Below are 72089 nucleotides of genomic sequence, written 5' to 3'. Positions count from 1 at the left end.
AATTTTCCTCAAATTGATAAAAAAAAAACAACCAAAACATTTGTATAAAACCATCAGCAAGCTTTATTTGTAAGGGGGTTAAGCTAGAAGCCTTTTTAGTAAGATCAGGTGTGAAACAAGGACGCCCATTGGCACTAATATTATTCAATATTGTATTAGAAATCTTAGCAATAGCAATAAGAAAAGAAAAAGAAATAGAATCAGAATAGTGAATGGGCTAATGAAATGATCTCTTCTAGCAGATGCTATGATGGTATACTTGGAAAATGCTAAAGATTAAAAAGTCAGTTGAAACAATTAATAATTTTAGAAAAGTAGTAGGATATGAAGTAAATCCATATCAGTATTTCTACATATCACAAACAAAACCCTGCAAGAAGAGAGAGTAAGAGATACCCCATTCAAAATAACTCTAGACAGTATAAAATGCCTGGAAGTACACCTGGCAAAACAAAACAGGATCTTTAAAAAAATTTATAAAAAAAATTGTATAAATAAATTAAAATTTCAATAATTAGAGGAATATTAATTCTTCAAGGTTAGGCAGGGGAAAACGTGATAATTTTACCTATACTAATTTTTAAATTCAATGACATCCCATTTAACTTTCAAAAAACTTAAGTAAATTAGGAAAAAAATAATTCATTTCAAAGAACAAAAACTCAAGAATATCAACAGACTTAATGAAAAAAATATGTAAAAGAAGGAGGTTTAGCATTACCAGATTTTAAACTATGTTATAAGACAGTAATTATCAAAACTATCCAGTACTGGCTAAGAAATAGAAAGGTAGATCAATGGAACAGAGAAGACACAAATTAGAGCATCAAATAAATATAGTAACCTTGCATTTGACAAGTGTAAAGGCTTAAGATTTTAAATAAGAATTTATTATGTGGTCAAAAAAAATCAGGAAAACTAGAAAGCAGTATAGCAGAAATTGTCTATAGACTGATAACTTACACCATTTGCCAAGTTAAGGTCAAAATAGATACATGACCTCAATATAAAGAAAATGTGGAGACCATGGAAAATATTACTTATTAGACATATGAATAGGTAAAGAATTTATGAATAAACAAGACACATAGAGCAGAGAGAGGTGTGAAAAGGATAATTTCAATTACATTAAATTAAAAAAAGTTTGCACAAATAAAACAAATGTAACCAAGATCAGAAGGAAAGAAGAAAATTGTAGAGGGGGGTGAATTTATAGACATTTCTCAGATAAAGGTCTCATACCTCAAATATATATAAAGAACTTTGTAAAATCTGTAAGAATATGAATCATTCCCCAATTGTCAAATGGTCAAAGGATATGAACAGTTTTCCAATGAGGAAATCAATGTCATGCATATGACTGTATAATCCTATGAAAAAAATATTCAAAATTATTATTGATTAGAAGAATGCAACTTAAAACAACCTTGGTATATCATTTTATACCTAATAGATTAGTTAAAATGATCAAAGGGAAAAGAAAAAAGTATTGGAGGTGTGAGAGATGATCTCTCAGAAGGGAAGCCTCCTCAGGGAGTCAATGATTCTTGTTTGTTCTTGATTGTTGCTTTCAAAACCCTCCTCCACTGAGACCCTGTTTTAAATGCTTAACAGAAAGAATAGCCCTGCCCCCAATCTGAACTGCTTGCCCCTGAAAAGCTTCCCACCTTTTCTTGTCTCTGGGCAAACTTGTATCTCAGTAAATAGATTGTACCCCTTGAAAGCCCAGCCAATGGGATAAGGGGAGGGGGTTGGGGAAGGGAAATTGCAGTAAGTTTCGGTTTCTTAGGAATTACCTAACTTATGGGAATTCAGCCCTAAACCCCCTCCTGATTGCCACACCACTGCCACATCAGCATTAGGTTTACTAAATAAGGACATGTATGTTTGGGTTGGCTATACCCTGTTTCCTTGTTCTTTGTCTAGAATGTAAGCCCACCTCCCAGCCAAAGGGAATAAAGGATAGTGGTGGGTGGACATTTGCTTGCTTTAGGGTATATAATCTCATTTTGCTTTCTGTGACTCCCCTCTCTCCTGCTGGTATTGTACTGGAGGAGCAAACGCCCCTTCTCCCAATATTGTAATAAAGAGTAACTTTTGCTTCCACCTTGAGAACTCTCTGAGTTTAATTGACTTAGGGTGGCTGTCCTACACAGAGGTGTTGTGGAAAAATTGGGGCTAACTGATCTAACCACTCTGGTGAGCAATCTAAAATTATACACGAAGTGTTATGAAACTGTCAAAGGCAAATCCTTTGACCCAGCAATGCCACTACTAGATCTATTTCCAAAGATGATTAGGGAATAATGAAAAGAAAAAACTCTTTATGTTCAGAATGTTTATAGCAGCTCTTTGTGATTCGCAAAGAACTGGAAATTGCAGATGTCTATCAATTGAAGAATGGCTGAAAAAGTTGTGGCATATGATTGTGCCTATAAGAAATTATGAGCTCAGTGAGCTTAGAAAAACATGAAACACTTGCACTAAATGATGAAGAGTGAAATGAGCAGAACCAAGAGAATGTTGTATACTGTAACAGCAATATTGTTTTAAGAACAACTTCAGATGAATAAATCATTTTGACTATTATAAATAGTCAAATTAATTATAAAGGACATATGAAGGAAGATGAAGGAAGATGCTATTTCCATCCAGAGAAACAACTGATAAATAGAAATATGTATAGAATGATTTTGCGTATGTATATGTACATGTATATGTATATATTTGTGTCTAATGGTAGCCATCTCTGGGGGGAGGGGAGAAAGAGAAAAAAAGAAATTTACATGATAGCTATTACATATTCATTTTTTTCACTGTTATATATTTAAAAGGAATAGCTAGTTTTACATAACAGAGTTGCAGTTTCGTGTGCAATCATCTTTTTTATTATAACAAACTTCCTCCTCATTGTGCTCCTTGCACAGTAATATACAGCTGAGTCCTCAGTTGTGAGTGATTTTAGCTGCAGAGAGAACTGATTCTTAGATGCATCTGCTAAGATTCAGTCTTGGAAAACAGTTGTTGGAGTTTGTACTCTCCCTCCAATTCTCACCAGCCCTTTCCCTGGAGACTGTGAGATTCAGGCATCTGCCACCAAGAACAGAAACCAGAACAATTTCATGGTTGTTCCAGATGAATGGGATTTCTTGTCCAGAAACCTCCATCCCAGGGTGAGAAGAGAGATCGACCCTTCCCAACCCAGGGCCGAGATTTCACTTGGCAGACTGGGAGCCCTAATTTGCATGTGGAGGGCACTGGGGTATATAAAATGATCTTGAGCAGAAAGCCAGATTTCTTTCCCTGGAGTTTTTTTGGATTCAACCAATAGGAGCTAGTGTAAGATATTGGTGCACCCATAGATGAGGCATCTAGGTGACTCAGTGGAGAGAGTGCCAGGCCCACAGTAAGGAAGACTCTTCTTTCTGACATCAAATCTGTCCTCAGACACTTACTAGCTCTGCAACACTGGGCGAGTCACTTAATCCTATTTGCCTCAAAAAGACCTCAGTTTAAATCCAGCCACAGACACTTACTGCATGATGCACTTAACCTCTGCCTGCCTCAGCTTTCTCAACTGTAAAATGAAATCAGTTATTTTCTCATTTCTTACAGCATGATAGGAGTCTACAGGTATTCAGGAAAGACAATTCCTCTGGCGTGAAAGCTGCCAAGCCCTTTTCAGGGCTGTTCATCCACCTTTGGTGTCCACCTGCCACCCAACCCTCACCTATGCTTCCAAGAAGCTATAGCATGGGCAGTGACCTCACCACAGTAAACAGTTTTGGCAGATGGGCTAAACCAGATTGAGAGTAACAAATAGGCCCCTAACCTGTCAGTGAATTGGAGGATGTCCACTCAAGTATGCAAAGAATTTCCCCAACAGAATGCCTAGATGAAAAAAAGTTGTTCCAACACACCATGAAGATGGTGGAAGAAGGCATTATATAGCACTTAGAGGTTTGTTAGACATCAAAGGTGCCAAGGTCACTCACTGTAACCTAAGCCATCACCAGTCCTCTTGACTTTTATCTTTCTAATGGAATCTGATGATTCTGAAAGAGAGAGTAAAGCTAACAACTTCTTGCAACTCAGCCTCACTTAAGTCCAATTTATATACAAGTCAAAAGACATCACCTATACCATTTTTACTTACCTCAAAGTCCTATGGCAATGGACAAGTGACCAAGTACCAGGTGCAGATACACTGGGAGCTCTAGTCAAAACCTTGAATACAGGCAGCCCAGGCCTTAGGGTCATCTTCTTACTGGATGGAAGCAAAAGAAGAAATTGGCAGACACCTGGGTATCTGAGCAGATTTTTTTAAGGATCACACCGCTCAGTTCATGTCATGAGGAAGGGGCTAGAAAAGATGCCCTAAAAATTTTCTGCTTCAGAACCAAGAGAACATTGTACACAATAACAGCTACATTGTGTGATGACTGACTTTGACTGACTTAGCTCTTCTCAGCAATACCAGGATCTAAGAAAACTCCAAAAGGCTCATGATGGAAAATGCTATCCACATCCAGAGAAAGAGCTATGGAGTCCGAATGTCAATTAAAGCATACTATTTTCTCTCTCTCTTTTTTGTTTTTTTGCTTTGTTTTGTTTCTTCTTTCTCATGGTTCCTTCCCATTCATTCTAATTGTTCTTTACAATATGACTAATGTGAAAACATGTTTAATAAGAATGTACATGTAGAGCCTATATCAAATTGTGTGCCATTTTGGGGAGAGGCAGGGGAGGGAGATGGAGAATATTTAAAACTCAAAAGGCCCTGAACCCAGGCAGGAAGCCCGGCGCCTTCGCCTGACCTGACCTTTCTGTGGCCTGCCCGAGCCCCAAGCTGCAGGTTCCCCACCCCTGAAACCCTAATCCTGTCCTGCTTAGTGCAGCAGGTAGGGATTCTATATTACAGTCAAATTAAAAAAAAAAAACAACCAAAAATTTTTACAAATATGATTCACGTACATGGAATTTGTGCACACTTATGGACAACGTGAAATCCAGTAGGCCTGAAAGATGAATAGCTATTGTGGGAGAATGCAGCAGGTATCACATAGAAATAGCAGCCCTGAATGAAACAAGACTGACAAACGATAAAATGAAGGCTCGCCAAAATTGGAACCGGATTTTTTTTTTCTGCTGTGGTCTCTGTAAATGAGGAGCGGTGTGAAGTTGATGTAGGTTTTGCAATCAAATCTAATCTGGTCAACAAACTTATTTCCCTCCCCAAAGGACTGAACAACAGGTTTATGGTAATATGATTGTCACTTGCAGAGAAGTGCCCTACCATCACCATCACTGTGCACACTACTACCATGACAAGCTCTGATGAGATCAAAGAAACATTTTATGAAGATTTTTGGCACATCATTGGTGAACCAAAAGAGGACAAGCTTGTAATTCTGGGGAACCTTAATGCCTGAGTAGACATCAGACATGGCATAGTGTCATTGGGAGGAATGGGGTTAGAAACAGCAACAGCAACAGTCACTTTCTACTAAAGACTTGTACATCTCAGAACCTTCTTACTGCCAATACTGTCTTCCATGTACCTAAATGCAATAAAAATTTCAGGGATGCACCGTCACAGCAACCACTGGCATTTATTGAGACTACTCATCATAAAGAGAAGAGACAGCTAGGATGTGAAAGTGAAAAATGTGATATGGGGCACAGAGTGCTGGGCCAATCCTATCATTATCTTCTCCAAGCTAAACATTTGCAGTCAACAAAAAGTGGCAGCCCCAAGTCAAGATGACTACCAGACAACTTAATGTCAACATAGTAGAGCACTTACCCATGCATGAACAAGCCATGCCAACACACTATTAGCAACAATGGAAGAGAAAAAGAGTGGCATCTTTCAGAGATTTGGTGTGCATCACTATATTTACTCATCTGGGCCAGAACACTAGAAAACATCAAGATTGTTTTAATGAAAATCTTGGTTAACTTGAGAAGGTGCTAAGTGAAAAATGAGAATTCCACAGGGCTTTATCAGCAGGACAATTTGTCTGTCTCTAATAAGGCAGCATTTATCTCCATCAAAAATAAAGTGCAAACAAAGCTTAGAGAAATGCAAAATTCTTGGCTCAACAAGAATGCAGATGAAACACAGTTTTACATGGATAATAACAATTGATGGCACTTTTATGATTCCCTGAAGTCTACTTATGGAGAAAAGTCCTATGGAGTATCTCAACTACTTAGCATTGATGGAGCCATATTGATTAACGATAAAAACATTATCCTGGAGAGACAAGCTGAACACTTTCATAGTGTTATGAATAGACTTTCATCCAATGCTGAAGCCACTGACCATATACCTCAGGTTGAAGTCAACCCCTCTTCTAGCTGAAGTTCCTACTGAAGAAGAGGTTTCAAATACCCTTAGGCTCCTCTTATGCAGAAAAGTGCCTAGTACTGATACCATTCAAGCAGAGATTTACAAAGCAGGTATGTACTACTCATACAAAAGCTATCTGAAATCTTCTGGCCTCCAACTACCAGACATGGCAGGGTCTTCTAGGGAGGAATGGAGCTGGAAACAGTAATAGCAATGGTGATTCAGTACTGAAGATTGTGCGTCTCATGATCTTTTCATCACCAACACTGTCTTTCACTTACCTAATGCAACAAAACTTTTGATGCACCCTCACAGCAAATTTGGCATTTAATAGACTGTGTGCTTGTAAGAAGAGACAGACCAGATCTGATGAAGGCAATATGTGGCTCAGAATGCTGGACTTATCATAGATCTATCCTCTTCAAGCTAAATATTCACATTAAACAAAAGAAGCAGCCCCAAGGCAAAATGAGTACCAGAAGGATTAATGTTAACAAATTAGAGCACTTCTCTGAGCAGAAACAGTTTGTTGCTAACTTTGAGGGAAAGTTGAGCCAACACAAAGTTGACAACAGCGGAGCAGAAAAGGAGTGGGCAGCTTTCAGAGATTTGGTGTATAGCACGCATTTGCTCATCTGGGTGAGAACACTTTCAAACATCAAGACTGATCTGATGAAAATGATGGGGAAAGCAAGAGTAGTAATCCCGATCTCAGACAAAGCAAAAGCAAAAATAGACCCAATTAAAAGAGATAAGGAAGGGAACTACACCTTGCTAAAAGATACCATAGACAATGAAGAAATATCAATATTAAACATATATGCACCAAGTGGTACAGTACCCAAATTCTCAATGGAGAAGTTAAGTGAGTTACAGAATTAATAGATCAAAGACTATACTAGTGTTGAACCTCAACGGTCCCCTCTCAGAACTCAGTAAATCCAATCAAAAGATGAACAAGAAAGAAACAAAGGAAGCAAATAGAATGTTTAAGAAGTTAGATATGAAAGATCTTTGGCGTGATTTAGAACTTCAAATCTTACAAAAATGAATGCTAAAAAACTTGTTCACATATAACTGGGGGAAAAATAAGATACCATTTAAAAAAATCAAATAAGAGAAATAGAAGAAAAGGGAGAAAAGAAATAAGATTAATGTAAGAGAACCATGAAAAAGAGTCAACAAAAAGTAAAAGAAACCAAAAAATGGAAAATGATTTACAAAAATGTGCCAAAGAAAATAACTCCTTAAAAATAGAATTACCCAAAAGGAAAAGGAGGTACAAAAGCTAACTGAAGAAAATAATTCTTTAAAAATGAGAATTGGGCTAGTAAAAAGTAATGACTCTCTGAGAATTAGGGAAATTATAGAAACAAAATCAAAAGAATTTTAAAAAAAGAAAATGAAATTTCTCTTTGTAAAAACAACTGACCTGGAAAAAATTCAGTAACGTTAATTTGAGAATTATTGGACTACCTGAAAGGTGTGATCAAAAAAAGGATCTAGAGATCATAGTTCAAAACCTTATCAAAGAAAACTGCCCTGATATCCTAGAACCAGAGGGTAAAATACACATGGAAAGAATGATGCAATCACCTCCTGGAAGAAATTCCAAAATGAAAACTCCCAAGAGCATTATAGCCAAATTCCAGAATTCCTAGGTCAAGGAGAAAATGCTACAATCAACCAGAAAGAAACAATTCAAATATCATAAAGCCACAGTCAGAATTACACAGGATTTGGTAACATCTACATTAAAGAACCAGAGGATTTGGAATATGATTTTGTAGAAGATAAAGGAGTTAGGATTACAATCCAGAATCATATTCCCAAGAAAACTGGGCATAATATTCTAGGGGAGAAATGGTTATTTAATGAAATAGAAGGCTTTCAAGCATTTCAAGCATTCTTAAAAGACTAGAGAAGAATAAGAAATTTGATCTTCAAATACAGGACTGAAAATAAATGTAAAAAGATAAAAAACAAATAAGAGAAGTCATAAGTGATTCCATAAGGTTGGACTTTATATTCCTATATGACTCTGAAGAATTTTATCACTATAAAGACAATCAAGAGTATGTATTGAGATAGAGGATGCAGGTGTGAGATGACTATGATGAGATGGTATCCAAAATAAATTAAGGGGTAGAAAGATGATTGTACTGGAATAAGAGAGAAGGAGGAGAAAAATGGGGCAAATTATCTCATATAAAAGAGGCGAGAAAGAACTATTGCAGTGAGGGGGAAGATGGGGCAGGTAGGCAATGGCATAACTTTAATCTCACCAAAATTGGATGGAAAAGGGAATAACACATACACTCAGGTGGATATAGAAATCTATCTTGCCCTAAAGTAAAGTAAAAGAGACAAGGTTAAGAGAAGGGGATAAATGACTGATAAAAAGAGGACCCACTGGGGGTGGCATGGGTCAAAAGTAAAACACATGCAAGGAGGTACAGAATAAAAGGTAAGAGAAAGAAAAGGACAAATAAGAGGGAAATAGGATGGAGGGAAATACATGGTTAGCAATCATAACTATGAATGTCAATTAGATTAATTCACCCATAAAAGAAAAGCAGATAACAGAATGGATTAGAAACCAGAATCCTACAACATGCTGTATAGAAAAAAAAATATTTCAAGCGCAGAAACAATCAGAGAATGGGGCAGGTACAGAATCTATTAGGCTTCTGCTGAAATTTTAAAAATCAGGGGGTAACAATTGTGATATCTCAGACAAAGCAAAAGCAAAAATCGATCTAATTGGATGACTTCTGCTTCCGGCAACCAAGATCATGGAGTAAAAAGGTAGTCACTCTCACCCTCTGCTATCAACCTCTGAAAGCCCAGAAAATATCACCCCAGGAAAAACCCAGGAACAGCTGAACCAGAAGAAAGATGGGGAGCAGCAGTCCAGTAGCCCAGGTAGCTTGAGGGATTAACAGAAAAGGCCTCTTGTCCTGGGGGAAGGGGAGCAGTACAGAACAGGAGGTGTCCCAGCCAGCTAGCGGAAAGCCCCACTTTAGCACACCAGGAGGAGATCCTGAAACACAGGTGGTTGAGCAGACAAACATCAACACCTGGACCTCTCAGTGCCTCAGTGATGGCAGGGGAATTGGTGGAAACCAGCTCAGAAAATCACCAGGTGCCTCAGCATTCTACAGCAAATGGTCTCTCAGTGCCTCAGTAAAAATAAGGAAAGCAGCACTACAAAGGTTTATCCACCCAGTGGATAAACACCCTGCATCATCCATCTGAAAGGAGCTGAGGAAAGCTAAAGGAAAGGAAAAGTAGGCAACCTAGAGTTTCCCTAGAGTTCCAGCCTTGCTGATTCCAGCCCAACACAAGGTAAGCTGCCAGAACCCTACAGCCTCCAATTGACTTCTCAACCCACAAATGCCAAAGACAGCTTAGAAGGTCAGTAGGAAAAGACTCCCAACACAAGAAGTTTGAGTCAGTACCCTCTGCTCCCCAGTAGGAGAGTTCAATCTCTTTAAAGGCCAGGAAATAAGCAAACACCATGAGCAAAAAGAAACTTATTCATATTCATTTATTTTATGATTCATATTATGAGAACAGTGAAGATCAAGGCAGAAATTCTGAAGAGGACATTGTCAACAAACTCACATCCAGAACCTCAAAAGAGAATATGAACTGGTCTGAAACCCAAAAAATCTTAGAAGAGCTCAAAAAGGATTTTAAAAGTCAAAAGAGAGAGGTAGAAGAAAAAATGAGAGGTACGCAACACAGACTCAAGAGCTTGGGAAATGAAGGACAAAAATTAAATGTAGAAAACAAGTCTTTAAAAGATACAGTTGAGCCACTGGGAAAAAAGTGCACTGAAGAAAAGAAGTCCCTAAAAAATACAATTGGCCCACAGGAAAAAAAGGACACTTTAGAAAACAAGTACCTAAAAAATACAGTTAGCCAAATGGGAAAGGAGATACAAAATCTAATAGAAGAAAACAATTTGTTAAAAATTAGAATTGGGCAAACAGAAGCTAATGAATGACTTTATGAGAGAGCAAGAATCAGTCAAACAGAACCAAAAGAATAAAAAAATTAATGAAAACATGAAATACCTCATTGGTTAAATAACTGACCTGGAAAATTGATCCAGAAAGACAATTTAAAAAGTATTGGTGTACCTGAAAATCACAATGAAAAGAAGAGCCTGGACAATATCTTTTAGGAAATCATAAAGGAAAACTTCCCTGAGGTCCTAGAACCAAAGAATAAAATAGCCATAGAAAGAATCCACTAATCACCTCCTGAAAGAGATCCCAAATGGAAAATGCCAAGGAATATAGTAGCCTGTAACAGTAAGGTGCTGTGCGCTGCAGCATTTATAATTTGTTTCACGGGTCTGGATCTGTACCCACAAAGACATATTCACGCTTTTCCTAGTTTATAAATGATTTAATAATGGCAATAATCATAAACATACATGCATATAAATATGATTACATATGATTATACAGTCTTGGAAACAAAGACTATTAACAGACAGAGAGATAAAGAAGAATATATACATCAACAATCTGAGAAAGCACCAACTCCTGAACATCTGGCTGGGGGAGTCCTGTATCACAGCAGTCAGGGTCTCAGTTGGGAAACTTAACAGAGTGGGTATCCCCATCTCTGAAATGAAGACCTCCAAAAGTCCCTTTCCCAAATGGCCCTTTTTATATCTATGTAAACCACAAGAAAACAACCTTAGAACAAAGGTAGAGCTTGGCCAAAGCTCCAGATGACTATTTTTTTATGTAGAGAAGCCAGTTTTTATATGGAGAAGCCAGTTCCTTGGACACGTACATGCTTTCCTCAAGGAGTCTAAGATATTCCTTTGGTAAGAGTTGTTCTGTCCTGGTAACATAGTTTGGTTTATTCTTTGATTTTCTGTTCCCTTGGGTGCTCCTGGTCACACATACTAACTTTAAATTACATTCCTTATGTCAGGTTGTGAAGTGGTCATGCGAGGGACTAGGGATGATTTCCTCAGTTTCCTTTACATAACCGAATTCCAAAATTACCAGGGCAAAGACAAAATATTGCAAGCAGCCAGAAAGAAACAATTTAAATATCGTGGAACCACAATCAGGATTACACAGGATCTTGCAACTTCTACATTAAAAGACCATAGGGCATGGAACATGATATTTTGTAAGGCAAAGGAGGTTGGTCTACAACCAAGGATCAACTACCCAGTGAAAACGAGCATGATCTTTCAGGGGAAGAGATGGATATTCAAACCTTCCTGATAAAAAGACCAGAGCTCAACAGAAAATTTGATCTTCAAGTACAAGACTCAAGAGAGACATAAAAAGGTAATTAGGACAGAAAGATACAATATGTTGTTAATAAAGGCAAACTCTTTACATCCCTACAAGGGAAGATGACACTTGTAACTCTTCAGAACTGTATTGTTATTACACCATATTAAAGGAGTATACATAAAGGGGGTGGATATAAGTTGACTTTGATGTAATGACAAAAAATATCTAATCAAGTGGGTTAAATGAATCCAATTAAGTGGATTAATCTGATCTAAGAAAATGTACTGACAAAGGAGGAGGCAGACAAGGGTACATTACTTTACAGGAAAAGACACAAAAACCTATTACAGCAGAGGGAAAGAAGGGAGGGACATGAGCATTGTTTGAACCTTACTCTCATCAGATTTGGCTCAAGAAGGGAATAACATAATCAGTTAGGTATAGAAATCTAACTTGCCCTATAGGCAGTAGGAGGGAAAAGGGGAAAGAGAAAGGAGGGGGGATAGAAGGGAGGGAAGGAGTAAGGATAAAGGGGAAGAAAAAGGAAGGGGCTAATAGAAGGGAGGAGGGACTGAGGGAGACAGTGGTCAAAATCAAAACACCGGTTAGGAGGGAAAGGGAGAAAGGAGAAAGAAAAGCATAAATGGAGGAGAGGAAAACATGGAGAGAAAGACAGAGATAGTAATCATAACCATGAATGTGAATGGGATGAACTCTCCCATAAAACAGAAGCAGATAGCAGAACAGATTAAAAACCATAATCCTACAATATGTTGTTTACAGGAAACACATGTGAAAAAGTGTGACACACACAGGGTAAAGGTAAAAGGCTGGAGCAGAATATATTATGCTTCAGCTGAAATAAAAAAAAATTCCAGGGTAGCAATCTTTTTCTCAGATAAAGCAAAAGCAAAAACAGATCTCATCAAAAGAGATAAGGAAGGAAACTATCCTGCTAAAAGGCATCATAAACAATGAAGGAGTATCATTACTAAACATACATGTACCAAATGGTATAGCATCCAAATTCTTAGAGGACAAGTTCAGGGAGTTACAGGAAGAAATAGACAGCAAAACTATACTAATGGAGGATCTCAACCTCCCCTTCTCTGTACTAGATAAATGTAATCACAAAATAAACAAGAAAGAAGTTAAGGAGGTGAATAGAACATTAGAAAAGATAGGTATGATAGACCTCTGGGGAAAACTGAATGGGGGTAGAAAGGAATATACTTTTTTCTCGGCAGTACATGGCACATACACAAACACTGACCAAGTACTAGGGCAAAGAAATCTCATAATCCAATGCAGAAAAGCAGAAATCATAAATGCATCCTTTTCAGATAGTGATGCAATAAAAATTATACGTAATAAAGGGTCATGGAAAGATAGACTAAAAAATAATTGGAAACTAAATAATCTAATCCTAAAAAATGATTGGGTCAAACAACAAATCATAGAAACAATCAATAACTTCATTCAAGAGAATGACAATAATGAGACAACATACCAGAACTTCTGGGATACAGGAAAGCAGTTCTTGGGGGAAGTTTTAGATGTCTAAATGCTTACATAAGTAAAATAGAGAAAGAGGAGATCAATGAATTGGGCATACAACTAAAAAAAGTAGAAAAAGAACAAATTAAAAATCCTCAATTAAACACCAAATTAGAAAGATTGGAAACCAAAGGAAAAATTAATAAAATTGAAATTAGGAAAACAACTGAACTAATAAATAAAACTAAGAACTGGTTTTATGGGGGGGGAACAATGGATAAACCTTTAGCTAATTTAATTTAAAAAAGAAAGAGGAAAATCAAATTACCAGTATCAAAACTGAAAAGGGTGAATCCACCACCAAGTAAGAGGAAATTTAAACAATAATTAGAAACTATTTGACTCAAAAGTATGCCAATAAATTTGACAATCTTAGTGAAATGGATGTATATTTACAAAAATACAAATTGCCCAGATTAACAGCTTTTCTTCATAAATGGAAATGATACATTAGAAATCTCACTTGCCTGGGTCCCTCTGGTATTGGTGCACTTCAAAAACAGGCACTGATTATTCTGGGGACTGAGGCTTCCAGTCCAGATCCTAAAACCCAGCCTCTTCCTTTGACCCACTGGTTCCAACCTATAAAGACCTGGCTCCTGAGGAAAGCCAATTTTCCTGGTTATTTGATAGCTCTTTTCACTGTAAGAGAGGTATGTGAAATTGGTTTTTAACAACTACTAATCTGATAAAAAAAAATACTACCCTACAGTGTAGAAATACTGGCAAGTCCTTCTAGTTGGTTGAACTCCATGCTGCATGACTGGCATGTGAAAAAAACCTAAATGTTCTCCCCAAAGGGATGGAGAAGAGAACATCTTCATCTACACTATTCCTAGGCAGCAGCTTTGAATCAGTTCAAGTGGGCTGGGGCCTGGAAAAAACAAGACTGAGCAATCAAAGGCTCTCTCCCTTGGTGCCCAGAATAATGGAGGAATTCTGCTGATGACACCTATTGAATATAGTTATTTGTGAGGCACCAATTAGAATTGTATGTTAAACAACCGACCAGGCTGGAGTTACAAGAGTAGCAGCAATTGGGAAGTGGATCCAGAGTCAGTGTAAACACTCAAGTGCTAACATGTTGTGCTGGGCATAGAATCATATGTTCCATCTTATTAAAGATAAGTTGGCTACTCTAAACCCAAGTAGTCCCCAACCTATCCCCAACTGGTGAAATGGAACTCCTCCCACCTTACGTAAGGGGGTTGCGTGTACTGGTGAACACTTGTATCATTATGGATCTGACTACCCAAATCAGTGGGCAACTTCCTGGAAGCTATGTCCACAACAAGTCTATGCTACCCTGAAAAGCAGAAAGGAAATCCCTTGTCTGGTGATTTCTTGGATCCAATCTCCAAGAAAACTGACCTAATAAGAATAGAGTATTTGGGGATATAGTTTTGGCTAATCTTCTCAAGCCCTTCTTTGTTCCTTTCCTAGGACAGAGCTGCCTCAGCCTCAAGATCCTTGCCCCTTCAGAGAGCTCCATACGTCCTGGGAAAGTCATTCAGGTGCCAATCAACTGGCATCCTTTGAGATGGTTTGTGAAACTCTTTCCCAGAACAAGGGCTATTACTGTTGGGAAGTATCTTGCTTTATAATAGTACAGAAGTAGCAATGTAGTTGTCTGATACTTGAAAACCTCTTTCTCTACCACATTCTGGAATAGTTCTCTTTCTCAAAGCATCTCTGAAAGTTCTTCAGATTCGTTTCTCTGGTTCCACATCACTTATACAATCTTAGATGCTCTTGCAGAAATCTTTTGCAAAGTAGATCTTACAATGCAGTTGAGGACACCATCTTAAATTTTGCTTCCCCAATTAACTAGTTAACGTGATGAAAATTAGCTTAAGGGGCAGCTGGGTGGCAAAGTGGATAAAGCAAAGGCCTTGGACTCAGGAGGACCTGAGTTCAAATCTGACCTCAGACACAAAACATTCACTAGCTGTGTGACCCTGGGCAAGTAACAAAAACCCATTTCCTAGCTCCCCCCCAAAAAAATTGGCTCAAATCTTTTGATTTTATGTAAGATCTTAGCAATAGAACTACAAAAAGAACATCAAATCAGGAACCTGTAGTTCGCTTGAAACTTCACAACACAGGACAGAAGATACCACCTTTGAAGAACTGAAAACTTTAAAACTCCCGGAACTAGCTCTGAAAGCAGTAGAAGAAAATACCTAAAGCTTAGAATAGAGTCCCCTTCACCCCGGGAATAAATCCCAACTTTGAAAAAGTCAAGAAATGGGCTGGAAAAAATGAACAAATAAAAAAAAAGAACTCAACAATAGAACGTTAATATAGTAACAGAGAAGTTCAAAGCACACACTCAGAAGACAGGAAAATTAAAATAGCAAATGTGAATTGGCCTCCAGCCCAAAGACAATTCCAGAAAGAGCTCAAAAACAATTGAAAAATCAAATAAGAGAAGTAGGGGGAAATTGGGAAATGAAGTGAGAGTGATGAAATAAAATTGTGAAAAGGGTTACGGTTAGGGTTAGTGTGGTAAAAGAGATGCAAAAACAAAATAAAAACAATAACAAGTTAAAAATCAGAATATGTAAAACAGGCACAAAAATAGACTGAGGAAAACTCCTTAAAAAGCAGATTAGCCAAATGGGAAAAGGATACATGAAAATTCATTGAGAAAAAAAATTTTTTTTAAAAGCAGAACAGGCAAAATGTAAAAACGTACAAAAATTCACTGAAGAAAATCAAATACGTAGCACAGTGGATAGTGCACAGGCCCTGGATTCAGGAGGACCTGAGTTCAAATCTGGCCTCAGACATATAACACGAACTACCTGTGTGACCCTGGGCAAGTCATTTAACCACATTGCCTAACCAAAAAAAAAAATAAAAACAAAAACAAAAACAAATAAATAGAATTGGGACCATCTAGGTGGCACAATGGATAGAGCACTGGCCTTGGAGTCAGCAGGCCTTGAGTTCAAATCAGGCCTCAGGCCAAACACTTGACACTTACTAGCTATGTGACCCGGGGCAAGTTACTTAACCCCAATTGCCTATATTTTTTTTTAAATAGAATTGGCCAAATGGAAAAGGCAATACAAAAGCTCAGTGAAGAAAATAATTCAAAACAAAATTGGGAGTAGGCAAGTGGAAGCTAATGACTCCATGAGACATCAAAAAACAATAAAACAAAATCAAAAGAATGAAAAAATGTTTAAGTGTGAACTGTCTCGTCGGAAAAACAACTGACCTAGAAAATAAATAGAGGAAAGGTAACTTAAGGTTTCTTGGACTACCTGAAAGCCAACATCAAAAGAAGAGCTTAGACATTATATTTCTACAAATTATGGAGAAAAACTACCCTGATATGCTAGGACCAAGGGGTAAAATATCAATAGAAAGAATCCACCAGTCACCTCCTGAAAGAAATCCCAAAATGAAATTTCAAAAAATGTTATAACCAAAAGCCCGATCTCAAATACATAAAGAACTGAGTCAAATTTATAAGAATACAAGTCATTACTAAATTTGTAAAAGGTCAAAGATATGAACAAGCAGTTCAAAATCAAAGATAGCAAAGCTCATTTTACAATGCTCTAAATCACTATTGATTAGGGAAATGTGAATTAAAACTACTCCGATATAATACCTCACACTTATCAGATTGACTGTTACAAAAAAAGAAAATAAAACATGTTAGAGGGGATGTGAGAAAATTAGCATACTAAACGACTTTTGGTAGAATTTGGAACTGAATTTGGAACATTCTGGAGAGAAATTTATTCCAGATTTTTCTGAAAGCATCATCCTCATCATTTCTCATAGCATGATAGTTTTCCATTACATTAATAATCCACAACTTGTTCAATCACTCTCCAATTGATGGGAAACACCTGTATTTCCAATTCTTTGCCATCACAAAAAGAGCTGATATAAATATTATTGTACGTATAGGTCCTTTCACTTTTTTTTATACATTTAGGCTACAAACTTAATAGTGGTGTTGCTGGATGAAAGAGTATGCACAGTTAAATAGTATTTTGGGAATAGAAGCTCTGTACTAACTGTTGCAAAGTGTAGTGAGCAGAGCTGGGACAATAGTGTCCACAGTAATGCCAGCCTTGTAAAGTGGTCAGCTGTGAAGGACTTAGCTATTCTCAGAAATAAGATCATCCAAGACACTTCCCAAACACTTATGATGAAATATGCTGTCTACTTCCAGAGAAAGAACTAATGGAATCTCAATGTAGATTGAAGCCTATTTTTTAAACTTCATTTTTCTTCTGTTTTTATGGGGGGGTCTGTGTTTGGTTTTCACATGACTAATATGGAAATAAATTCTGCACGACTTCACATGTATAGCTTATACCACATTGTTTGTCTTCTCACTGAGGTAGAGATGAGGCGAGGGAGAGAATTTGGAACTCAGCATTTTAAAAAACTGAATACCAAAATTGTTTTATATGTAAATGGAACAAAATAGTAGAATAACAAAAAATTAGATAACTGAGAAGTAAAAAACTAAATATTTTAAATACTATAGAAGACAGAACTCTGAAAGCCTTTTCAACTACATGTATATTCATCTGCTCTTGTTTTTTTTAATAATTACACCAATTAATTTTCCACTTGAACAGCAATCAATGACAATTTCCCCCTCAGCAAGATCAGAGACTGATAATTATCTAATCCTTATGTCAAAACATTGGCAATGATAGTCTTTGTAATTGGATGACCATTAGTAAGCAAATGAACTTACTTTAAAGATACTACTTTTACTCCAACTGAAAAAAATAGTGGGATGGGATATGAAAATATGCTAAGTAATTAATTGCAATTGGAGAGATTAGTGTTGACCAAATGATTTGCTTATAAAACATCTGCACTTCCGGACAAGCTCCACACAGGTGTTTATCCCAAATTAAATAATAAACATAAGTAAATAATGAACCTAAGTAAAACTAGATTTCCTTCTGAGTTAACACAAGATAGTCCAAAGTTTCGTTTCACTAAAATTATTTTCATTAAAACAAAATAGAGAATCTCATATTTGCTAATTGTAAAATAAAAACAAAAACTAATAAACAACATTGGAAAAAAATTCCATTTCAAGTAACTACAAAATGCATGAAATATACTGGAATCAGCCTAATAAACACACTATCAAAATTAATATATACTTTAAATATAATCAAGAGACCAAGGGGATATAGTATAGACTTTCATAAAATAATATCAACATTCATTTGGAAAAACAACAATCAGGAATATCAAGGGAAATTCTTAAAAGAAATAGAGATGGAAGACGAATAGCATGTCCACAACTCAGATAAAGCAATATTCATCAGGAAGATTTGTATTATTTAAAAAAATAGAGTGATAGATCACTGGAACAGACTACACAAGGGAGAACCAGAAACAATGCAACTTAAGAAACTTAAGAACTTGAGAAACCCTGTGTTTAATAAAGTAGAAAATACAAGGCATTTAGGAAGAAGCTCCTTTTTTGATTAAAACTGCAAAAAAATGGAAACAAAGTCGATTTCCATTAATTAGACAATTGTTTGGTAAATTGTGGAACATGAAAATAACAGATTACCACTGCGCAGTAAGAAAATATGTGTATGAGGAATGCACATAACAATAAGAGTATTAATTAAAATTATTGTTATATTAACTGCCAGTCGTATAGGAAAGTAAGAATCCAGATGCCAAAAACATGATCTTTACCTTTTAGGGGTTCACATCCCATCCCATCAGATGCTGTATCATTTTCTTATTGATCCTATTTACAGCCTATTGATTTTGTCCTATAACTGACTTCTCAGTCTCTGTCTCTAAACTTAGTTCAGAATTCCATTGATCTGTAATGGATTAAGTTTAAAAATCCAATTCTCTTGCTAACCACTGTTCTATTCCTGCCTTAAGGAATATATGATCTGCCCTAAGAGAGTTGGGCCTAAGATATTTGCAACACCATCAATCCTTCAATGATTTCTGGTTCGCTGTCCAAATAAGTCTGAGCCATTATATTGGGCCTTACAAGTAGATTCAATCAATAGCTACCTCTTAGTCATGGAAAAGAAAGGAGGAGGGTTCTTGCTAGCCCTCCAGTTTCCAATCAATTATGGTGTAACCCACACCTCAGATATAGAACCAATTTTCTTGCCCTTAAGAGCATGATGTTACCTATACTGTTTTGTTCTTTGTTCTGTAGTCTCCATAAACCTCCAAAAGGGGAGCTGTCATTTTGCTTGAGGTCTTTGACTGGAGACCGAGGAAGCCACTGAATCATCTTATTCTCTTGATAATAAAATGTTATCTTGCTTAGAGAAATGTGCCTTAGTTTACCTTTTTGTTAAATTTAGCTCTGAACAATATTTAATAATTATGGCTATTTTTTTCTTAATGTGTTAAAATGTCAGAGAAATTACTCAATATGTACATAACATAGAAATCATGCACAGAACACACCTCAGCAATATTGGAGATTCTCATTCTTGAAGAAACAGGTCAAATCAGCAGCAAGCATATATTAAGCACTTCCTATGGGCCAGGAATGGTGCCAAGAACTGGGGATATAAAGGCAAAATACAGTCCCTGTTTTTAATGAGGTTAGTCTCATTCAGGGAGACAACATGTAAATAATTATGTTCAAAATGTATATAGTATATATGTGTGTGTGTATTTGTGTGTGTGTAAACATATGCAGGATATATCCAGCACAAAGACATGGAAACTAGGATTGGAGAACATAGAGGGAGGCAGAATTTCAGCTGAGATTTGAAAAAAGCCAAAAGGGAAAACAGGCAGGGATGAGAAGGAGAAGAATTCTTTTTTTCTCTTATTTTGGAGGGAGGGAAGAGGTGGAGGGGATAGGGAGACAGTCAGGGTGAAGGGAGTTGCCCAGAGTCACACAGCTAGCAAATGTCAAGTGTCTGAGACCAGACTGGAAATCAGGTCCTTCAGACTCCAGGGCTGGTTCTTTATTCACTACACCACCTAGCTGCCCCTAAGAGAAGAATTCCAACCAGTGAAAACACATGAAGTAGGGAAATTAATCTGTTTTGAAAGGAATAGCAAGGAGGTCAGCATCACTGCAGTGCCAAGTATGAGGAAGGAAGAAAGGTAGAATAAGATAGGAAACGGCCATGCTACAAAAGATTATAAAAGACTAATAGGATTTTATATTTTGTCCTGGAGGTAATACAGAGTCACTGGAATTTGAGGGAAAGGGTGAGATCTGTGCTTTAGGAAGATCATTTTGATAGCTAAATATAGTATGGGCAAGAGTGAAGAGAGTACTGAGGCTGGGAGAACAACCAGCAGGCTAGAATAATAGTCCAGGTTAAGCTGGTAACATACTACCTGAGGGCAGTTGTGGTACCTTGAGGGGAGAAGGGATAGTATACTAGACATGTGATGAAAGCAGAATTGACAGGACATAACTATCAATTAAATATGGGGAGCAGTGGGAGTCAGAGTCAGGCATTAAAATGATAGCTAGCTACTGGAAAAATTGCTTTCTCCTGGGGTAGAAGAAAAAACAACACAGGCCGTAAAGAGAAATGGTTCAGATTCCCTCTACACTTGTCACTGGATCTAGGCATCTTGTATTATGTGCATCATGAGCTCAACTCCCTTTTGGACTCATTGGCCCCTCACCTCCTGATAGGGGCAGTTTCTGTCTGGTCTCACATTCCTTTTCCTCACTGTGTCTCTCGTACACTAATACACAGCTATATCCTCAGTATTAAGGGAAGTCATTTGTAGATACAGCATGCTGTTGCCATCATCTCTGGAGATGGTGAATCGACCTTTCACAGAGTCTGCATAGTTTGTACTAATTCCACCATTAGTAATGGTTGAAATCCATTCCAGTCCCTTTCCTGGAGCCTGGCATACCCAGTTCATCCAGTAGCTACTGAAGGTAAATCCAGAGGCTTTGCAGGAGAGCCGCAGAGAAGCCCCAAGCTGTCTCACATCTCCCCTAGACTCCACCAGCTGCACATCACACTGGACACCTGCAACACAGAGACAATATATTAAAATCAATAGTCACATTAAGACACCACTTCACATTATTCCTTCCTCTCCATAAAACGACCTTGGAAAATAGTCAGAAGGAAAATCCTGTCCAGTCTAAATTTCATGGTGAGTTTCTAGATTAGTCCTCAGTGTGGAAGGACACAAAGAGTTTGAGCTTGTCCCCCAGAGGAGGTACAGGTACAAGTTTGGGGCTGCTTTTCATCCCAGTATGGAGGGACCCAATTTGCATGCCTTTGCTGTATTCAAAAAGGGTAAGAACACCTTCTTCCTCCCAGGGAGAAGTCTGTTTCCTGAACTTCAGAGGGAAAGTTCTCCTAGAGCTGGTTCCAAAGCACTGAGGAATGTTGGTGACCCTGAGCCTCCCAGAGCTGATGTTTTGACTCAGTATCAATCACACCACATCATTTCAATAACTCTAAACATTTGGATCTCATGTAATAGGCCTTTATGCGGTCCTAAAAAACTTCTTATCAATCTTAATCTCATTTGATTGTCAAAGCTCCTTAACCTTCTTACATTTTCAATGATCAACAGATTGAATCTGTTCTATGAATCACTTTCTTTTCAGGGTCTCTTGCCCTGATTCTTGTCACCTTTACTGCTTTCTGAGTCTTCTTTTTCTTTCCCTTTACCTAAAATTACATTTCAGTTCAATTATTTACTCACAGTACCAGTTGTACTCTCCCATTAATATGTAGCTGATATTTCTTATTTCACTCTTCTAAAGTCACAGTGTACATCAAGAATATTGTATGTCTCCGCCAAGAAACACCTTGTCCTCAGAAGGACATATCCTGTTTGATAGGAGATAAAAAACTTTTATCCTCTGTGACATTGACCTAATAGTCTGATTTATGGAGCAAGTATGGCTCAGATCCCTGTGAGATGATCTTCATATTTCAAGTACCATTCTCATTACCCAGAATATCCAGCTCTACTGCCACCTACTGCAAATTTAACAGTATCCTCAGCCACATTTTTTCATTCTCACTTCAACTTTCCTTTTTTTTCCCAGAAGAGGGATGTGTAATTTCAGAGTCCTTACCTGTTTGAAGAGCTAGATCCAGAGATCTTCTAGAGATCATCACTATTTTGAAGTACTCAACTCAGTGAGGAAAAAGCCACCAATTCCTCTCTTGGTCACCATTATAGCTATGGAATCCTTATGACAAAGTGGGATGGGTCTGAGCCATGTCTTTCTGTTTTCTCTCCCCTGTTATTGTGATTCCATTTGAGGTGATTCCTTCTTATTCTATCATTTACTAAATTAAGAACAATTTATAGTACAACTGAGTTGTGAATGGAATTCAATGACTACAGAAGAGAAAAATTCATAATGGTCCTCTTCAAGTGTTGAGTCCATGAATCACTGTTTCAGACATGCTAGTTTAAGGGTCATAGATTTCAGATTTTTCCCATTTCAGATACAAAATGATCACCCTACGTGTCCTATTCACTGATAGTAAAGGTTGCAAAACTTGAGAGTGTCCCATTCACTGTGTGTAAGGAAATTTTAAAAAAATGTTTATATTATTTTTACTTCCTTAGTTGACATGAACAATTTTAATCATTCTGAGAGTATTTGGGGTGCTGTATATATATATATATATATATATATATATAAAACAATCTAGTCAGTTCTGTTGTAAACAGAGGGAGATTCAGGAAAAAAAAAACTGGCCAGGGGATATAATTGTAAGACCTTCCCAGCAAAGATGCTGTTCCCAGAAAGAGAAATATGTAAGTTTCACAAGAAGAAAAAGGAAGTAAGGGTATTAAAGTGGCAGAGACTTGAACTGGCTTGGCCATATATATTCTTCATGCGTATCTTTCAACTAGCATATTCTATGCATGTGTACACTCTTCCACTTGACTGTGTATTTGTGGGAAAGTGTGCCCCAATGTTTATAGTTAGAAAGCTCATGCTAAAACTTTTGTCTTTGCTTTGAACTATTTGTGTCAACCGGTTTGGACCCATGAGTGTGGACTTGCAAACTACTTGGGGTGACTCATGAATATCCAACCTGAGAAAATGACTTGGTGGAATAGGCCAAGAGGAGGATGCTACATTCAAAATCACAATTCTTTTTTTCCTGGTATCACAGAGAGAAATAAATTTCCAACCCAAGACAACCTGGATGGTTGAGTAGAAAAGTCTATCATGTCGGGCTGGGAGAGGAGTGAAGTTCAGCACATACAAGCAGGCAAAACTGACCTCAGTTAAGCTAGAGCCAGGCCTCAGAGGATCGAATCAAAAGCAGCTGTTCTGGTTTCCTGACTTCTCAACCCAAAATTTCCAAATAGAGCTCAGAAGATCAGTAGGAAAAGTCTGTAACCACAGTGAGAAAGAAGCTAGGTCTCAGTCCTGGCGCAGCCCTGGGGTGGTAACTATTTCTAGAGCTTCAGGACCACAAACTGAGGGAGAATCTAGTGCCTGATCAGAGGAGGATTGCAGGGATCTCTTTGCTGGTGCTGAGGCAGGATTTTCTTGCTTTGCCTGTGCTTGGATCTTGGTCACAGTTCTGGGTGGTGGTTCTGGGGTGAGATGGAGCACTGGCCTGGAGGAGCTTTTAGTGGCAGTATAGAGAGAATCCTCACAGTTCAAAGGAAGAAAAGAGTGCTTGTGGTCACTCATGGACCAAAACACAGGCCAGGAAAGGAGTAATCACCTCTCCTCTGATTGAGAAGTCTTCCAAAGTCTCCTCTCATACTGCTGTTTAATGTTTTGGACATAATCTTATGAAGTTTCCTGGTTGAAGTGTTGCCAAGCAAACTTCAGGAGACTGTCTTCTTAAAATTTCTTGTATAGAGAGATCCTCTTTCTTTATCACAAATTTCTGAAGAGGAAATTAAAACAATAAAAGAAGAAGTTAAAAGAATAGTTAGGAGCTATTTTACCCAAATGTATGCCAATCAATTTGACAATCTTAGTGAAGTGGATAAATATTTACAAAAATATAAATTGCCCAAATAAACAGAAGAGGAAGTAAAATACTTAAATAACCCTATCTCAGAAAAAGAAATTGAACAAACCTTTGATGAAGTCCCTAGGAAAAAATCTCCAGGGCCAGATGGATGCACAAGGGAATTCTATAAAACATTTAAAGAAAAATTAATTTCTAATACTATATAGGCTATTTGGGAAAATAGATGAACAAGGGGTCTTACCAAATATTTTTTATGATACAAATATGGTGCTGATACCCAAACCAGGAAGAATCAAAACAGAGGAAAAAAAATTATAGATCAATTTCCCTAATGAATATAGATGCAAAATTTTTAAGCAAAATATTAGCAAATAGATTACAGAAACTTATCACAAGAATAATACACTATGACCAGGTAGAATTTTTACCAGGAATGCAAGGTTGGTTTAGTATTAGGAAAACTATCAGCAGAATTGATAATATCAACACCTACACTAACAGAAACCACATGATCATCTCAATAGATGTAGAAAAAGCTTTTGACAAAACAGAACACCCATTCCTATTAAAAACACTAGAGCGCATAGGAATACATGGAGTCTTCCTCAAAATTAATAAATGGCATCTACATAAAACTTTCAGCAAGCATAATGGCGACAAGCTAGAAGCTTTCTAATAAGATCAGTCATGAAGCAAGGATGTCCATTATCACCACTGTTGTTCAATATCGTACTGGAAACGTTAACTCTAGCAATAAGAGATTGAAAAGAAATTGAAGGCATTAAAATAGGCAAAGAAGAAACAAAGCTATCACTCTTTGCAAATGATATGATGACATAGAGAATTCTAGAGAATCAAGTAAAAAGCTACTTGAAATAGTACACAACTTTAGCAATGTAGCAGGCTATAAAATACAACCACATAAATCATTGGCATTTCTATTTATTATCAACAAAGCCCAACAGCAAGAGATAAAAAGAAAGGGAAATTCCATTTTTTAATTTTTTTGTTTTATTTCTATAATTTTTAATGCATCAGCTCTCCTGATAAGAGGAAATAAACAATTTTATTGCAAACATTTTTGTATGAGTCATTCCCCACATTGTAAGCTTTCTGAGGGCAAAGAGTCCACTGATATAGTATCCTCAGCACTTAGTGCATTAGGTGATTATTTATTGAATTGAATAAACACAAGAAATCAAAATACAAGCTAGATAGAGCTAGTTATTTGGAAAAGGTACAGGACCAAAATCACCAAGTTATGAGTGTAATTTTTTTGATGACAATACGTTTTCTCCATATTATATTAAAAACAATAAAACATGTCTAATTATAAGATGAGGTGGGCCAGGCATGTAGCAAGACTGATAGACCATAGATGGGCAGCCCTACCTCTTGCTACCTTGGTAACCCTGAGCTGTTAAAAGAACTCAAGGAAAGTTTTGCATGTGTTAGTGGATTTCTTGTTAAGAAGAAATACAAATATACAGGGAAGAATGACATAGGATAAGAGGAAATGGTAGATGTTGTTGTTGATTTTCTCTGTCCTTTGTTGTCAAAGAGTACCTTGTGGGGTGACATCATGACATGCATGTGAATGGGATTTAAGTGAGTCAGAGCTGCACAAAGTCATCAGCCTCACTCTCTCTTCCAGTCATTGAAGTTCAATGGCAAGACAAAAGTCAAGAGGGATGGCATGGGATGTAGTGGATGACCTTGGCACCTTCGACGTCTGATCAGGATCTAAGTGCTCCCCAGCCCCTACATCAGCCATCTTCATGGTACTGAAACAAACAGCTATCGTCTACCCATTCTGCTGCAGGCAAGTCTTCCCGTGCTTTGAGTAGATATCCTGGTAACTCACTGATGGGTTTGAGGCCCATTGGTTACCCTCAACCCAGTTTAACCCATCTGCCAAGATCATTTTATTGAGGTATGGCCACTGAGTATACTACACCTTGGAGCTACAGGCAAGTTAGGTGAGAGGTACACACCAAAGTTGAATAAGCAGCCCCGAAAAGGGCTCAGCAAGCCCTCACACCAGAGGTGCTAGTCTTTTCTGAACTCATGCTCCCTAGGGGAAGCTGGGTGGCACAAGGGTTGGAACACTGGGCCTGCAATCAGGAAGACATGAGTTCAGATCCAACCTCAGACACTAGTTGTGTGATTCTGAAAAAGTCACTTAACCCTGTTTACCTCAGTTTCCTCATCTACAAAATGAGCTGGAAAAGCAAATGGCAAATCATTCCAAGAAAACCTCAAATGGAGTCATGAAGTTGTATATAACTGTACAACAAAAGCATTTCTGCCACCTTCAGCAGACAATAATTACTATATGTAATAGAGAAAAGTTAGATCCCTATCCAGTAAGATGAGCAAGAATGCACATCATTCAATATATTGGTAGAAACTGTAGCTATAGCAATAAGACAAAGAAAAGAAATTGAGAAATAAGTATGGGCAAAGAACAAATAGCATTATCACTTTCTACAGATGATATCATTGTATACCTATAGAAAATCAGGGTTGTAAAAAGTAATTGAAATAGTTAATAAATAGCAAAATCATATGATATAAGATAAATATATATGTCATCATTTCTGTAATCAAAAAACTCCACTAGAAAGAGCAAGAAAGAGGAGTATCATTCAAAATAACCATAGCAGCTACAAAATGCTTAGGATTTCATCAACCAAGATTCATTCTTAGAGGAAAACTATGACAAAAGAAAGGAGCAAGTGGGCAGCCCTATCAGTGCAGATTGACTTTACTGAACTGCCAGAATCAGATATAGATATATTTCAGTGTATGGGGACTGGTTGAGCCATTGTCTAAGGGCTTTTTCAGATGCTTCTGACCAGTCATACCTGCACCTAGGTTACCAAGCACTCCACAAGGTTTATACCATGCCCATGTGAAGCCTGCTATGACTGACCTCAGCACAACAGAGAAAGCAACCCCTGATCAGTCCCTTGATCCAGGTTAGATGAAAAAGGACACCAAAACAAGCAATGGTCTTTGGTCATTTGTTTCTTTTATCCCAACATTTGGAAAGTAATACTCACCCAGTTATCTACCATGTATTTGTTGTTTGCATTTTCTGCCGTGCTTTGTGCCCCTGGGGTTGGGAGAACAGGAGAGCCTGATCCAACATACCTGCCATTCTTTTACCTAAATCAACTACTGCGTATGTGGACACTCCGTTTTGCTTTTGGGGGAAGGGATGCCCTGGGTCAGCATGGGTCAGGCACCCAGGACTTCTGTGATTTTTATTTTGCAATCAATAAGGCAAATTTCAAAAAAATACCAAATGGTATTGATATGGGTTAGAAAAATAATTTCTCCAACTTAATCATTTTTATTTGGGAAAATATCATTAACCCTTCAAAATTCTTGTCCCCCTCTTCTCCTTTCAACTTGTGCCCTACTGTCAGGCTATATGTTCGTAGTATGTAAGAAGTGGCTGCCCCTAGGTCGCTGACAATTTCAAGGATATGCATACCTATATGGACTCAGTTCAGATTGCCTGGAACAAGTTCCAAGAGGATGGGAAGGAACCCTGATCACCATGGGAAGGGCTAACCTTGACTCTCCAAACCCTCATGGATAAGTATCTATTTGTGCATTTGCTTTGTGTTTCCTCATAGAGATGGCATGTTGTTTGTGTTTGCATTGCCTCTCTTGGTGCAAAGAACTGATTCCCAAGCTGACTCCTGTCAAGATATTAGGAGACAACCTATTTTCCAGAGTTTTCCAGAGCCCAGTGAGCAGGCTGTGCCCTCAGCTTGGCATAACAACAATCTTTTGTAATTACCTTCTGGATGATTTTAACCACTGTAAAATCCTGGAATTGATTCACATAGTGATTATTCTGCTTTGACCAGCACTGGACGTTCTCTGTGCTTGGACAATCACCAGAAGAGCTCAGACAAGTACCCATGTTCCAGTTATGAAGTCCTGCTATGAATCATATCCTTCCTTGTCAGGGCTACAGTGCACTATGCAGAAATTAGTGTAAGTGTTGAGATCATAGATCTCTGCATTAGGGGAGGGATTCTGGCACATATGTCCTTGCCTCCAAACAATTTCCCTCACTTTGAAATTAAACTTCTTTTTGATTCCTGACTGTCATGTCTCTAGGCTGTTCTGTTCAGCTCCAGCCATCCACAGGCTGGTTTCTTCCAGTTGACACTCCAAGGTTACAAACAGCATATCTTCAAATGATGCAGTTGAGGATAGTGGAATGATATGGGTCGTCCTTTGTTCTCAAGGAGGACCAAAATGACCTCACTGTGTTGGAGTCAAATACAGTTTGTGCAACTGTTGCTTATTAAACCAATATGAGCTTGGAATGTTCTACCACAGGTTGGGCATGAAGAGTCCATAGGAACATTTAAGGATAGAAATAACTCTAAATTTAAACATCCCATTGATTTTTTTTTTTTAGCTACTGCAATTCTGCTTCATTCACAAATATGTGGGAGCATCCTAATAGTGCAGGCCCCTCAGTGTTAGGTTTGATTTTTGTCAAAAAAATCTTCAGGGAGATACTGATAAAACCTCAAAAACAAAATCGCATTGTCATAGGAACATCCTGCTACTCGTGATACGCATGTATGCCTTCCTGGAACTAGCCCCCAATAAAATTGATTGCTAAGAATGATAAGACTGTAAACCCTGTGATAAGGGCTAGGAGGGGTTTGTGAAAGTGTGTTTTTTTCTTTAAAAACTGTATGAGGGGAAAAACTAGCGCTCTCCCTCTTTGCTTGCCTGCCTTGCTGCATTGAGGAACAGCCCTTCCTTGAGGAAGTTAATAAATCATCTCCTTGCTGGATTAACAGTCTCTGAGAAATCTTTATTTTGAGGAGGGGGAGTACCACACACAGAGAACAATGCCTTCTTTGATGCAGGCACCTCATGTTGGGCAGCCTTTGCCATCTTCTCCCATGTCACATAATCATTCCAAAGTTCTTCAGAGAGACCTTGAGAGTGTCCATTCATTGCTTCTTCTGACCAGGTGAGTGCCTTTCTTGCATGTGCTCTCCATAAAAGAATCTTTTAGGTAAATGTATGTTTGGCATTCGAATAACATGGTCAGCTCATCAGAGTTATCCTCTGTGCAGTAGAATTTGAATGCACCAAAGGAGAGATTGTAAAAAATCAGTCCCTGGTGCAGATTCAGTCTTAGTGACCCAACCTTTCAACTTTCCTTTACCTTAGGCTACATGGGAAGTCAGTCTGAAGGTGGTTAAGCGCACTGATTCTTTCTCTTTAGCCCTAATCATATGCCCTTAGCACTAACTCTCTCTATGATGCTATAATAGGAGAAGAGCTCAGGGGACAAAAATCCCAGGTCCTCATTGATAACATGTATCAATCAGGCTTATTTTACCATTCTATGGGTTTTAGTCAAATCCAGCTTGGCACACTAAAAAACTCCTTTGGTCTTATTTCCTGAGTTTGCCTTACTTGACCACGATAAAGCTATAACCAAGATTTTCTTTACCAAAATGCTTATGTGTGTAACATTACTTAGGTGACAAAAAGATGACACAATTAGTCCAAAAGGGAAATGCAAAGATTTACATTTCAAAGATAATAGAAGTAGATCATATGATTTGGCTGATTTAATTGATCAACAAACTCAGAAAAGTTTCTAGCCAACGATTATCTTAAAACAGTGAGAGATCCTTTTGCCCCTGTCAAGATATTAGGAGAAACCCTATTTTCCAGAGCTAAAGCTCAGCAATCAAGCTGTGCCTTGAGTTTGGCATAACAACCCTTTGCCCTCACCCTCTGGATGGTCTAGCCCCAAAATCTCAGAAGTGTTTCACATCAGCATCAGGAGGTCTCTGAGCTTGAACAAGCACTTTTACCAATGTTCTGGTCATGAAGTTCGGCTCTTAATCAAACTGGTCACATTGTTGCTGTTACCCTCATTGTCAGGGGTATAGCTCAATGCAGAGTCCTTGTTATAAGTACTGAGGTTTGTCCATACTGCCTCTTCCTTTCCCCACCGCACTAGCTGTTTTCCTCACTTTGAATGTAAACTTCTGTTTGATTCTTGACTGTCCTGTCCCCAACTTGCTTTGTTCAGCTCCAGCCACTCACAAGTTAGAGACTGGCATAGTTGACAGATAGACTTTCTGGTACCAATGTGAGTGGACCAGGCATCATGGGTGATTTATTTCTCCATAGTCCTACCCTGCCCCCACCTCATCTTGTGTATCCACTGTCCTTTCCTAGTTCTAATCCTGGGCTCGTGCTCTGGTTGAGCTCACCTTTTGTTTTCTGTTTTTTTGTTTGTTTGTTTGTTTTTGTGTGTGTGTGTGAGGAAAACTCCAGGGCCACTCCCTTTACTCAGTTCATTCTGGACCACTTTGGTATGGATTGCACACCTCTGTCAATTGGCCCTGCTGCCTACCTTTGTAAATTTACTATAACTGGCCTCTGGTTATTTTGTTTTGCTTTTCTGCACCCGTCATCACCATATGCCTTGGTAAAATTAAAATTTTCATTGTGCACCTTATTAGAATGGATTTGTGAGCTACCCTTGTATTTGTATTTTGTTTGTGTGTCTGTAAAATGTAAAATGTCTGTGTAGATTCTTCTACCCGTAGAGATTTAAAATGCAAACAGTCAGAAAAAATGCTGAGGGGTATAACCAGTGAATTTAGAACACTGGGAAATGTTAATGAACTTTCATAGTTGAAGTAGTTATCCCAGTAAGCAGAACTAACTCCCACTTTGAGCTTTCCACAGAGATTAGGTTATAAGAAAAGAGGAAAAAATACCTGTTAGACACTTTTTTCCCCCTGACCTTTCAACACTGGCAAAGTTGGAATTACAGAAATAAAGTCAGATCATCACAGTTTGTAGAACCATTAAAAACATCTCAGTAGATTCTGGAGGTTTGGAGTTAATCATTAAGGGTTTGAAGATTCATTATTTTGAGATTGTAGGGGAGAACTGCTGAGACTTTGGGATAATGCCAGGGACTCACTGCTGTCTGAAATATTTCAGCCAGTTTTGGGGTACCACTCTATAGAATTTGTTTTAAGGAAAAATAATGTGTGGAACAGAGACCACCTAAGTAAATTAAAAACCAGAGTCTTGACAAAAGTTTGCAAAAAGGAGAAAACTCTTTATTGACTCTCTTGAGAAAGGGCACTCCCCTGCTGCCTAAACTGCCCCAAGAGTGCCAGTGCTCTTTGTTTAAGGGAAGATTATATAGACCCTAACACAGCAGCCCATCCTAAACTCCTTCCCATTGGCTCATTGGCTGAACCTCAGGTGTACAATCTATTCGTGTAAAAACTACCCCAGTAAAGAGAGAACAAAGAGGTACAAAAATTATGTTAGCATGTTCCCCTTTTCAAGTCCTCACAGTTTCAGCAGTCCTTTACCCAAGGTCATATAACTAGCTAGAGGATGAGATAGACAAGATACTCTCATGGCTCAGGAATTTCTGTTAACACTATCAAGAGTAGGGGAGGGAGAAGGCTAGGGAGGGGGTCTTGTATTCTGAGGGGTCTTCACTTAGTGTTGGTACACATGTACCACTCAAAAGCAACAATACCAGAACTATTAACAAGAACTAATGACCCTTTGAGGAGTCTGCATGTCTGAGAGATCATCTCTAACACCAGGGAGTTGTGGGTGTGAGAAATGCTGAATTATTAGGCTCCTGCATAGACTGCAAAAAAAGCCCAGGAAATGTGCTGAATGACTAAGTGTTTCTATGTAAAACGTACAAAACAGAATGACAGAATGAGAGGGGAGTGACATTCCTCAGGCAAGTTAAGCTAGGTTAACTTGACAGCAGGGTTCCTGTTTTTGCAGCCCAAGGCCAGAACCAGCCCAAGCTGTTGGGCTCAATGTCCAGGGAAAAGGATCTGCTACAACACAGGCTTAGTGAACCACAAGCATGTTAATTAAAGATTCAGGATTGTATTTCCACCAATTGTAACTCAGATTGTGGTTTCTCTAATTAGAATATGGAATTGTGGACCTAACCAGTTGTGAAACTTTTTGTAACTCAGATCAATCCCAGTCTTGGAGGGAGGAATAAGGGGACCAGACTAATAGTATAAAGCTCATTGTCCCTTCTGTGCTAAGTGCGATTCCTCCTTAGGAGGGAGTACACCTGATTCTTGGGAGAATTGAATAAAAGAATTTCTTCCTTAACTCTGAAAGAGAAAAAAGAAATGAATGGGTTAGGAAGCTGTTAGGTCATTCTATCTGACCATGTATTGTGATATATGTGAAATAATGTAATTTAAGAAATCATAAACTTCCAAGTTTTGGCTATATTTGAAGAAAAGTTTCAGTTAAAATTATTTGGTTAAATCAGGTATTCTTACAAATGCCTTAAAGGAAGCACCCACTTTAATTGCGGGTTATTTATTTGAAACTGACCAGAAGTTAGAATTATCTTATTGATATGTACTGTTTTAAAACTGATCACTAGATGTATGATGTATGTATCAGAGTCTATCATTTTATAAACAGTGTTCTGTTATTAATTCCTTAGTGGAATTTTATGTTCTTGATGTGGGAATGAATGTGAAGTTGTGAAGTATAAGAACTGGGTTCAAATTTTCCTGTGTTTTATTTAAGTTTTTTCAACATGACAAATGGTGAAGATTCCAATTTTGATTTTATAATATTAGACAAATAAGGGTTGAGTTAATTTGCATTATTTGACCTGGTAATTGGCAAGGCAATTTAAAATTGTGTTAAGATCAATTTTGCAGGAGATTTTTAACAAAGAAAGAGGATCTCTCCCTACAAGAAATTTTAAGAACTCAATCTGCTGGAGATTGCTTGGCAACACTCCAACCAGGAAACTTCATAAGACAAAGTACTGAACACCAGACAGCTGTATGAAAGGAGACTTCTGAAGACTTAAATGGACAATTTATTGTTGCTTTTTTCCCTTTGTGTCTCTATATGTGTACCTAGTAGGGGGTAGTTACTTACCCTTTTCAACTGCCAATACTTTTCTTGCTCCCCTCTCCCTTATTTTTGAAAGCCCCCAAAACCCCTTGATGAAGTGTTGACCATATTAGTTAGTGATTCATTGAGAATGCTACACCTCCCACTAGAATCAGATGGGGGAATGTGAAAAATTGTTTTTCGTAGTAATCATCATCTTGGAAATTCAGAGCTTTCCTATTCTTCTTTCTTTCAAAGTTCAGAAGGACATTAAGATGTAATCTAAATAGACCTATTCCTGTTCATGATGTTGCCTAGACAGGTCTGGGAGAATGTTGGTTCCCCCCCATTGTCAGGACAGGTGATATGGAAATTGATGTCTCTTTCACCAGGATTAAGTGATCTTTGCCACATACCCAAAGAAGCTCGTATTAATATGGCTCAGCTCCCAAAGTTGATAGGCATCCTAAGGAACACCTATTCTTCAAAGTGAAAATAAGCCTGTAACCTAAAAAAATCCAATTCAAACAAGTTCTGGATTGGTCCCCTTAGGAATTGAACTCCCATGCAATGCATATCAAGCATGGTATATTAATATATTGGAATATTATTGTTGCAGAAGAATTGATGAAATGGACAGGTTCAAAGAAAACTGGGAAGACATCAATGAACTGCTGCAGAGAGGAGTAGCACAAGGAGAACAGTTTAAATTTTGAAAGACTCTAGAATTCAGCTACAATACAATATGAATCCAGAAACCTGAAGATGAAATATACCTTTCATCTCAGGCAGGGATGTGATAAACTTCAAATAAAGAGAAAGGATACGCATTACTTTTTTGACAAGGTGTAGGGGAGAATTTTTTTCCCCCTGAAATACCTTCATAAGCCCTTTAAAGCAAAGTACTCGGTGTTCTCATGGTATCATGAGCTGGGAGAGAAGGAGGAAAATTCTTACATAATACCATAAATGAGATGCTAAAAGAAACTGTTGAGAAGTGTTATCACCAGAGGAGTGAGTGATATCATGAAAGTGAAGCTTATAATAATGTCCTGGTATGGAACAACTCATTTCAGGAGGAAGCAGAGTAGGAATTTTTCCCAAACTATATCATTCAAGAGGGAGGGACAAATGTGAATAAATAAAAATTAGAATAATAGTGTTCTCCTTAATAGTGAGAAGACAGAGAAGCAGTAATGTTAGAGCATACTTCTTTGGAGTAGTACAGAGTAAGAAGACAGAAGAAATTAAACGTTGATTTAGGGACAGTTGGAACACTCTAGGAGCATTTTTAAAATATATGGTTGTATGACGTTGAGCAAAAGTAGAATTTCTCTAGGGAAAGAAAATCTTACATTGACCTGATAAAAATCTGAAGCCTATCTATACCCTATTACAGTAACACTAAATTTCTAAAGGCACAGCTATACAGTAATGATCTTTACTCCATATAATTAAGAAAAGATAACAAATTCTTAGCTGTTCTATTTTGTTCTTTCTTTGACAAGAAAGGTAGCAACTAGTGGTGCATGTTATACTGGTCAGCAGTAGTTTAGTTTAACTCTCGCAGAAAAGCTGAGTACTCAGTCTTAGATGATCCCCACTAAGTTTTCTTCCATTTCCTGCCCTCAGGTAGCCCAGTGGTTCTGACTTTCCAAAGCTTCCCTCTGGCTTGGATGCCCTCCTGGTATATGCATTGGAAAATGAAATAATAGGAAGTAGATTCCCCATTGAGGAAAGATATCTCAGATCTCTCTTTACCCTAACTCCAACCCCCCAACACCTTTAATTATTCATTTTAAGCCCAGTGAATTCATGATGATCTGAATTTCTGTGGTTTAATTTTTTTTCCTATAATTTGAGGGAATTATTGTACTATTTATCAGTAAAACAATTCTACTTCATTCAAACCAGGCCCTCTCAATAAACTAACACTCCCTTTTCTTCCACAGCATTTAGAAAGACAGCTTCTATTATACTCTTTTTCTCACTTATTATAACCTCCCTCTTAACTTACTTTGAGCAAATTCTGCCCTCATGGGCAGTTTGTCTTCTACACTGTCAAAGCATTTTGGACTGAGCTTCCAAATGGGTGCACCATTCTCTTTATTCACAGATCCCATGTCTGCTGTCACTATGTCCTCAGGAAATAGAGTATCTTTTCCCTGCTCTTATCTACTTTCTCTTTATTTTCTACTGAGCAAGAAATGAGGTACTTCAATGCTCTTATTTCATGGGGGATAAGGAAGTGAAGATAGGAAAGTAAAGGTGGGGTTTTATGAGGTCCATTAGGACCTTTCAAAAAACAACTTATTTTCTTATCAGTCATTGGAATTGTGAAATTTTTTGTAATGCATAGAATCTGAATTATGTCAATTCTGTGTGTTCGTTTTTTTCCTTTCTTGGCACAGAACTTTTTTTTTTATTTTTCTGCTGCTTCTTCATAATCTTTAGAAAAGAACTCCATATATTATGTAGTTAAATTTTACAAATAGGACCTTTCTCCTATTTTATTCCCTATTCTCCTTTTTATTTGGGATATTGACCTAGCAGTGGTATTGCTGGATCAAAGGGTACCTACTGTGGTGGCCAAAAAATGGAAATTGAGGGGATGCCCATCAATTGGGGAATGGCAAAACAAGCTATGATATACAATTGTGATGGAAAATTATTGTGGTATAAGAAATGACAAGCAAGATGATTTCAGGAAAATCTGAGTTACTTGAACTGATGCAAAGTGAAGTGAGCAGAACCAGAAGAAAGTTGTACACAGTAACAGCAATATTGTGCAATCAGCTAAGTATGATAGACTTAGCTCTGAGCAATACAATGATTCAACACATTCCCAGAGGAATCATGATCAATAGTCACAGTATCCACCTTCACAGAAAGAACTAGGGAGTCTGAATACAGATCAAAGAATACCATTTTTGCTTTTTTAATTTTTTTCCTTTCTCCTGTTTTTTTCTTTTGTTCAGATTCTTCTTTCATAATATGACTAATGTGAAAATATGTCTAACATAATTGTACTTGCATAGCCTATATCAGATTCCTTACTGGAATCTGAAGGAAGGGAGAGAGAGAAGAAAAAATTGGAGCTCAAAATCTCATAAAAATGAATGTTGAAAACTATTTTTACATGTACTTGGATTTCAGGTGAGATTTGAAGGAGGTCAAGAGGGCCAGGAGGCAGGGATGAGGAGGAAAAGAATTCCAGCCAAAGAAAACACATGTAGTAGAGAGATGGAATGTCTTGTGAAAGGAAGGGCAAGGAGGTCAATGCCATCAGACTGATGAGTGTGTAGAAGGGAGTAAAGTACAATAAAACAAGAATGAGCCATGCTATGAAAGGATTTAAAAACCAAATACGATTTTATATTTTATCCTGGAATCACCAGAATTTGGGGGAAGTGGTCAGACCTATGTTTTAGGAAGATAATTTTGATAGCTGAGTTTAGTGTGGACTGAAGTGAAGAAAGTAAGGCTGAGAAAGCAACAAACAGGCTAGCATAATGATCCAGGTGTGAGTTGGTAAAGGCTGACCTCAGAGTGTTCACAGTACCTGAGCAGAGAAGGGAGGGTATACTAGATATGTGATAAAAATAGAATAGGTAGGAAATAGCTACTGATTAAATATATAGTAGGGGTGGGAGTGAGAGTGAAGCATTAAGAATGATAGCTAGCTACTGGAAAAGTTGCTTTCTCCTGGGATAGAAGAAAAAACAACAAAAGCCATAAATAGAAATGGTTCAGATTCACTCTACACCTGTTAGTGGGTCTAGACATCTTGTACTCTCTGCATCATGAGCTCAATACCCTTCTGGCCTCACTGATATCTCACCACCTGGCAGGGGCAGTTTCTGTCTGGTCTCACATTCCTTTTCCTCACTGTGTCTCTCGTACAGTAATAAACAGCTGTATCCTCAGTCTTAAGGGAAGTTATCTGTAGATATAACATGCTGTTGCCATCATCTCTGGAGATGGTGAATCGACCTTTCACAGAGTCTGCATAGTATGTATCACCACTATCACTAATTCCAGCAACCCATTCCAGTCCCTTCCCTGGAGCCTGGCGGACCCAATCCATGTAGTAGTCACTGAAAGTAAATCCAGAAACTTTACAGGAGAGTTGCAGAGATCCTCCAGGCTGTCTCACATCTCCCCCAGATTCCACCAACTGCACATCACACTGGACACCTGCAACACAGAGACATTGCATTAAAGGCAACAGTCACATTAAGTCACCATTTCACATTGTCCCTCTCTCTCCATAAAATTACCTTGGAAAATAGTCAGAAGGAAAATCCAATTCAGCTTAAATTTCATGCTGAGTTCCTAGGTTAGTCCTCTGCGTCTAATGACACAAAGAGCTTGAGCTTGTCTCCTGCACATACAGGTACAGGTTGGGGCTGCTTTTCACCCCAGTGGGGAGGGACCCAATTTGCATGTTTTGCTCTATTCAAAAAGAGGAAGAACACCTTCTTCCTCCAAAGGAGAAGTCTCTTTTCTGAACTTCACAGAGAATGTTCTCCTAGAGCTGGTTCCAAAGTGGTGGGGAATATTGGAGACACTGAGGCTGCCAGAGCTGATGGTTTTGACTCAGTATCAATCATACCACATCACTTCAGTAACTCTAAACAGCTTTATCTCATGTAGTAGGCCTTTCTGTGCTCCTAATAAACTTCTTATTCATCTTAATCTCATTTCTGATTGTCAAAGCTCCTTAACCTTCTTACATTTCCAAAGATTAACAGACTGAATCTATTCTATGAATCATTTTCTTCTCAGAATCTCTTTTAATGGTCCTTGGCACTCTATTGCTTCTTCAGTCACCTTTTTGCCACCTTTTACCTAGGATTACATTTTACCTAAATTGTTTACCCATTGCCTTTCTAGGGATAGCTCATCTTCCTTTTTTAACTCTTCTACATGGAGAAACTGAGTTATGAAAGTCATAGTTCACAATAAGAAAATTTCAAGTCTCCTCCAACAAATACCTTGTTTCTCAGGGAGACATAGCCTATTTGATGTGACAGGGAAATTGTTATCCTCTGTGACACTGACCGGATAATCTGATTTACAGAGCAAGTATGGCTCAGATTTGTATGAGATGATCCTCAAAGTTCAAGTACCATTCTCATCACCCAGAATATCTAACTTTGCCACCACCTGCTGGATATTTGATTGTATACTCAGAAACATGTTTCCATTCTCACTTGCACATTTTTGTAAGAAGGGAGATTTATAATTTCAGGGCCCTTATCCTTTTAGAGATCTACATCTAGAATTCTTTCCAAGACCATCTTTCTTTTTTTTTCAAGGACTCAACTCAGTGGGGAAAAAAGAAAAAGAAAAAGCCAACAATCCCTTTCTTAACCATCATTATAGCTATGGAGTCTTCATCACAAAGCCAGAAGTCTGAGCTACATCTATTTGTTTTCTTTCCCCTCTTATTGTTCTTACATTTTGGATGGCTCTTCTTATTCTATTATTTACTAAATTAAGGATATTTTATAAGACAATAGAGTTGTGAACAGAGTTCAATAACTATAAAAGAGAAAAACTTGCATTGGCACTCCTCAGGTGCTGAGTCCATAAATCATTGTTTCAGATTTACTAGTATAAGAGTCCTAGACTTGGAATTTTCCCATTTCAGACAAACAATGATCATCCTATGTGTCCTATTCACAGGTGGTAAAGGTTGCAAAACTTGGGAGTGTCTCATTCATTGTTTGTAAAGCAAATTTAAATAAATCTTTACATTTTTATCTCCCTTCATTAACATTAAAAATCTTAATCAACTTTTGAGTATTTGGGGTCCTTGTTCATATGATGAAGACAACTGATGCCATGTGGGCAAGGTCTAGATTAGCCATGTCCCTTGAGTTGATATAAAAAAAGCAATCTAGCCAGTTATATTCTAAATAGAGGGAGAGTAATCACTGCTGTCAGAAGTTGAACTAAGAAGAAAAGTAGCCCCAAGGAATACAACTGTAAGAATACGTCAGCAAAGACATTGCTCCCATAAAAAGTTACATTTTCACTGTTATAAAGACCCAGATTCACTATAAAAGGCATGTGAAGGAAGACATTACCTGCATAAAGAGAAAGAACTGATAAATAGATGCACAGAATGATTTTACAGATATATATATATATTGTCTAATAGCCATCTCTAGGGTAGAGAGGATAAAAGAAGATATTTACAGGATAATTTTTTAAAAGTTTATTCAAACTTTTTTAAAAGGAATAACAAGCTGAACATAATAGATTTTCAGGTTCATGTGCAATCATTTTTTATTATACTATGTTATGGAAATGGTTGTTTTATTCCATAAATTAAAAGTGAAATCAATTTTAAAACATTTTTAAAGAGCAATGTGGAAATTTCACAATAAGAGAAAGGAAGTCAGGGTTTTGAAGTGGCAGAGACTTGAGCCATGTGTGTGCCTTCTATATGTCTTTCAACTACCATACTATACAAGGGCTCACTCTTCCCATTGACTCTTAGTATATTTGTGGGAAAGTGTGCTTCATATTTATAGCTGAAAGGCTCATGCTCTAATTGTCATCTTTTCTTTGAACTAGTTGTGTCAAATGGTTTGAGTCCTTGAGTGTGGACTCACAAGTACTTGGAGTTGTTGACCCCATGATCATCCAACCTGTAAACATGATCTGGAGGAAAAGGCCAAGAAGGGAATACTACATTGGAAGTGACATACCCAAGGAAAAATTTTTTTTAGATTTCCTTCAACAGGAATAAAAAGAAATTTGTATCAAAATCTGATCAGATATTCTTAGTCATGTGACCAAAAGATGGCAAAATCTCTTTCCTCTCCAATCCTCACAACCTTCCAAATGTTTCCAAAATAATATTATAGGAGAAGAAAAAGCAATTTCATCTATCAACACCATCTAAGCACTAAGAATTCTAACAAGGCAGCACACTGATGAATTAACAGTGGAGAAAGCTTATTATCCCTAATCTCCAACATGTTCACTCAGAATTCCCTCTCATACCAGCTCCTAAACTCTTGGAGGGGTGACACAACCTGACCCATGGCTTACAAGAGAACTAAATTCTTCCCAATCCATATTGTGCAGCAGAGGTGGAGGTATAGAAAATCAGATTTTTGCCCTCTTTGGTGTGGCAATGTGGCTTCATGCTGTGCTAGAGCAGTTCTTAGCTAGAAAAACTAAAAAACAGAGGTAACTGGAATAGGGAGCCAGAATGTATATGACTCTGCTATGTCTGAAGAAAAAGGCCATGGCATCCAGGGGCAGAAACTGAGGCAACTGAAATGTGAATCTACCTACCACAGAAAGAGGCTGAGATAGATTTGAGGTCCAGACATTAGGGAATCTACCATCAAAGTGGAAGGAGTTAGAAGGTATAGCACAGGTGAATATATTGAAAAAATATTGAAATTACCAAAGATCTCAATAAGAAGAAAATCCAGTTAAAGACCTTGAGGACAATCAAATAAAGCAATAAGGAAGATATTAATAACATAAGAAAAGAGCCCCTTGAACACCTAAACAATTCCAAACAACGAATAAATATTGCCATACAAAGAAAAATTAATCAATACTTGAACCAATAGAAGGCTGTATGGATTCCCAAGGTCTCTTGGGAAGTGACAGCATGGAGCCACAGTAGAATGTTTCCTAATAGTGCAAGAAAGAAATAAGAGTTGTGAAGTTGGGGGCAGCTAGGTGACACAGTGGATAGAGCACTGGCCCTGGAGTCGGAAGGACCTGAATTCAAATCCAGCATCAGACACTTGACCCTTACTAGCTATGTGACCCTGGGCAAGTCACTTAACTCCATTGCCTAACCAAAAAGAGAGAGAGTTATAAACGTTGAATTTATCTCCTGCATAAAAGACATAATTGGCAGCATATAAAGCTTAAATCCAATTGGAAAATCTCACCAAAGATAAAAGGAAAGAATAAGTGATTGGGAATATAAGTATACAAAAGAGAAGAACAGTCTGGAAGGAGAGGAGTAAAACTCAAAACAACATCTGTGTGAGTAAAATATATTGCTCTCTAAGGATACAAAAAAGTCAACTTAAGGATTACAGGTCACCTGGAAAACATGAAAAGTCCAAAAGCTTGACCATTGAGAGATGGAGTCAAGATGGCAGAGTAAAGGCAGGAACTCACCTGAACTTTCCCCCAAACCCCTCCAGAAACCTTTAAATAATGATTCTAACCAAGTTCTAGAGGAGCAGAATCCACCAAAAGGCAGAGTGAAACAATTTCACAGCCCAAGAAAACTTAGATGGCCAGCAAGAGAAGTCTGGGCACCAGGGTCTGAGAGGAGCACAGTTCAATGCAGGCCACCCCAGTGCACACCAGGCCTCAGCAACCTCACAAGCAGGCCTCACAGCAACTGAATCAGTGGCGGTTTCTAGACTTCTCAGCCCACAGATACCAATGTTGGTGTTTAGGCAATTCCACTGTCCGATGCTGGATAATTTAGACTTCAGCAGGAAAGTCTGCAGCACCCACATGAAAGTGGAGCATAGTCTAATGCAGGCTATGCCAGCACACCCCCAGCCACAGCAAAGCCAGAGAACACCTTGGGAGCCACTGAATCAGCAACAGCAGTAGCTGCTCCCAGAGTTCTCAACCCAAAGACAGTAAGGGGGTCTAACAACTGGTCAAGCCCTGAGGAAGGACTCTGTTGCTTTGTCCATACTAGGATCAGGGTCACAGTCATGGGTGGCAGTGCTGGGGCAAAGAGGAGCACTAGCACACCAGACCTTATAGTCACAGTGAAGTTCCAGGGAAATAATAAGTGCTTGTGGTCACTCACAGACCAGAGCATAGGCCAGGAGAGTAGCATACATCTCTCCTTAGATCATACCACCTTGGAAGAACCAGAAATTTACAGGTGCCTAGAAGTATCTTTGAAAACAGCTGTCAAAAAAACCCATAAAAACCAAACCCTGAAGCTTGGGATGATGGTGCACCCTCCACCCTGGAGGCAGAGCCATATTTCAACAAAGGGTTAAAAATCAAGTAATAGGCTGGAGAAGAGAGCAAACAACAGAAAGAAATTTTGACCTAGAAAGTTACTATGGTGATGAGGAGGATCAAAAGACACACTCAGAAGAAGATAACTAAGTCAAAGCCTCCAAGAAAAATATGAATTGGTCTCAGGCCATGAAAGGGCTGAAAAAGGATTTCAAAAATGAAATAAAAGAGGTAGAAGAAAAGTTGGGAAAAGAAATGAGAGTAATGCAAGAAAATCATGAAAAAAGAGTCAACACCTTGGTAAAGGAGACACAAGAAAATACTGAAGAAAATAACATCTTAAGAAGCAGACGAGGCCAAATGGTGAGAGATAAAAATGCCAATGAGGAAAAAAAATTCCCTAAAAAGCAGAATAAACCAAATGAAAAAAGGCACAAAAATACACTGAAGAAAAAACTCCTTAAAAAGTAGAATTGGTCAAAAAGATAAGGAGGTACAAAAGCTCACTAAAGAAAAGAAATCCATAAAAATTGAAATTGAGCAAATCAAAGATGACAACTTCATGAGAAATCAAGAAACAATAAAACAAAACCAAAAGAATGAAAATATAGGAGACAATGTGAAATATCTCATAAGAAAGGCAACTGATCTGGAAAATTTACCCAGGAGAAATAATTTGAAAATTATTGGACTACCTGAAAGCCACGATAAAAAAAAAAGAGCCTAGATATCATTTTTCAAGAAATCATCAAGGAAAACTGTCCTTATATTCTAGAACCATACAGTAAAATAGAAATTGAAAGAATCTACCAGTTATCTCCTGAAAGAGATTCCAAAATGAAAACTCCCAGGAATATTATAACCAAATCCTAGGTCCAGAAGAAAATATTGCAAGCAGCCAGAAAGAAGCAATCCAAGTATTGTGGGACCACAGTCATGATAACATAAGATTTAACAATTTCTACAGTAAAGGATCAGAGAACTTGGAATATAACAATCCATGGGACAAAGGAGCTAGGGTTATATGGGGTCCTAAATGGGGAAAGCCAAAATATTCAAATGAAATGAAAAATCACTAACTTAAACTCTATGAAAAAAGGAAGCTCAGACATGGTGACCTGTTAAAAATCATAAGATAATGAATCATAAACTCAGTATCTAAGTCATAATTCAAATAATGTGTCAGATAAAAGCCACAACAAGAATATGGTGACCTGTTTGTCACCATTTGTTTTTAGTATAAAATCCTGTGTTTAGGCTTTTATCCAGAAACATTGCTACCTCACAGCCCATATTTATATCTCTAAATAGACATTTATACACATACATAGATTACTTTTGTGCATGCTTGTATATGCGTAAATGCATATGTATGTGAAAATATACATGTATTTATGTAAATATATTTTATTTTCATATCTGTGTATGTGTATACCAAAAGCCATTCCCCAATACATAAGTGGTTAAGTAGTCAAAGAATATGAACAACCAGTTCTTACAAGAAAAATGATAAACTAACGATAACCATATGAAAGAATGAAAGAGCTTACTAAAAATAGGAGAACTGTGCAATAAAAATCCTCTGAGGTTTAGCAAAGATGATAGAAGATGCAAATAGTCCCTGTTTTAGGGGTTATGGAAAGATAAGCACATGTGCAATACTGGTGGAGTTCGGAATAAGCAACAAAAAAGTGAAATTACAAAATAACATGGCCATTTTTATTTTTTATATCATACATAATATATGGTAATATATGTTTTTGATATATGTTCATTGGAGTATCTAGGCAGCACAGTTGATAGAGCACTGGGCTTGGAGTCAGGAAGACTCATCTTAGTGAGTTCAAATCCAGCCTCAGATACTTACCAGCTATGTGAATGTGGGCAGGCCACTCAGCTGTATTTGTCTCAATTCCTCATTTGCAGAATAAGCTCAGAAAATATTCCTAACCATTCTAGTAGCTCTGCCAAGAAAACCCTACATGGGACCACAGAGAGTCAGACAGAACTGAAAAATGACTTAGCAAAACACAAAAAGAGATTCTACTATTAGGTTTTATCTCAGGAATGTTATTCATAAGAAGAAAATTCCATAAATGCCATAATATTTATAGAAGTATGGTAGAAAGAAATTGGAAACATAATAGACACTTTTCAAATGGAGAAGAAGTGGAAAGGCTAAATAAATTGTGACACATAAATGTTAGGGAACAATATAAGAAATAACACATGTCATTAATACAGAGCTAGACGGAAAGGTTTATGTGGTAAAATGCAGAGTGAAATGAGCAGAATCTAGAAAACAATACACAAACATCTATAACAATGTAAATGATAGAATTTACATAAAACCATCAAAATGAATGTTAGAAAAGTATAAAGAGCAAGTATAGTCCTCAGGAAGACTTCCCTACCCAAAAGCTTTAAAATGGTTTAAGGTTTATGAGTATGGTACAATATGTATATTATCAGGCATTTCCTATAAAGTTTCATTTTGATGATTTTTTTTGTTTAAAAAATATTATTTGTTTTGTGTGATGGTTCCATGAGAGGTAGAAGTAAAGAGATTCTGAGAGAAATTTTGAAGATGAAACATAGCAATTTAAGTTTATTTTTTAAAAGACAAAAATGTGGCCATGTACTTCCTCCATTCCTCTTCCCAGTGTTAGATATGAGATAAGAAAGATTCTTTTGAATTCTCTTAGGCAGCTAGAGAAAGTTTCTACTTGTGGATCCACATCTTTGAGATATTTGGATTTGCCTTATTTCTGTTTTTTCAGGTCAATACAAACCTTTACTTATAGCATCCTTCCAAAACTATCAGAAACATTACATGTAATAGGGATAAAGTAGAAGCATTCCCAATAATATCAAGGGTGAAGGAAAGATGCCCATTGTCACCACTGCTATTCAATATTGTACTAGAAATATTAGCTTAAGCTATAAGAAGAAAAACAAATTGAGAGAATTAGAATAGGCCATCATTGCAGATGATATGTTGGTATACTTAGAGAATCCTAAAGAATCAAAAAAAAAACTACTCGTAATATAACATTAGCACAGTTGCAGAATATAAAATAAACCCACATAAATCATCAGCATTTCTAAATGTTACTAACAAATTCCAACAGCAAGAGATCGAAAGAGAAATTCCTTTTAAAGTTACCATAGACACCATAAAATTATAAAATTTTTGGAAGTCTGCTTGCTAAAGCAAACCCAGGAACTATTACAGAACATTTTCCACACAAACAAAGTCAGATCTATGAGTCGATTAGTTGGCACAGAGAATAAAACACTGGCCCTGAAGTCAGGAGGACCTGAGTTCAAATCTGTTCTCAGATTAAACACTTGACACTTACTAGCTGTGTGACACCGGGCAAATCGATTAACCCCAATTTCCTCACCAAAAAAAAAAAATTTAAAAAATTTAAAAATAAAGTCAGATCTAAATAATTGGGAAAGCATCAGTTGCTCATGGGTAGGACAAGCTAATATAATAAAAATGACAATTCTACCTAAGCTAATTTACTTGTTCAGCCTCATACCAATCAAACTACCATAAAGTATTTTATAGATGTAGAAAAAATAATAACAAGATTCATTTGGAAAAACAATAGATCTGGAAAACCAAGGGAATTAATGAAAAGAAATGCAAGGGAAGATGGCCTGCTGTTCCAGATCTTCAACTATATTATAAAGTAGCAATCATCAAAACTACTTGGTATTGTCTAAAACATAGAGTAGTGGATCAGTGGAATAGGTTAGGTATGCAAGACACTGTAGTCGATGACTATAGTAATCTAATATTTAATAAACCCAAAGACCCCAGCTTCTGGGATAAGAACTCACTATTTGACAAAAATTGCTGGGAAAACTGGAAAAGATTAAGGCAGAAACTAGGCATAAAACAAAATCTCACACCATATGCCAAAATAAAGTCCAAAATGGCTTTATGATTCAGGTGTAAAGGCTAATGCTATAAGGAAATTGGGAGAAGAAGCAATTGTTTACCTATTAAAATTATGGAGAACATCAGAATTCATGACCAAACAGCATATAGAGAACATTACAAAATGCAAAAGGGATAATTTTGATTGCATTAAATTGGAAGTTTTTTGCGCAAACAGAGCCAATGCAACCAAGATTAGAACAAAAGTAGAAAATTAGGAAAGGGAGGAGCCAAGATGGCAGAGTAAAAGCAATGACTTGCTTGAGCCCCCCCCAAACACCTCCAAATACCTGTAAAAAATGGCTCTAAAAAATTCTAGAGCAGCAATACCCACAAAAAGACAGAGTGAAACAAATTTCCAGCACAAGATAACATGGATGGTTGATCAGAACAGTCTATCATGCTGGCCTGGGAGAGCAACAGAGTTCCGCATGGGGTCACAGGCAAAAATCAGGTCTCAGTGAACCTGGGGCCGCAGGGGACTGAATCATAGGCAGCTGTGTTGGTTTCCAGATTTCTCAACCTACAAATTCCAAGTACAACTTGGAAGGTCAGTAGAAAAAGTCTGTGACCTTGGTGAGGAGAAACTCACTCCTAGCACAGCCCAGGAGGGAGCAGCCAGCCCACAGACTGAAGGGGAATTGAGTGGCTGATCAGAGGGGGATTGCGGGAATGTCTTTGCCAGTGCTGAAGCAGGATTCTCTTGTTTTGCCTGTGCTTGGATCTGGATCACAGTTCTGGGTGGTGAACCTGGGGTGAGGATGAATGCTGGCATGGTGGAGCCTGTGGTGGTGGTGCAGACAAAATACTCCTCACACTTTCAAGGCAGAAAAGAGTGTTTGTGGTCACTCACAGAGCAGAGCACAAGCCAGCAAAGGAGTAAACACCTTGCCCTTGATCATACCTCCTTGGAAGAACTGAAAACTTATAGGTCGCTAGAAGTATCTCTGAAAATAGAGCACAAAATCCCTGAAGCTTGAGACAGTACATTCTCTACACTGGAAGCAGACCCCTACATTAACAAAGCATTTGAAAGTCAAGTAATTGGCTGGGATCATGAGGAAACTGTGTAAAAAGTAAGAATATAGAATCTTACTTTGATGACAATGAAGATCAAGACACACAACCAGAAGACAACAGTGTCAAAGCTCCTACATCCAAAGCCTACAAGAAAAATATAAATCAGTCCCAGGCCATGGAAGAGCTCAGAAATGATTTTGAGAAGCAAGTAAGAGAAGTAAAGGAAAAACTGGCAAGAGAAATGAGAGTCAACAGCTTCTTAAAGGAGACCCCCAAAATACCGAAGAAAATCACATCTTTTAAAATAACTTTGACAGTATAAAATGACTGGAAGTACACCTGACAAAACAAAACAGGATCTTTAAAAAATTTATAAAAATAATTTGTACAAATAAAATAAAATTTCACTAATTAGAGGAGTATTAATTGTTCATGCTTAGGCAGGGCAAAAAATGATAATTTTATCTATACTAAATTAAATATTCAAAGATCCCATTTAACTTAAAAAAAACTTTAGTAAATTAGAAAAAAAATAATATTCATTTCAAAGACCAAAAAGTCAAGAATATCAATAGAATTAATGAAGAAATATATATAAAGGAAGGAGGTTTAGCATTGCCAGATTTTAAACTATATTATAAGTGAGTAATTATCAAAGCTATCCAGTAATGGCTAAGAAATAGAAAGGTAGATCAATGGAAGACAGAAGGCACACAATTTACAGCAACAAATAAATTTAGTAACCTTGCATTTGACAAGGGTAAAGGATTAAGATTTTAAATAAGGATTTATTATTTGGTAAAAAAAAATTAGGAAAACTAGAAAACAGTATAGCAGAAATTGTCTAAAGACTAAAAACTTACACCATTTGCCAAGTTAAGGTCAAAATAGATACATGACCTCCGGTATAAAGAGAGATATTGCAAGAAAATGTGAAGAACATGGAAAATATTGCTTATCAGATATATGAAGAGGTAAAGAATTTATGAATAAACAAGACAAGCAGAGAGAGGTGTGAAAAGGATAATTTCAATTACATTAAATTAAAAAAAAGGTTTGTACAAAGAAAACAAATGCAACCAAGATGAGAAGGAAAGAAGAAAATAGGAGAAGGGGGTGAATTTATAGACATTTCTCAGATAAAGGTCTCATACTTCAAATATATATATATATATATAACTTTGTAAAATCTGTAAGAATATGAATCATTTCCCAATTGACAGATGGTCAAAGGATATGAACAGACAGTTTTCCAATGAAGAAATCAATGCCATATACATGAGCACATAATCCTATCAAAAAAATTCAAAATTATTATTGATTAGAAAAATGCAACTTAAAACAAGCTTGATATATCATTTTATACCAATTAGATCAGTTAAAATGATCGAAGGGGAAAGCAACAAAGATTTGCGGTGTTGTGGAAAAACTGGGACTAACTGATCCAACTATTCGGGAGAGCAATCTATAATTATGCCCGAAGAGTTAATAAACTGTCAAAGGAACATGCTTTGTCTCAACAATACCACTAGTATGTCTATTTCCAAAGATGATTAGGGAATAAGGAAAAAAAATGTTCAGATAAATTATATCAGCTCCCTTTGTGGTTCTCAAAGAACTGGAAATCGCAGAAATGCCTATCAATTGAGGAATGGCTGAAAAAGCCATTGTGGTATATCATTGTGGTGGAATGCTACTATCCTATAAGAAATTATGAGCTCAGTGAGCTTAGAAAAACATGCATAGACTTGCACTAAATGATGAAGAATGAAAAGAACAGAACCAAGAGAATGTTAAGAACAACTTCAGATGAATAAATATAAAAGTCAGATGAATTTTAACTACTATAAATATTCAAATTAATTATAAAGGGCATATGAAGGAAGATGAAGGAAGATGCTATTTGCATCCAGAGAAAACTGATAAATAGAAGTATATAGAGAATGATTTTGCATACATATATACATATATGCATATATATTTGTGTCTAATGGCAGCCATCTCAGGGTGGAGGGGAGAGAAAAAATTTACATGATAACAATTATATACTTAAAAGGAATAGCTGGTTTTACATAACAGATTTGTAGTTTCATGTGCAATCATCTTTTTCATTATAACACACTTTCTCCTCTTTGCGCTTCTTGCACAGTATTATACAGCTGAGTCCTCAGTTGTGAGTGATTTTAGCTTCAGAGAGAAATGATTCTTAGATGTGTCTGCTATGATTCAGTTTTGGAAAACAGGGTTGGATTTTGTACTCTTCCTCCAATTCACATCAACCCGTTCCCTGGAGACTGTCAGATCCAGTGCTACTAGTAACTGCTAGTTAACGGAGTTACCAGTGACAGAACAGGTGAGTGCAAGGGATCTGCCACCAAGAAGAACAGAAACCAAAATAATTTCATGGTCGTTCCAGATGAATGGGATTTCTTGTCCAGAAACCTCCGTCCCAAGGTGAGAAGAGGGATTGACCCTTTCCAACCCAGGGCTGAAATTTCACTTGGCAGCCTGGGAGGCCTATTTTGCATGTGGAGGGCACTGGGGTATATAAAATAATCTTGAGCAGAAAGCCAGATTTCTTTCCCTGGGCCTTTTTATGGATTCAGCCAATAGGAGCTTGTGTAAGATATTGGTGCACCCATAGATGAGGCATCTAGGTGACTCAGTGGAGAGAGTGCCAGGCCCACAGTAAGGAAGACTCTTCTTTCTGACATCAAATCTGTCCTCAGACACTTACTAGCTCTGCAACACTGGGTGAGTCACTTGATCCTATTTGCCTCAAAAAGACCTCAGTTTAAATCCAGCCACAGACACTTACTGCATGATGCACTCAACCTCTGCCTGCCTCAACTTCCTCAACTGTAAAATGAAATCAGTTATTTTCTCATTTCTTACAGCATGATAGGAGTCTACAGGTATTCGGGAAAGACTAATTCCTCTGGCGTGAAAGCTGCCAAGCCCTTTTCAGGGCTGTTTATCCACCTTTGGTGTCCAGCTGCCACCCAACTCTCACCTGTGGCTCTAAGAAGCTATAGCATGGGCAGTGACCTCACCACAGTAAACAGCTTTGGCAGATGGGCTAAACCAAATTGAGAGTAACAAACTAACCTATCAGTGAACTGGAGGGTGTCCACTCAAGTATGCAAAGAATTTCCCTGGCAGAATGAGCAGATATCAAAAATTTGTTCCAACACATCATGAAGATGATGGAAGCAGACATTACATATAACTTAGAAGTTGGTTAGACTTTAAAGGTGCCAAGGTCACTCACTGTAACCTAAGCCATCACCAATCCTCTTGACTTTTATCTTTCTAATGGAATCTGATGATTCTGAAAGAGAGAGTAAAGCTGACGACTTCTTGCAGCTCAGCCTCACTTAAATCCAATTTATATACAAGTCAAAAGACATCACCTATACCATTTTTACTTACCTCAAAGTCCTATGGCAATGGACAAGTGACCAAGTACCAGGTGCAGATACACTGGGAGCTCTAGTCAAAACCTTGAACACAAGCAGCCCAGGCCTTAGGGTAATGTTCTTACTGGATGGAAGCAAAAGAAGAAATTGGCAGACACCTAGGTATCTGAGCAGATTTTTTTAAGGATCACACTGCTCAGTTCATGTCATGAGGAAGGGGCTAGAAAAGATGCCCTAAAAATTTTCTGCTTCAGAACCAAGAGAACACTGTACACAGTAACAGCTACATTGTGTGATGACTGACTTTGACTGACTTAGCTCTTTTCAGCAACACAAGGATCTAAGAAAACTCCAAAAGGCTCATGATGGAAAATGCTATCCGCATCCAGAGAAAGAGCTATGGAGTCCGAATGTCGATTGAAGCATATTATTTTCTCTCTCTCTTTTTTGTTTCTTTTGCTTTGTTTTGTTTCTTCTTTCTCATGGTTCCTTCCCATCCATTCTAATTATTCTTTACAATATGACTAATGTGAAAACATGTTTAATAAGAATGTACATGTAGAGTCTATATCAGATTGTGTGCCATTTTGGAGAGAGGCATAGGAGGGAGGTGAGAAAATTTAAAACTCAAAAGGCCCTGAACCCAGGCAGGAAGCCCGGCGCCTCGCCCAGCCTGGCCTTGCTGTGGCTGCCCGAGACCCCGGCTCTGCAGGCACAAAGACGCCCTCCCTGACGGCTCCTGCCGCCGGCGCTTGGCCCCCGCCTTTCCCGCCCGCTCCCTCGCGGTCCTCCCCACTCCGGGCCCAGAGCTGAGGCCGCCGTGCGGACCAGCTCTTTCCTGAATAATCCCCCTATTTCTTTTTTCTGTTTTCTTTCCCTACTTGCTCGTAGATTTCTCTCATCTCGTCACCCGTCGCCATCCCTCTCTTTGCCCCTCTCCCATATATATGCGCGTGTAGCCCTCCTGTCCCGCCGAGAAGGCGGCTCCTGGTACAGAGGCCAGTTCCCAGTGGATACCAGGGACTGCCTCCGCGGCAGGACAAACCTCCCGCTGTGCAGGGGGAAACGCACTTTGAGCAATGGACACAATGCTTGCAAGAGGAATAAAGACAAAATGTTTTGATGGTGAAGAAGATATTGAAGGAACCCTGGCTGGTTTTAAGGCTGTTTCCACACAGAATCTTCAGCGGCAATCACTTTTAGACCTGTCTTTGGTAAAGCTTCAGTTGTGCCACAGGCTTGTTGAACCTAATCGGTGCCGATCGGTTCTTATAGCAAACACTGTAACACAAATTCAAGAAGAAATGATCCAGGATGGAACTTGATAAGTGATAAAGGCTCAGAATACAGGACAGGCTTCTCTTGATCGCCTAGTATCGTCAGATATTCTTTGTCATTCAACCAAAGAACAGGGTGAAGGCAAACTTGTTCCAAGTTATAGTAGTTCCTCAAAACATTTTGAAGATATCCAGTCGCAAGATATTATTTCTGACCTGTCCACGGTTGCATCAGTACAAGCTCCAAGAAATCCTCAAAGTAATGTTTAGGAAATGGAGAACCCTCAAGAAAATAGGCGAAACTTTCAGGACTCGCTAGATCAAATATTTGAAACATTGGAGAACAAAAATTCTGTAGAAGACTTATTTTCAGATGTTGACAATTCAAAATTTTGAGACAGTATTAACAGGAATAATGAGCAACACAAAAATGGGACATTGTGATGTGCTTTCCAGCTTTTCATCTAAAACAACCACAAATTCTAACTCAAATTGCAAATCTGATATGAATGAGCTTAATCATATTGTGGAAAACCTTGTTGAATCTTGAAATGATTAAATACAAAGCATGATTCTTTGAAGAAGTCAAGAACATTTGAAAAAACAGGCCTTCAAATAGTTTACTATCAAATGTATATGTAATCTACATAAAAGCTAAAAAGCACTTCATTTTGTGAAATAGTGTTATCTTTAAAGCTAACATGGTACCCGAATTTTGACGATTTTGGTTTGTCTAGTGAAATTTAAATATATACTGTAACAAATAGTTGCAGGGTATGAAGCTTCCTAGGTTAGGCTTAGCATATTTAAACTTTTTCTTCCTCAAGTTAGAGGGGAGACTGGTACAATGGGTTCTTGATTTTTCATTTAACATTTTTTTTCAGAGCCTATACTTAAACTCCCAGTTGCCCTGACTCCTTTACCTTCCCTCTTTCTTTTTCAGCTACAGTCACCACCCTTCAACTTTATTGGTGTAGAAAGATTTTTTTTATTAATTTTGTATGTTTGGGCAATATTTTGCCTCTTAAAATATGTTTTTGAAATTTTTAATACTATTATCAGTGTTTAGATTTTCCAGCTATTTTCCTAAAAGTATATTTTTACTATAAATGTCCTTTCTGCTGTTACTTCAGTCACTTTTCCACAGGGTAAACACTTGGAATTGGTGTTCTTCTGTTAAAACTTTAAAGGGATTTTCACTTTTTAGAATGAAGTATATTATATAGTTCTGTAAAATGTAAATATACAACATGCTTTAAAATGTAAGAGCTGTTTACGTAATCATGTAGTTCTTTATTAAAGTTGAGAAACTTGTATTGCTTTTTATACTTGAGCATTGTTAGAAGGAAAAAAAAATACTGATCCATAGATACAGTTCTATTAAACTCATGTTTCATGTTAATTCTAAATATAAGTTTTGTAGGGTTTTGTTTACGTATATTTATATGTAAATATCATCACAGCCAATTGTTTACCATTGAAATCTAGGGTCAAGTTTAATTTTGTGGGAAAACTCTTGCACTAATTACTAAGTAAAGTGTTATTGGGGCCTTTGAATCTCTATCATTGTATTCTTTTGTTTATCTAAATTAGTATGTTTAACTCCAGTGTAAGTTTTCTGTATGGCTGTTCTTCCTCTGAAAGATATTGCTTAGGTCTTTCATCTACTTTAAATAAGAAATACATTCGTTGTAGAGTGTATTTAATAAATATGTCGAGGGATCCATTTAGGAAGGGATAGCTTAATATTATTAGAATGAAAATCCAATTTTACTGTATTAAGCTGTGCCTGGATTTTTTCTTTTGAATCAGACTACGGTCTGCCTGAAATAGATTTGTATACATTTGGCTATGGCACCTCATCAGATTTTGAAAAAGATAAAAGTCAGTATGGAGGATGGAGTAGCAGAAGTAAAATTGGAAAGATTTGGGAAATGGAATCTAGACTGCTTAAGTGCAAAGAGGAACAAAAAGGTAGAGAATCAGGGAAGGACATTTTCCCCCAAAGACATATTCTTCCCTTCAATGGAAAAAAAAAAAGCTTCCACATTTCTTGTCATAAACTTTTTCTGTTCCCACATAGCTTGGTACAAATGTCACTTCTGATACTTTTCAGATTTCTGATGCATTTGACTAATAAGTATTTTAATATGAATATTCAAAAAATTGTAAAAGTGTGTGGGATTTTTTTAAAAGAAAAAAGTAATTAAACATAATTGGCAAAATTCTAAAATGTGGAGTAAGATTAATACCAGAAATTACTATAATTGTGTGCGCTGGAGTCTTATTTCATGATCTTTAAATAATGATTTTTTAAAAAATAAAATGTTTGACTAAAAGAAGAAAATATGAAACTCAAAAGCTTATGAAAGTGAATGGGAAAATTAAAACTAAATAAACAAATTTCTAAAAAAATTGTCTGCTTCACCTAACGGAACCCTGGCCTGCTTACTGTGGAAAATGGAGATCTTACCCTGCTATGGAAACACAAAATAGTAGCTCAAAAGAAGTATGAGATGTGATAACTTAGAGACATCTCCACACCAAATGCACATATGGAATATTTGTACCTAACCTATGATCTCATACTGTTCTGATCAGTCACAGTTTGACACACTGTAACTGACATTGTGATGACATTTTCGTCCTCTGTAAACAACAACAGAGTTCGGCAGCATTCCGTCACACCGTCACATTCATATATCACATTGTTAAACACTTTCTATTTTCAGGGGTGTTTTTTGTTTTTACCACCAAAAGAACTGCTAAAAATGTTTTTGTACATGAAAGACCTTTTCCCTCTTTCTTTGCTCTCTTTTGGCTATAGATCATCCAGTGGCATACCTGTGTTAAAAGTCATGCATCCTTTAGGAATTTTTTGTGATGTAATTCCAGAACAGTTATACCTATTCACAGGTTCACCAACAATGCATCAATATGTCCATTCAACCACAGTATTTCCATAGTTTTCTTTTTTTGTCATTTTTGTCCTGGTATGAGGTAGAATCTCAAATATCCTTTAATTTTAATCTCTCTAATTATTAGTGATAAGATATTAGCATTTTTTAATATGGCTAAAGATAGTTCAAATTTTTTATTTGTGAACTATTTATTTGTATCTATAGCCCATTTACCAATTAGAGAATTACTTTTATAAATTTTAACCAGATCATTTATCTGGGAAGTGAGAGCTTTATCAGAGAATCTTGCTGTAAAAATTTTTTTCCTAGTTAATTGTTTCACTTTTAATCTTAGTTTTATTGGATTTTATTAGACTGTGTGCAAGACTTTAAAAAATTCTACAAATTGAAAATTATCCATTTTTATCCTCCATAATCCTTTCTATTTCTTGTTTGGTTATGAACTAGATCTGATAAGGATTTTTTTTCCTCTGTTTCTCCCATTTGTTTCTAATGTGATCTTTTATGTCTCCTCAAAAGAATTCTTAAACTTATTTCTGATGTCTTTCACTTTCATGCATAAGGGGACTAGGGAATTGTTTTTCCAATCAGCTTGTTTGATAGATTGAGCTATAGTACTTCTTTCTACACAAGGTCTTTGCCTGGAACTCCCAGTGTATTCTACTTTCATTTTACCCTCAGGTGCTAAGAGTTCTGGTCAATTTTCACTACAATTTCGTAAAATGTAGTATCCAGAATTTTTTCTGTTCGTATTTTTTAGAGTCTTTAAATTCTCAGAATTCTCCATTTGACTTTGGTTTTGATATGCTTTCTCAGATTTTCTTTTTCTTTTCATTTTTTCTATTTCTGCTTTATGGTTGAGTCATTTTTTTTCTGTCTGGCTCATGCTAATTATCAAGCCATTCAGTTCTTGAGTTGGATTTTCTACTGTCTATTCCAAGGTATCAATTTTCCTTGCCATTCTTTCCTCTTTTTTACCCATTCTGTATCCCTTATTCAATTTCCACAAGATACACCTGCAGGTCCTGAAGACCAGAGAATTATTTCTTGTGTTTACATGAACTTCTGTGATTGCTTTTATGGCTTTAGTCTCTTAACGTCCTTCAAATCAAGGTATTCCTTCATGATATTCAAAGTTTTCCTTGTTTATTCAGTGGGGTGAGGGTTGGGGTAGGATAAGTAGTGTGAGCACCTGTACATTGGTCAAGCTCTACAGTTGATTGGTGACCTGACTCTCCATGGTTCTGAGTACAGTGGGCCAGACTAGGCTTCTCCTTCCTAGGTTCTACTTCAGGGCTCTCTCTCTTGTCACAGGTCTGTGGGACCTCTTTCTGCTGTAAGCTATTCCTGAAGACCACAACGGGAGCTCGACTGTGGCTAGGCTGTGTAAGTCCTCTCCATAGAAAGATTTTTCTGGGTGTAGGAGCTGAGGGAGGGGGAAGTAAGAAGGGAAACTATAGAGACAGAATAGTGACCAAATAGTCATCTTCCTATCATATATCAATAGTACCCGACTCAGTTTCATAACAGAGGAACCAGACTATTGAGTAGCTTCCTAATTAAATGAATTGTTCTTGATAAGTAGGTGCTATGGCCAGTTGTTGCTTCACACAGCATTCAAGAAGACGATGGAGCAATAACCCTTATGGTAAATAAGAATGCTTTAAAGGAAAAGAGTTAAATGAGGGATTGAAGACAATGCTACTCTGCCAAATTCTTCATTTTACAAAATAGGAAATTGAGGTCTCAGAGTAGCTCTCTGTTGCTTAATTTCACAAAAATCTCATTTAATTCTTAATGATGCTGAGGATAAACTTCAATAAGCTCAGTCTATGGCTGCCTAATTTCATAGTCAAGTTAACAGTTATTGATCACTACCCACGGCACAGGACTGGATCTGAAAATACAATAAATGAAGCAACCCCTACTCACAAGGGACTCACATTTTAATGGAAGGGAAGGGGGAAGAAACACTACACATAGAACACAAAGTCATTAAAAAGAAGTTAGCTTGGGAGGAAGGGTACTAGCATTTGGAAGGCTCAGCAGAGGAATCACGTAGAAGGTGGTATCAGACATGTATTTTGAAGGAAAAGAAAGATTTTATGTGGCCGAAGTGAAGATGAAGAGCATTCCAACCCTAGGTGATGGCCACTAAAAATGCATGGAAACAGGAGGTAAGAGTGTTACATGTAATGAGTAAAGATAACTGGTACACAATGAGACTGATAAGATAAATTGGGTTCAAATTCTCAAATTCTAATAGCCAAACAGAACAGTTTATATTTCATCTTAGAAGCAGTAGGAAGCTACTGGAATTTAATAGTAGGCAAATGACATAGTGAGATCTTCACTTAGGAAAAATCACTTTAGCTGCCAGCACTATGTAGGATGGACTGAAGTGGGAAGAGACTTGAAGCAGAGGGACTAAGTAGAAGGTCATTACGATGATTGACATATAATTTAAGTGAGAGGTAATGAGAGACTGAGAGTTGTGTTAATAAAATGACTTGACTGGTATGGTCTCCAAAATGCATGTATATACTAATGTTCAATTGACCTAGAAATGAGGCATTGTCAGCTCTTTGGCCACTTGCTCACTCTGGCTGTTCCCTGCCATTTTCTGTTTCATTTCTCTTTCTTCATTAGGCAACACAGAAAATCCTCTTGTTTCAGTAGTTTGGATGAGTGGTGTCAGTCAAGCACAAATGCATCCTTGAGGACCACGTATTGACTTAGATAACCACAAATTACTATTACTGATGTTGTGTTGTATTTTTATTTATTTTGTTAAATATTTCCCAGTTACATTTCTCTCTCATTTAGGTGCATGAACTGAAGGCTTCCAGTTTGACACCTCTGGACTCCATACTAGAAGACTGATTTCATCTTATGGGTGATAGGGCAGTTGGTGCTATGACAATTCTTTGTCATAGCTTCACATAAGTTTGGGCTCTGAGATTTTGGGGGCCTGGCATTAGGGCATAACAGTTTGTTGTATGGCCAAGACACCACTCTACCCATTAGAGGATGAAAGTTCCCTCTATATTGTTTCCCACTGGCATCTGTCCTCTCCCTTGGCTGGCATTTCTGTGTGGCAATGTCATTCTTTTTTTATTAATTTTTTTTAAACTTAAATACTAAAACTTAAATACACAATAAGAAAAGAAAAAGAAAATATATAAATTTAAATACCAAATAAAAAAGAAAAAAAGCATTGCCTTGTGTGCAACAGAAAATAAGAAAGGATTCAAAATATATAGCAAAAAATTTCCATTTCAAAAAATCCTATGTAATAAATACTTTGCATTGTGTTTAGAGCTGTCCATCTTTTCTTTGATTCCTTGGAAGTTTTCTTTCATTCCGTGCTGTGAAGTTTTTACTGTGTTCTTCTCCCCCGCTTTCTCCCCCTGCTCCCCTAAGAAGGCTAGAATTAAGCCTGAATGTATTCCTACATATGTATACACACACACACACACACGCATATACACCTATGTATGTGTCCACACACATGTACATATTCACGTACACATGCATGTATAAACACACGTACATACATATATACATACATGTGCACATACAGGCATGTATATGTACCTAGAGATCTGTAATCATATACATACATACACACACACACATATGGACATATACATTTTAGAGATACAAAACTTCCCCTAAGAACTGCTTTTGCTGCATCCCATAAGTTTTCGTATGTTGTCTCATTATTGTCATTCTCTTGAATGAAATTATTGATTGTTACTATGATTTGTTGTTTGACCCAATCATTTTTTAGGATTAGATTATTTAGTTTCCAATTATTTTTTTAGTCTATCTTCCCATGGCCCTTTATCACATATAATTTTTATTGCATCATGACCTAAAAAGGATGCATTCAATATTTCTGCCTTTCTGCATTGGATTGTGAGTTTTTTATGCCCTAGTACATGGTCAATTTTTGTGTATATGCCTTGTGCCACCGAAAAAAAAGTATATTCCTTTCCATCCCCATTCAGTTTTCTCCAGAGGTCTATCATACCTAACTTTTCTAATGTTCTATTTACCTCCTTAACTTCATTCTTGTTTGTCTTGTGATTAGATTTTATCTAGTACAGATAGAGAGAGGGCTTCTCAACCTTTTGTAATCTGTTTTCTGACCTTCTAACTCAGGTTATCTACCTCAGTTTCTCTTCATATGGCCACCAAAGGTGTGTCTATCCATATCACTATCATACTTAAGGAAACCCAGTTTCTCCCTGTTATCTCTGAGATCTAGTATAAGCTTTAATCTCTGCTGTTAATTTTTTTCTGAGAAAAGCCCCAACTTATCTTTGCAACTTTATCATATGCTAGTCTTCTCATTGAACTCTATAGCCCAGTCAAACTAGACTCTCTTCTTCTCCTTCTAAATGTCACTCATTCTCTGGTTTCCATGCCCTGTTATAATTGGTGTCCCTTATGCTTGGAACACCATTACTCCTAATCTATGTTTTCTTTTATTTGATTCCTTCTAAGTTCATCTCAAGTGATATCCTCTATATGAAGCCTTTCCTGTTTCCCTGCATTTGCTAGTGCCCTCCATCCCAGATTAGCCTTCCATTTATTTTCATATAGTCTGCATATACTGATTTATGTATATATTTTCCCACAAAAGAATGTAAGCAATTTGAGAGTAGGGATTATTTCATTTTTGTCTTTATATCCCAAACACTTCACTCCTGGCATATTGTAGGTGCTTAATAAATGGGTGTTAATTGATTGACTAAGTGATTGAATTTAGAAACAGTTCAATGTGTGTTAAGGATTCTGCTCTTCAGCTTTCCCAACAATTTTGACCAATAGGAAATTCTTATCCCAAAAGCTTACATTTTCATATTTATAAAATACAAGTTTACTATAATCATTTGCTACTGTATGTTGCATGTTCACTCTCTCCCACTGATCATTTCATGTAATTCTTTTTGTGCTTTTCTGAGAGCATCCTCCTCAATATTTCTTATAGTACAATAGCATTCCATCACAATCACACAGCATGACTGGTTCAGCCATTCTCCAATTGGAAATAGACCTAGTAGTGGCATTGCTGGGTCAAATGTATTGGTAATTTAAAAACTCATTGGGCATAATTCCAGATTACTCTACAAAAAGAATGGATCAGTTCATAATTCCACCAACAATGAATTTTAAGAACACATGCCCTTTGTAACTTTTTATTTTTAGGACTAAGTGTTCATTTTTGTGCATAGTGTCACACATAGTTTTGAGCATTTAGAAAACTCACTTTTATCCCAAAAACACGTAGAACTGCCTGCTACTTTAGTACACACAGAAAACTGGTTTTTTAAAAAACAAACTTTTAAAGAGAGATTAAAAGGGTATTATCATATTTGGTAACAGTTATTAAAGTTTTGATTCAATTTGGCAGTGTTACATTGCTATTCCATAAAAGAAGAATTGGACCACTAGGGCAGTCTCTCATTAATCCTGAAATATCTATCTGTGACAGAAAATTTTCCAGGCATGTATTAGGGTCTTTTCCATTTATCCTTATGAAGAGAAGTTATTGGAGCTCAGCCCTTCAGGTTTTGGGAGCTGAAGCCAATAACTTAATGGCTTCATTCCCACTCATCAAATTTATTTGTAATTCACATTAAATAGAAAATTTCTCAAATTTTCTCTCAATGATCACATGAGGAGTCACTCAACAATTAATTGACCAGAAAATGACCTTTTTACTTCTTGTCTTCTGTCCAGTTTTCAACTTTAGTACTGTAAATCTACAAATGTGACTTTAGTCAAAGCCACCAGCCGCTGTAATGGGCCATATGTAACACTGTCCTAGATGCTAAATTATCTAGAAACAGTCCTGTGTAGCCAATGTTTGCATAAAGAAAATTGTGGTGTTTCTACTGGAGGTAAGTGTCTAGTTTCTCCTTGATATTTTTGAAGGAATTTGCTCCCATGGAATCAACCTGGCCTTTCTCTCATCGGCCCTTTTGTTATCCGATTATAGAAATGTTTGGGATGGAGGTCTGAGGTCCCTAATGTACATATGTGAGATTGAATCTGTGATTTTCTTTGTGAGGATGTCTTTACCAACACCAAACTGCTGAAGAAAGGCAAAACGTTGGTGTTGAATAAATCCCACCTCATGGTGAGGAATTGTGAATCATGGTGGCACCATGAATGTTATTCCTGAAACTTTTCATTTGGGGGTTATAAGTATAATTCCATAATTTGATTCATCTCAGGAGATGCATGAATTCTACATTTGCCCCAACTGCATTAAATGTGGATAGTAGAAGTACATAACATTGCTTCTTAGGTTGTAAATAAATGCCAGACACTTTCTGATATTTGTTTTTGCCCAACTGCTAAAGAAGCTGTTCATCAAACCGTGATCCCTACCACCAAAGTTGCCCTGTTCAGAAGCCATATGCAACGGCTGATCATATATTTCAGTGGAAGGTCAATAAACAAAGATCCCAGAATTGAAACAGACCAGTCTGAGTCTGGTGCTGCCAATAGCTTCTCTCTCTCTCTAACAGCTCATCAATATTTGCCAGTACCAGAGTGTCTGCCTCCATGAACACACATTATGAATACTGTATTAGTGACCAGTAGGAGAGTTTGGTTAAGATGACACCCAGAAGAGACCTGCGTCTTTTCATTAAGGTTAGGCAAACTGGATCCTCACTGTCCAAGGTGGTGATCATGATCAATACATTGAAAATCTTTTCTAAACTTTCCTGGTTTCAAGCTGGGGAGGCAGTGACTGATCACTGTTGAGTCCAGGAACTCAAGGCACTGCAATGAGAGGGCACCTGAGAGGAACATCTAGATCTTCCTTACTTTTAAAAAAGAATTTAAATCCTTTTTAATAAGTTGTTCTACCAATGTTTGTTCATTTGCCTTAATAGTTTTTTTTGCTATATTGGTCTACCAATCACTAAAAGTTCCTCATGTAATGTCAGTTTCATTCATGATTCAAGGCCCTAAAAATCTCCTCAGGTTGATTAATGAAATTTGTTACATCATTTAAAGGAGGAAAGTATAAACATTTCTTTACATTTTCTTACAAGTTATGAATGGGACACTCTTTAGTCTCTATGTAAAGTCATGTTGATGCATTTAAGAGAAATAATTACTTCTCTCTTATGTTTAGTAACTATTTCTTTGAAAAGGACCAAGGTGTTTCCCTTTTTCTACTTCCTTATTCAGAAATCACCCCCTGTGAGTTACTCAGGCATCCTTTGAAGGGCTGATACTGAGAGAGAGAACTCAGATATGTTCAAAAAATAAAGTTAGGTGAATTGATGGATAGAAGCCCATTGTGTTTTACTCAGAGAAGTCTGAGAAAATGTGGATTCTCCCTTTTATCAGACTAGGATAAGGATCAAAAATAATTCTTTTGGACCAAAACCAAGTGATTAGAATCATGTACCAAGACCCTCTGTAGAATAGGTCCATGTCTCAGTATAATATTCAGTCTTTCATTGGTCACCAATCAGAGTTGATTCCAACTCTCAGGAACACACATTTTTCCATGGGCATGATTTTCCATGGGTTCAATGAGGGATTTTTGGTCAAAGGAGATGGCCAAATGGTCATCTTTTTATTAATAACATGCTAGCATTATTAACAAACTGATAAATTACTGAGAAACTATGCCTCTCAAACTTTTTTATATGTTGCACAAAATGCATTTGAGGTAGCTTTACGCATATAATACTGAAAAAATACAAATAAAATGTATCTGTTGAGGTTTAGAGGTGTAGGAGTACTGGGACCCCAAAATCACAACACCTAGGTCCTGTTTAAATGAATTCAACCCAAGCTTTCTTTCATCCAAAGACAAATTTTATTAGAACACTGTGGTGGGTGAGATTTAAAGAACCTGCCAGATTGGACAGATTCTTAAAGAATCTAAGCATGTGTATTGCTAATGCAACTGGGCCAGATGTTAAGAATCTGAGCCCTTTAATGGAGGACAGACAGACCTTATATACAGAAAGACTGTGGGAGGGATCTAGGAGTGGGCAAGTAGTCTGGGTTGACTAGAGGAGGAGTCTAAGGAGAATCTAGATGGGAGTGGCCATTAAGCTGGGGCAAATTTGAGGTAACAGGACCCCAGGGACCTGGACCACATGGCCAAAGAAGAATGGAGCCCACATAGGATTAAGGGTGGGAAGTAGCTGGGAGCCATAGGGAAGTAAGTAAATGGGGGGCTAGGCTAGGTTAAGTGTAACAGAGAATTGGGAGATTGGGCATAGGAGATAATGAAAGGCCAGTTGTTAGGATTATAGCCTCAGAAGAACCAGAGATTTGACCATGTGGGAAAGTCCAGGACTTTTCCTTTTTGGAATCTGGATGCCAAAGACATGATCTTTACCTTTTGGGGGTTCAGATCCTATCCCATCAGATCCTGTAGAATTTTCTTATTGATCCTTTTTACAACTAATTGATTTTGTCCTATAACTGACTTCATAGTCTCTGCCTCTAAACTTAGTTCAGAATTCCCCTGACCTGTAATGGGTTAAGTTTAGAAATCTAGTTGCCTGCTAACTACTATTGCAATCCTGCCTCAAAGAAGTCTGTTAACCTTGGAAGATATGGTCTGCCATAAAGGAGTCGGGCCTAATATATTTATAACACCTTCAATCCTTCAATGATTTCTGATTTGCTGTCCAAATAAGTCTGGGCCATTATCTTAGGCCTTACAAGTGGACTCAATCAATTAAACACCTCTTAGTCACGGGAAAGAGAGGAGGAGGACTGTTGGCAGCCCTCTAGTTTCTAACCAATTATGATGTTCCCTATACCTCAAATATATAATCAATTATGTTTCCCTTAAGCACATGATGTCACCTATCCTGTTATGTTCTTTGCTCTGTGGTCACCAAAAACCTCTAAAAGGGTAACTGTCCTTTTGCTTGAGGTCTTTGACTGGAGACTGGGATGGCCATTGAACCATCTTATTCTGAGGTTATTAATCTTGATAATAAAATGTTATTGTCTTAGAGAAATGTGCCTTAGTTAATCTTTTTTTTTAATTTCAATCTCAACAATATTTAATAATTATGGCTATTTTTTTAATGTGTTAAAATGTCAGAGAAATTACTCATTATGTTCATAACATGGTAATCATACACAGAACACACCTCAGCAATATTGGAGAGTCTCATTCATGGAGAAACAGAAGGGCAAATCAGCAACAAGCTTTTATTAAGCACTTACTATGTGCCAGGAATGATGCCAAGAATTGGGGATATAAAAGCAAAAAACAGTCTCTGTTTTTAAGGGAGTTTAGTCTCATTCAGGGAGACAACAGGAAAGCAATTATGCTCACAATATATATATATATATGTGTGTGTGTGTGTGTGTGTGTATATATATATATATATATATATATATATATATATATATATATATATATATATATATATATATATATATATATATATACACATACAGGATATGTCCAGCACAAAGACATGGGAATTAAGATTAGAGAAGATATAAGTGGGCAGAATTTCAGGTGAGATTTGAAAAAACCCAAAAGGGAGAAGTGGCATGGATGAGGAGGAGAAGAATTCTTTTTTCTTTTTTTTGGGGGGGGGGGGTGGCAGGAAGAGATGGGGGGACAGGGAGGCAATTGGGGTGAAGTGACTTGCCCAAAGTCACAAAGCTAGCAAATATCAAGTGTCTGAGACCAGATTTGAAATCAGGTCCTCCTGACTCTAGGGCTGGTGTTCCACTAGCTGCCCCTAGGAGAAGAATTTCAACCAGTGAAAGCACATGAAGTAGGGAAATGAAATCTCTTGTGAAAGGAGCAGCAAGGAGGTCAGCATCACTTAATTGCCAAGTATGAGGAAGGAAGCAAGGTAGAATAAGATAGGAAAGATATGAAGGGGCCATGCTATGAAAGGTTGTAAAAGCCAAATAGGATTTTATATTTTGTCCTGGAGGTAATACAGAGTCACTGGAATTTGGGGAAAATGGTCAGATCTGTGCTTTAGGAAGATAATTTTGATTGTTAAATGTAGTACGGACTATAGTGAAGTGAGTACTAAAGCTGGGAGAACAACCAGCAGGCTAGAATAATAGTGCAGGTTGAACTGGTAAGGGCCTACCTCAGGGCGGTTGAGGTATCTTGAGGACAGAAGGGACAGTATACTAGATGTGTGAGGAAAGTAGAATTTACAAGACATAACTACCAATTAAATATGGGGTAGCACTGGGAGTCAGAGTCAGGCATTAAAATGATAGTGGGCAACTGGAAAAGTTGCTTTCTCCTGGGATAGAAGAAAAAAGCAACACAGGCCATAAATAAAAATGGTTCATACTCTCTCTACACCTGTTACTGGATATAGGCACCTTGTATTATGTGCATCATGAGCTCAACCCCCTTCAGGCTTCACTGGCACCAAACCTTCAGGCAGAGGATGTTTCTGTGTAGTCTCACATTCCTTTTCCTTACTGTGTCTCTTGCACAGTAATACACAGCTATATCCTCAGTCTTACGGGAAGTCATCTGTAGATATAGCATGCTGTTGCCATCATCTCTGGAGATGGTGAATCAGCCTTTAGTGGAGTCTGCATAGTGTGTACTACTTCCACCAATGGTAATGGTTGCAACCCATTCCAGTCCCTTCCCTGGAGCTTAAAGGACCCAGTTCATCCAGTAGCTACTGAAGGTAAATCCAGAAGCTTTGCAGGAGAGATGCAGAGAACCTCCAGGCTGTGTCACATCTCCCCCAGACTCCACCAGCTGCACATCACACTGGACACCTGCAACACAGAGACATTGTATTAAAGTCAATAGTCACATGAAGTCACCATTCATGTTGTCCCTCCATCTCCATAAAACTACCTTGGAAAATAATCAGAAAAAAAATCAGTTCAGTCTAAATTTCATGGTGAGTTTCCAGGTTAGTCCTCTTTGTGGAAGGACACAAAGAGCTTGAGCTTGTCTCCCAGAGGATGTACAGGTACATGTTTGGGGCTGCTTTGCATCCTAGTAGAGACGGACCCAATTTGCATGTCTTGTTCTGTTCAAAAAGAGGAAGAACATCTTCCTCCCAGGGAAAAGTCTCTTTCTTGAACTTCAGAGAAAGTTCTCTAGAGCTGGTTCCAAAGCACTGGTGACACTGAGTTTCCCAGAGGTGATGGTTTTGACTCAGTATCAATCACACCACATCACTTCAATAACTCTAAACAGTTAGATCTCATGTAGTAGGCCTTTCTGTGTAACTAAAAAACTTCTTATCAATCTTAATCTCATTTGTGATTGTCAAAGCTCCTCAACCATCTTCATATTTTCAATGAACAATAGATTGAATCTGTTCTATGAATCACTTTCTTTTCAGGGTCTCTTGTCTGGATTCTTGGCACCTCCATTGTTTTCTGAGTCTTCTTTTTCTTTCCCTTTACCTAAAATTACATGTCACTTAAATTATTTACCCACAGACCCAGTTATATTCCCCCATTACCTTGCTAGAAGCCACTCATGTTCCTCATTTCATTCTTCTAAAGTCACAGTGTTCATTAAGAAAATTGCAAGGCTCCTCTAAGAATCACCTTGTCCTCAGAAGGACATATTCTGTTTGATAAGAGAGGGAAACTTTTATCCTCTGTGACACTGACTTTATCGTCTGATTTATGGAGAAAATATGGCTCAGATCTCTATGAGATGATCCTCATATTTCAAGTACCATTCTCATTACTCAGAATATCCAGCCGTACTGCCACCTATTGAAAATTTAACTGTTTACTCAGCCACATTTTTTCACTCTCACTTCCACTTACCTTTTTTTTTTCCCAGAAGAGGGATTTGTAATTTCAGAGTCCTTATGCTTTTAGAGAGCTAGATCTAGAGATCTTTTAGGGATCATCACTATTTTGAAGGATTCAACTCAGTGGAAAAAAGCCGCTAATCCCTCTGCTGGTCACCATTATAGCTATGGAATCTTCATCACTAAGCAGGAGGAGTCTGAGCCATGTCTTTTTGTTTTCTCTTCCCTCTTATTGTGATTACATTTGAGATGATTCCTTATTGTATTACTTACTAAATAATGGATAATTTATAATATATCTGAACTGTGAATGGAGTTCAATAACTGTAGAAGAGAAAAATTCATGATGGTCCTCTTCAAGTGCTGAGTCCATGAATCACTGTTTCAGACATGCAAGTGTAAGGGTCATAGATGTTAGACTTTTCCCATTTCAGATATAAAATATCACCTTATGTTTCCTATTCACAGACAGTAAATGTTGCAAAACTTGAGAGTGTCCCACTCAATGTTTGTAAGGAAATTAAAAAAATATATATTTATATTATTTTTACTTCCTTAGTTGACATGAACAATTTCAATCAACATGAGAGTATTTAGGGTCCTTGTTTATATGATGGAGGCAACTGATGCCACATGGGCAAAGTCTAGATTAGCCAAGTCTTTTTGGTTGATATTAAAATGCAATCTATCCACTTCTGTGGTGAACAGAGGGAGAGTCAGCTATACTGCTTAAAGTTGAGCTAAGGAAAAAGAACTGTCTAGGGGATATAATTGTAAGACCTGCCCCGCAAAGCTACTGTTCCCACAAAGAGAAATATGGAAGTTTCACAATAAGAAAAAGAAAGTCAGGGTATTAAAGTGGCAAAGACATCAATTGGCTTGGCTATATGTATTCTTCATATGTATCTTTCAACTAGCATATTCTATGCAAGTGCCCACTCTTCCTCTGAACTCTGTGTGGGAAAATGTGCCTCATGCTGATAGTTAGAAAGCTCATACCATATAACTTTTGTCATTGCTTTGAACTAATTTGTCAGCTGGTTTGGTCCCATGAGTGTGGACTTATAACTACTTGAGGTATCTCTTGAATATCCAACCTGAAAAAACAATTTGAGGAATAGGAATAGGAGGATGCTACATTGGAAAACACATTTTTTTTCCCCTGGTATCAGAAAAAATGGCTCTAAACAAATTGTAAAGCAGCAGAACCCACAAAAAGACAGACTGAAACAATTTATTGATTGTTTCTATGATTTGTTGTTTGACCCAATCATTTTTTAGGATTAGATTATTTAGTTTACAATTATTTTTTAGTCTATCTTTCCATGGCCCTTTATTACATATATTTTTTATTGCATCATGGTCTGAAAAGGATGCATTTAATATTTCTGCCTTTCTGCATTGGATTGTGAGGTTTTTATGCCCTAGTACATGGTCAATTTTTGTGTATGTGCCATGTACTGATGAGAAAAAAGTATATTCCTTTCTATCCCTATTCAGTTTTCTCCAGAGGTCTATCATACCTAACTTTTCTAATGTTCTATTCACCTCCTTAACTTCTTTCTTGTTTATTTTGTGGTTAGACTTATCTAGTGCCAAGAGGGGGAGGTTCAGGTCCCCCACTAGTATAGTTTTGCTGTCTATTTCTTCCTGTAACTCCCTGAACTTCTCCTGTAAGAATTTGGATGCTATACCATTTGGTGCATATAATTTAGTAATGATATTACTTCATTGTCTATGGTGCCTTTTAGCAGGATGTAGTTTCCTTCCTTATCTCTTTTGATTAGATCTATTTTTGCTTTTGCTTTGTCTGAGATCAGGATTGCTACCCCTGCTTTTTTTACTTCAGCTGAGCATAATATATTCTGCTCCAGCCTTTTACCTTTACCCTGTATGTGTCACTCTTTTTCAAATGTGTTTCCTGTAAACAACATATTGTAGGATTATGGTTTTTAATCCATTCTGCAATCCGTTTCTGTTTTATGGGAGAGTTCATCCCATTCACATTCACAGTTATGATTACTATCTGTGTCTTTTTCTCCATCCTTTTCCCCCATTTATGCTTTTCTTTCTCCTTTTTCCTTTCTCCCCTTCACTAGTGTTTTGCTTTTGACCAGCCTCCTTCAGTCCCTTCCCCTTTTATTATCCCTTTCCCTTTTCTTCCCCTTTAGTCTTACTGCTGCTTCCCTCCCTTCTTTCCCCTCCCTTTTCTTTCCCCCTCCCTTTTCTTTCCCCTTTTCCCTCCTACTGCCTATAGGGCAAGTTAGATTTCTATACTAACTGATTATATTATGCCCTTCTTGAGCCTAATCTGATGAGAGTAAGGTTCAAACAATGCTCCCCCCTTTCCCTCTGCTGTAATAGGATTTTGTGTCTTTTCCTGTAATGTAATTTACCCTTGTCTGCCTCCTCCTTTTCAGTACCTTTTCTAAGATTAGATTGATCCACTTATTTGGATCCATTTAACTTGATTAGATTTTTTTTTATCATTACATCAAAGTCAACTAATATCCACCCTCTTTATGTATACTCCTTTAACAAGGTGTAATAACAATACAGTTCTCAAGGGTTGCAAGTCTCATATTCCCTTGTAGGGGTTTAAACAGCCCCCCCCCTTATTAACAACATATTGTATCCTTCTGTCCCATTTACCTTTTTAAGTCCTTCTTGAGTCCTGTACTTGAAGATCAAATTTTTTGTTGAGCTCTGGTCTTTTTATCAGGAAAGTTTGGAAGTCTCCTATTTCGTTGAATATCCACCTCCTCCCTTGAAAAATGATGCTCATTTTTGCTGGGTAATTGATCCTTGGCTGCATTCCAAGCTCCTTTGCCTTTCGGAATATCATGTTCCATGCCCTGCGGTCTTTTAATGTAGAAGCTGCAAGGTCCTGTGTAATCCTGACTGTGGTTCCATGATATTTAAATTCTTTCTTTCTGGCTGCTTGCAGCACCTTCTCTTTCATCTGGTAATTTTGGAATTTTGCTATTATATTTCTTGGCGTTGTCAATTTGGGATCTCTTTCAGGTGGTGATCGTGGATTCTTTCTATGGTTATTTTCCCTTCTGGTTCTAGGACTTCTGGGCAGTTTTCCTTTATGATTTCCTGAAAGATACTGTCCAGGCTCTTTTTTTCATCATGATTTTCAGGTAGTCCAATAATTTTTAAATTGTCTCTCCTGAGTCGATTTTCCAGGTCGGTTGTTTTACTGATGAGGTATTTTACATTTTCATTGATTTTTTCATTTTTTTGTTTCTGTTTGACTGATTCTTGCTCTCTCATAGAGACATTAGTTTCCATTTGTCCAATTCTAGTTTTTAACAGATTGTTTTCTTCTGTTAGTTTTTGTACTTCCTTCTTCAACTGGCCAATTGTGTTTTTTAGGGACTTGTTTCCTTCAGCATACTCTTCTGTTAGATTTTGTACTTCCTTCTTCAACTGGCCAATTGTGTTTTTTAGGGACTTGTTTTCTTCAGTGTACTCTTCTGTTAGTTTTTGTCCTTCCTTCTTCAATTGGCCAATTGTGTTTTTTAGGGACTTGTTTTCTTCAGTGTATTTTTTTTCCAACTGGCCAATTGTATTTTTGAAGGACTCTTTTACCTCTCTCATTTGACTATTAAAATCCTTCTTGAGCTCTTCTAAGAAGGCTTTTTGGGCTTCAGACCAGTTCATATTCCCTTTTGTTGTTGCAGATGTGGGTTTGTTGACAATGTTGTCCTCTTCAGAATTTCTGTCTTGATCTTCACTCTTCTCATAATATGAATCTATGGTATTTTCTTTTTACTCATGGTGTTTCTTATTCCCTGGCCTTTAAAGAGATTGAGCTCTCCTGCTGGGGAACAGAGGGTACTGACCCAAGCTTCTTGTGTTGGGAGCCTAGGTCTTGGTCACTGGCTTTGCGTTCTGGGGCCTCTTATGCTGGGATTGGAGCTGTAGGTTTCTGGCAGCTTACCTTGTGTTGGGCTGCAATCAGCAAGGCTGGAACTTTCAGGCAATTCTAGGTTGCCTGCTTTTCCTTTCCTTCAGCTTTCTTCAGCTCCTTTGAGATGGCTGCTGCAGGATGTTTATCTGCCTGGGGCCCCCTGCAGTGTTGTCTCTCTCGTTCTGCTAATGCACCGGGAGATTCATTTGCAGTGGAGTGCCGAGGCTCCTGGTGGTTTTCTGAGCTGGTTTCCACTGGTTTCCCCGACCTCACTGAGGCACTGGGAGGTCCAGGTGTTAGTGTTTGCCTGATCTACCACCTGGGCTTCAGAATTTCTTCACAATTGGAGGCTTCCTACAGCTCACCTGGTGTTGGGTTGGAATCAGCAAGAGCCGGGCTTTAGGAAGCCTTTAGGTTGTTTTCTTCACTTCCTTTCAGATGAATGCACAGGGTACTTATCCGCCTGGGGCCCCTTGTTTTTGCTGAGGCACTGAGAGACCCGTTTGTTGTGCTACTGCACTGCTGTTCCTTGTCTTTCTTCTAGTTCAGGTTTTCCAGGGTTTTTTTTTTTCCTGGGCTGGTATTTTCTGGGTTTGCAGAGGTTGATAGAGGAGAGTGAAAGCGACTACCTTTTCACTCCACCATCTTGGCTCCCAGAAGCGGAACCCTCTGTTTTGCTTTTCTTCACCCTTCATCACTGTGTGCCTTGGTTAAAACTTCAAATTTTATTTGTTCACTTTATTAGAATTGTGTTGTGAGCTAGCCTGCTATTTATAGCTGTCTTGTCATTTTGTCTGTGTCTTTGTAAAATGCAAAATGTCTGTGTAGATTCTTCTACCCTGAAAGATTTAAAATGCAGCCAGTCAGAAAAACTGCTGAGGGCTATAACCAGTGAGTTTAGAACACTGGGAAAGATTAATGAACTTTCTTTGCTGAAGCAGTTTTACCAGTAAGCAGAACTAACTCCCACTTTGAGCTTTCCAGAAGAGATTATGTTATAAGAAAAGAAAAGCCATCTTTTTTCCCTGACATTTCAATATTGGCAAAGGTGGAATTACAGAAATGAAGTCAAATAATCAAAGTTTGTAGAGCCATTAAAAATATCTTAGTAAATTCTGGAGTTTTGGAGATTAATCATTAAGAGTTTGAAGATTCATTATTTTAAGATTGCAGGAGAGAACTCCTGAGACTTTGGGATAATTCCAGGAACTTACTCCTTTCTGAAATATTTCAGCAAGCTTTGGGATGCCATTCTAGAATTTGTTATAAGGAAAAATAAGGATTAAATTATATAAAGTTTTTGAAAGTAAATTGCAAGATTAATAGCTTCATTTTTGTAGGACAATGAAGGAAAGCAGCTAATTTGGAGGTAATATGGGGGTAAGCGGGCAGTAGATAAATGGTTTGCACTTTATAGCAACCTTTGGTTAACCCCTACTTGAACAATGGTTTAAACCTGAGATCCCTTGTAACTCTTCTAGGTCAAAGACTCACTCTCTCTCTCTCTCTGTTAACCCTTCTCAGATCAAATTCCTAAATACAGGTATTGAAAAAAAAGTTGCTGGAAAATGCAGGAAAACTTAAATTGCATTCTGCCCCTCCAGCCATGCAGTTCAAAATTTTAAGTCCTACCTGGTGAAAGAGGGCAGCAGCTGCAGTGGGGCCTGAGCCCTTAGTCATGGCTCCAGCAGCCCTGTGGCCCTGGGCATCCTGTAGCTCACCCCTTT

At 37.6% G+C, this 72089-nt stretch overlaps 2 pseudogenes and 2 gene segments (V, D, J or C); 1 reads left to right on the top strand and 3 right to left on the bottom strand.

The window, feature by feature from the left end:
• Positions 1–20892: 20892 nt before the first annotated feature.
• LOC110203249 (immunoglobulin heavy variable 3-74-like) lies at positions 20893–21317 on the bottom strand. The segment is given in 2 exon segments: positions 20893–21188; positions 21272–21317. Coding segments are annotated over 2 exon segments (342 nt in total).
• A 15113-nt stretch (positions 21318–36430) lies between these two features.
• On the bottom strand, positions 36431–37485 carry LOC110203224 (immunoglobulin heavy variable 3-23-like). The segment is given in 2 exon segments: positions 36431–37274; positions 37358–37485. Coding segments are annotated over 2 exon segments (417 nt in total).
• A 14047-nt stretch (positions 37486–51532) lies between these two features.
• On the top strand, positions 51533–52280 carry LOC110203236 (cell division cycle-associated protein 4-like; annotated as a pseudogene).
• Positions 52281–60797: 8517 nt separating this feature from the next.
• Positions 60798–61364, bottom strand: LOC110203226 (glycogenin-1 pseudogene; annotated as a pseudogene).
• Positions 61365–72089: the final 10725 nt, after the last annotated feature.

This window comes from Phascolarctos cinereus, unplaced genomic scaffold (assembly GCF_003287225.1).
Source record: "Phascolarctos cinereus isolate Bilbo 61053 unplaced genomic scaffold, phaCin_HiC Scaffold_3;HRSCAF=262, whole genome shotgun sequence".
In the NCBI taxonomy this organism is placed as follows: domain Eukaryota; kingdom Metazoa; phylum Chordata; class Mammalia; order Diprotodontia; family Phascolarctidae; genus Phascolarctos; species Phascolarctos cinereus.
The sequence above is the reverse complement of the archived record's forward strand: the minus strand, read 5'-3'. Positions and strand labels throughout refer to the sequence as shown.